The sequence below is a fragment of the Hemitrygon akajei genome, chromosome 15 (assembly GCF_048418815.1).
Source record: "Hemitrygon akajei chromosome 15, sHemAka1.3, whole genome shotgun sequence".
Taxonomy (NCBI): domain Eukaryota; kingdom Metazoa; phylum Chordata; class Chondrichthyes; order Myliobatiformes; family Dasyatidae; genus Hemitrygon; species Hemitrygon akajei.
Window position 1 is genome coordinate 52,875,441 of NC_133138.1, and position 72,089 is coordinate 52,947,529.

The window sequence follows — 72,089 nt, forward strand, 5'->3', positions numbered from 1 at the left end:
AAAAATCTCAAAGTTGTAGATGGTGAGAAATACATACTTCAATAATAAATCTGAATTTTGAAAACCTCTATTCAACAATTAAGTAGCAGCTTCGTCCCCTCTGCCATCAGATTTCTGAACAGCATGTGAACACTGCCTCTTTATTCCTTTTTCTGCACTATATAATTATTTTGTAATTCATAGTGATTTTATGTCTTTGCACTACTGCTGTCGTAAAACACCAATTTTCACATCCTGTAAGATAGTATTTTCTTAGTGATATTTGTCTTCTGCTTGTAAAATGCTTAGATTAGGAATATACAGTCGACCCTCCTTATCCATGGGGTCGGCATGCGCGGATTCAAGCAACCACGGATCGGGAAAACCCGGAAGTTTTCTCTCCGGCACTCGTTGTTTGAGCCTGTACAGACTATTTTTTCTTGTAATTATTCCCTAAACAATACTGTATACCAACTATTTACATAGCATTTACACTGTATTAGGGATTATAAGTAATCTAGAGATGATTTAAAAGTACAGGCAGTCCCCGGGTTATGAAGGAGTTCCGTTCCTGTGTCCGTCTTTAAAACGGATTTGAAGTCGGAACAGGTACATCCGGTATTATTTAGCATCAGTTAGTCAAACGTTTGTCTTAGTATATAGTATATATTTTACATTTCTATGCATATAAAACACTTAAGAAACATATGCATTTCAATAATCAAACCACTGGATTGCTTAGTAATAATTGTAGCTTTCATTGAGGCAGGGCCTTTCACATTATCCATTAAAATTGTTCCGATCATTGACTGACTGTAGTCTAAAGCTTTTCCAATGACCAATGGCGTTTAACATCTTTCTGATCTCTTTATTATTTTCACTTTATTTTCAATCGTGATCGTGATTATTTTTGTGAACAGAAACACTGCAGATTCAGAGTTGCGCCGGGTCCTTAAGACCACCGCATTGAGACAGGTTAAATAAGGGACTTGAGCATCCACATTTTTTGGTATCCGCGAGGGGTCCCGGAGTCAACCCCCGTGGATAAGGAGGGCCGACTGTAGAATGCTTAATGTTAAGCTTTGCCCTTTATACAAAAGTGCACAAAACATAAGGATGAATGAACTATTCCATATTATTTTAAAAGGCCAAATATGGTTTATCATACCCTTTAAGTATATATTAGGAGATAATCCACCCTGAAGATTGAAGGTATTTAAAAGAAATCTGTTAATTTATTCATTCTAACTTTGCTTATTGCTTATAAAATCTGAATATGTAGTTTTATTTTGTTTATTGAATATATATCTGGATATTTTCCTATTCTATAAAATCTCCCAGTATATATCAATTTGGTAGTTTTCTGTGGAATGAGGGAGATAAGGAAAAATACATTTACAAACTTCTTAAGTACAGTATCAAAATCTTTTCAGTTTAAGCTATGATGGATTTTTGATGGTTAGAAATCACGAGAAAATATTCTTTATAATGCAGATGCAAGGCATAAAAACAATCTACTCTTCTAATTATTTCTTTTTATGAAAACAATTTTTCAAAATGATTTCACAGTGCATAGTAACACACACAAAATGCTGGTGGAACACTGCAGGCCAGGCAGCATCTATAAGGAGAAGCACTGTCGACGTTTCAGGCCGAGACCCTTCGTCAGGACCGAAACGTCGACAGTGCTTCTCCTTATAGATGCTGCCTGGTCTGCTGTGTTCCACCCACATTTTGTGTGTGTTGTTTGAATTTCCAGCATCTGCAGATTTCCTCGTGTTCACAGTGCATAGTGACTGATCTATCAGCGTACTGAAGAATTCACAGTTGTGTTGACCCAGAAACTGGTGCTCTGGATCAAGTAAGAAAGCAGGAAATTTGTCTGCATACATTTTAAAAGATGTAAAATAGTAAGACAGTGGTTTTACAAATTTACATCAAGGAACAAAATATGTTGCACCTCAAAGAATTTTTATTATAGTTATGACTCTCAACTCTCATAAAGACAAGTAATTCCACAACCAGGCACTACGTAAATATTATTCAGATATCCACTGTCGCAGTTTCTGTAGTTTCATTTTCTACAATTCAACAATAATAGGCGCGATTTAGATAGTGTACAAATTTTTAACAAGTCAGAGATTTTATCACTGAGGCACTAGCAGGGAATAAGGATGATGCACCATCAATAACTCACTCTGAGACGTAAGAAGCGAGATATCGGCTTTTATTGACTGGAAGAATGAACAACAGTACATTCTGGAGAATGAGGCTGGGCATCAGGCCTCAGTCGCCTTTATACAGGGGTCTGTGGGAGAAGCCACAGAAGCAGTCAGCAGGGGTCTGTGGGAGGAGCCACAGGAGCAGTCCAGACAGGTATATGTAGTTCACCACAAAGGAAATATTGAGTTGGTGTTTGACAGTAATAATAAAGTGGGGAAACAGTGCCTGGTTGATATGAAACTGCTTTCATGTTATAATTTACCTTCAAAATGTGGTATTGTTAATTCCATTAAAAGTGAAGATCAGGTGTGGAGTACAATACATAAATTTAGCACATGTGACTCAGGGCAAATTTCTACCCTGAGTACAAACAAAATAGAATTTAATATCATTCCTTTCATCTATTTTTCCCTGATCTTTATGCACTGAATATTATTCAAGGACTCTGCCCAAATTCATTCTTTTCAAATTCATTCCAATTGGAAGTGATACATTTTGCAACTGATTCATCAAAGAACAAATTAGCATTAGCTTCCAACCATTTTGTATTTTCCCTTCCGATTTAAATTGATTAAAATAATCAAAATGTACAAGTCAAGTATCTTTGCTTTGTTTATAAAGCGCCTTTCGTTTTGTGATGAAAAAATTATCTACAAATAGAGTTCAGAGACAGATATTTCTATGAAAAGCTTTCTGCACCAGCTGATTTTTAATAAAAAGATCATTACAAAGGTTTATAGATTAATTGCATCAATAATTCTCTCTCTTTGATCTGTAAAGTATGTACGAATCATGTTAATGCATGTTGGATATTCAGTAGGCAATTAATTCCCACAGTGGATGGGTATCAGTTGAAAACATTTGAAAGCTTGAAATTCAGACAAATTTCAAAGGGTTTGGATGAAAATGTGGAACATTCGTTTGAATATTTTATCATGACATGTGCCTCAGATTTTATCAGCACCTAAAATCAGATTTAATCCAGTATGGATATCTTGCCTTGTTAAAGTTCAAGGACTTGAATGGTTCTCAGAAATAATATACACCCAGTGGCTACTTTATTAGGTACACTTGCTCATTAATGCAGATAACTAATCAGCTACTGAAAGTGGTAGAAACTCCATATAATAAAAACATGCAGACGTGATCAAGAGATTCAGTTGTTGTTCAGATCAAACATCAGAATGGAGAAGAAATGAGAGCTAAGTGATATTGACTGAGGAATGATTGTTGGTAGTTTGAGTATCTCCAAAATTGCTGATCACCAGGATTTTCGCCCATAACAGTGTCCCGAATTTACAGAGAATGGTTCAAAAATACATGCAGTGAGCAGTAATTCTGTGGGTGAAAACATCTTGTTAATGAGAAAGTTCAAAGGAAAATGGCTAGGCTAGTTCATGCTGCCAGGAAGGCAACAGTAACTAAAAAAAAAACACACATTACACAGTAGTGTGTAGAAGGGTACCTCTAAACACACAACACATCGAACCTTGAAGTGCATGGGCTCCAGCAGCAGAAGATCGCACAAAGATACAGAAATTCTCTTGGGGCCACTTTATTAGACCTAACGTACCTAGTAAAGTCACCACTGAGTATATTTGATGAATTAAAAGGCAAAAGAAATCCATCAGGACAGGTGGAATATATTTATTTTATGTACCTAGACTGATTAATAAAGTATCTAGATGCCTAATGATAGTTGTTTTTGATGCTACCTTAAAAATGGATATATAACTTCTCTTCTTTAACTAAAATTTAAGCCTTTATGATAAAATGAACTTGCTCAGCTGTATGTCCTGCTCTAAAATTCTATTTTGAGCAAGTTGAAAAACCTTCATTATTTTTCTGAAAAGATTCTGTAAGTGGGATGAAGGTCATTAGATAAAATTTTCTAAGAGCCCGTTTTATGGACAGGCATTTTGCATGCAGAAGGAATTACTGAAAAACAGGGTTTGCCGCTCATGATTTTCAAAACACCAAGGAACTGTCACAGTCAAGGAGATTTTTACGACATCAAGACGCTAGAGACTACTCTAAATAATATGATGGCTCTTATAGTGTGACAAATAGTTGTTATGATGTGTCTGGTGTGGTACTGTAAGTGGGTAGTACTTGTTGCTCTTGCTTTCAGCTTCCGTCACAGGCTAGTAGTCTTGCAAAAAGGAGAGCTGAATGTCTAAGTCTCTCCTTGCCAGTACATTGGTCCCCGACAGCCAGCCTCATGAAGTGCTTCCTCGTTGGTGAATCACGGAAGCTAAACACCTTTTGGACTCGAGCTGAAATGCCCTGGTGCTCACGAACCACATCCCCAGCTAAGGGTAAATAGCTGCTCTGCCTTGTGGAGAGCCTTGGGAGAGCTGAAGGCTATGGGAGTACACCCAGTCAGAAAATCCAGAATGGACCGCCCCAGAGTGATTGGACATCATGAACATCCTTCTGGTAGCTGATGCCTAACATATTGCTTTTCTTTCCTTTTGACTACACTGGTGAGGCCAAGAGGGGGATCTTGGTGACTGTGCATCCCAGGATCTCCATAGCTTCTGCCCAGACTTGTGCCCTGGAGATGCCAACAATCAATAGTGTTATCCAGCAGCCCCGGTTCAGATGTCTTAAACAAGACACTTTCACAGAGCTTTTAAAACTACTGCAATTTAAAAACCTAGGTTTGTACTCATGTCTAGTGAATTACAAATATCAGTTTCTCTCTACATAAAAGTAAACATGAATTCTCAAAAAAAAGATCTTATTTAGTAATTCAAAGATTCAAAGTACATTTATTATCAAATAATGTATAAATCATATAACCTTAAAATGTATTTGCTTACAGGCAGGCACAAAATAAAAATTGGAAGAAATCCACATAATAAAAAAAAAAGGCCAACACCCAATGCACAAAGAGAAAGAGAGAAAAAAAACTATAAATCATGCAAACAATAGAAGCAAGCAACAGCATTCTGAACCAAATTGAAGCCTTGGATCTGAATCCCTGGAGCAACCCGGAGTAGACTCAAGCCTCGGTCTCAGTTCATCACATTAGTGGGGCAAATTGCCCCAATGCTCACAGACATGAAGCACAGCAGCTGGGGCAGTCTCAGAGCCTTAGCATTGTGGGGAGAGGAGTGAGCATCGTGGCAAAGTGAGTGAAATCAGCCTGACTCTCGCCTCCAGTCTCGACACCTTGCCTTGCCAATCTATCTGGGCCGGTTTTTAAATTGTCCAAACAGTGGATTGTGCTTCCCATTAGGTCCTAGGCCCCACTGCAGTGAAACGCTCTGGGCAACACCATCCAACCCAAAACCATTCTCCACCCTCCAACACGGCTCAGCACTTGGAGCTATCCAAACTTGCACCCGATTTTGCAACGCACCAGTGAATTTGCTCTCCATTTCATTGTTTGCAGTGATAGTTTACCACAATTTACTTCAGAAAACGTGGTGTTAATAATGTTTTCAGTTGAATTTCTTGCCTTTTGGACTACCTCAGTTATCATTCGCCTCAGTAGCACCATCTTAAACTAGAAGTTTTTATAAACGTTATTCTACTCAGACAATGCACATAAGAATGAAATGTAGCTAAAATTATTATGTACCACTACATTGTAGCTCTCAATGTTAGAAGTAAAAACACAAGTGAATTTTAATTTGCTGTACGTGGCAGTGATCCCTTTGGGATCTACTTAATATTCAGATTATCAATGACTGGATTCCAGTTGTGCTGAGTTTCTGATATAACGACTTTCAATTTCTTTTGTTCGTAGACAAAAGAGCAAGACTGAACAGTCTTGGAAAACATTATTTACATTTTGCTGTATTTTTAGCATGTTTGTTAAAATGCACAAAATAAATTGGCTTCCGTAGATATTCTGTTGTGAATTTAACTCCTATCCAAGGGAAAAAAGTTCATCCCACATTTTTTATGATCAGACTGTCACAATATTCATCTTAGATGTGAAACTTTGTGTATCATTTACAGTGATCTAGATATGCTAATACTGGATATCAGAGAGATTTCTTTGCAGTAACAGAGCTTTTTTCACTGTGACACATTATGCCACATAAAATGTTACAGCACAAGATCAAGGTTAATGGTATTAAGATAGCAGAATGGGTAGAGGACTTGTTAACTGCCTGGAAGCATTGAGTAAGGTTATTTCCAAATTGATATCTGAAAACAGTGAAATAACTCAGGGGTCAATGCTGGGAGACAGCTGCTTACAATCTACATTATATTAATTATTTTAATAAAGGGTCTGGGTGTTTTATATCCAAGGTGACTGAGTATGCAAAGAAAGACGAAATTTAAGTTGTGAAACATGAATCAAAAGTCTACAAAAGGATATAAACAAGAGAAGTACTTGGATTTTATAAATGGTGATGTAATATGATGAGAGGAAATGTGAAGTAGTCAACTTTGATAAAAGAATATAAAAGTATAATGTGATTTAAGTGGTATGAAGCATTTGCTTTTCAGTGCTTAGAAAGATCTGTGTGTCCTCGCATAAAAAAGCACATGAAGTTGGCACAGTAGTACTGCAAATAATTAGGAAGGCAAATATTGGTCTTTGTTCCAAGGAGTTTAATATAAATTTTACAGAACATTACTGTGTTCATAACTGCACCTCTGCATATTAGTTTGTTTTCTCTATTGAGAGGCTGAGAGGGGCTGCTGAAGGCCGGTAATGACTGCAGATGCTCGGCAGGGTAGTTCTTCTATCCACTCCCAATTTCTTCAGATCTCTTTTGTGTTCCTTCACCAGCGTCAACAATGATCTGTGGATGAAATAAACGCTTGTCAAACAGGCAAGAGCAGAGCATTTCCAGAAGTCAGAAGACATATGTGGAACAGAGGATAAGTTATTGGCGTGGAACACTTCATCCATTTCCACAGCATCACTGGAGGAGTCCACTGTTAGAATATGATCGGTGAATAGCGATGTACAAATTTAGAATTTTCATATTTGTGCACGTATTCATGGAAGCTCAATTATTCAATGATTCAATTTTAATATTAGAGAATGTATATTGTATATGACTTGAAATCCTTACTCTTTGCAGACATCCACAAAATAAAGAGAAAAACAGAGAATGAATGGCGGAAAAAGGTTAGAATCCAAAGCCAACCTCCTTTCAAACACAAACAGCAACAAAAGCATTAACCCTTCCCCCTCTCACTCCCCCACTGCTGACTTTCTCAAGCATTAGCCCCTCCATCATTTACCATGCAATAGCAAACTCCCACGCACCATGATCTAAAAGTCCATCAAAGACTACTGTCTATCATAACACTTTGACATCACAACAAGCTCTCTCGCTCACTAGTAAGGGAGAGGGAGATAGCACTCCTGCCACAGTGAGAGAGGAGACCAACAGCTGGCTGTTTTGATGTTGCAGTCTGCAGCATTGATCTCCCATAATGGTTCAGTTGGTGACATCGCGAGGAATCGGGTCATCCACAGGGCTGCACAAGGCCGCACCCTGAAAGCACACGTCTTCCTAACCGCTCCTGCAGATAGCAAAGCGCAAGCCACTTAGTGTGTTTCGACAAGTGAGAACCTTCCATTGGTGAAGAACACAGTTTGAGCAAAGCTGCAGATCATGGACTCGACAAGATCCCACCACCTTGAAAGGGAATAATGAGACATGAGAACAGAAAATTATTGCAGATGAACTTGAACAGGTTGCCCAGTTCCACAAAAACAGCTGGCGCAGTCATTAGTCCCAAATATGCTGGCATTTCTCTGCAAAATCATGACCAAATGTAAGGATTTCATCATCTTGTATTCTTGATGCCTAAGGAGCCGCCTGATTCAACTCATGGACAGCACATTTCTAGAACTGTGCTTCTAGTTCTCATCTCAATGCACTTTTAGGTTCTTGATTTCCACTCTTAAAGTGGACATAGAATAAAATGATATTCAAATCCAAGTGTATGCACTGGATTAGTCTGCAGTCAGCTCTTCTCTGATATCTTCATCTGCCTATCACACCACAGAAGAATAGAGTGTGCTGAAGGTCAGATGCCAACACACCTGACATCCTGCTCTATTAAAAGGGAAAAACTCAAGGATGAAGCTGAGTTTGCTGAGCAGAAGGTTAAAAGGCATTTTATATTTGGCCCCTACAGTCCATTTGAGAGAGGCACTAACCGGGATGAAAATTGTTTCTTATCAGTTGGAAGTGTTGTAAAATTTTAAAATATATTTTTTAGTAATTTAAAAATATCTTAGTTGTTTTTTTAAAAAATTATTTAGTTAGAGGCATTTAAAGAACAGCTAAAAAGGCATGCTAAGTCAGCCTGAGTATAAGGCCACATGATGTGCTGCCTGAGGCCTTGTTACAGCTCATGGACTATCACTTGTTAGAGTTGCAATATCTACAGCTTATTGAATTTGTAGGGCCATGAAAAGCTAATACATTTATGGCAACATTTCCAGGGAGTGAGGATAAGACAAGATCACGAGAAGAACTGCTTATCTTCAGTAAATGTCTGAGTTATGATGGAATGATAATATCTATCTGAAAATGCAGGACTTTCTCCTCATTCACCTTGAAATGTGTGTCACTGTTGAAAAGGTACAGCTTGCCAGAGCTTGTTGATCAAGATTAATAGGGAGACTGCCCAATCTAAATTGCTAGGAGAGACTTTGGCATACCTTGAGAATTATTGCAGATATTCCATAAATATTTAACCATTATATTCTGCATTATCTTTGATGCATCAGAGTTCAACATATTTACTGATTTCAGATCCAACTGCTACACAATAGGCTTCACATTGAGAAACCTACTTTGCATGATTTATGTCCTTAAGGAGGAAGAAAGACTGCAGGCATCTATTAGTGAAGCTAGATTAATCAGCCAGCACCAGCTAAGAAATGGATCATTCTAGCCACACATATATATACTGAAGCAGTATATATAGACCCAAGAACCCTATTCAAGACCTTTTCTGTGTTTTGTCTCAAGAGGCCGTGCTTTGATTATGAAGTATTTGAAGAGCTTCAAAGCTCCTGCAAGTTTTAAAATCAATATACCGTAGATTCCGGATTTTAAGCCGCTACTTTTTTCCCACATTTTGAACAGCTTTGAACTTTGCGGCCAATAATCCGAAGGCGGCTAATGCATGATTTTTTTCATGCCGCCTCGTAAACATTTTGCCTCGTAACAGTAGACCAATAAAATTGATGAGTAGTTCACAGAGGTCCAATGAAATTGTACGATAAATCAAGCGCACTTTCACAATTAAATTATTGTAAATCAGTCATTTGTACTCACCCTCATCAACATGGAAAACACTCGAAGCATTGTGCTGCCTACTTAGTTTAAACTATATTTGTTTTCTGTACTACATCGCGGGATGCTATGACGTCACACCCGGTTTCGCGGTGTCTTGTGGGAAAATGCCGGTTTGCGATGAAACGGGACGGAGGGAGGGAGCGCATTACGCGAGCGGCTTTGGATCTGAGCGAACTCTGCTTTTAAGTTAAAGGTATCAATAACTTTTCCTGGTAGGCTGCAATATATATATTTTTTTACCAGTCGTTAGGAGATATTGGAATGTTGTTCAGTAAAGAAGTATACGCAACGTATATTTAAAAGTAGCCGCGTACGGGCACGGTTCGAAAAAAAGCATTTGCAATATGTATTTGTTTTTGTTACCATATGGATTTAATTAAAAGTTAAAAAAATCCTCACGTGTAATATCTTTCTGTGTAAATATCTCATATTACAACGTGGGACACCTGCGGCCGAAAATCCGGTGCGGCCTAAAATCCGGTGCGGCCTAAAATCCGATGCGGCCTTTACAATTAAAAAAATGATTTTATTTCTAAAATTAGAGCCAGCGGCTTTTAATCAGGTGTGCTCTGTAGTCCGGAATCTACGGTACTTCTGACTACAGTTGAGAAAGTGACTGACACTAATGCCGCAATTTGATTTCATAAAATTTACATTTTTTTTTGCTTTTAGCTTTGATTCTTAATATTTATAGAAAAAGTCCACTTAACCTACATAAAATTTCTGAAATGCCAAAGTTCCATCTTGTTCTGTGTTCATCCTAATTCTTAGAAGCTTTTATTCTGATATCCTTCTGGGGGCTGTGCTGACTATCAGCCTTCATGGTACTTGGAATCATGAAGTAGGGTTCCCACCATTGTCTCTTGGCAGGCATCGCCCTGTCCCCCTTTAGTATAAATATGCTGCAACACTTATACCTGTTGTCCCTTTCATCTTACACTTGGGTTCATGGATTGTACTTCAATAGAAAGATGTCCAATATGATCCAACTATTTACACCCTGATGCCCAGATCCTTCTCTACATCAATATTTACCATTGTCTTACCTTTTTGAAAGTACTCAATGTTATATTATTCCAAATAAAATGAATACCTCACACTACACTATACAATTTCTCATCAGGTTCTTTTGTAGACTCTATGTGCCCTTCCCACAAAATACTTTCTGTCACAGAAACAGGGTCTTCAGTTCACCTCATTCATGCCAATATTTTTGCCTTTCTACACAAATCTCATTTCCTCCCGCATCCTTCCAAGCAGTTGCTTATTTAAGCGCCTATCTTAAATGCACTGCACATGTGATTCCACCACCTCCTCTGGCAGTGAGTTCCAAATATCAACTACTCTGTGTTGAAAAAAAATTACCCCTCAAATTCCTTTAAAACTTCTCCTCATTTTAAATCAATGTCCTTTTCTTTTTTTTTGCTACCTCATTTAAATTTTCATTGTTAAAAACTTGCATAATTAATTCCTGTATTTTTTTCAAATACATTGTTAATTTAATTTATCAGCAGTTGAAAACCCAGCACTTAATCAGTCTTCTTAATTTAAAGAAGTATCTCAGGATCTGAGATGGCTCTCCTCAGTTCTGTGGGTTCTAAGGTGACAGATGAAGCCAATATGGAATCCATTGCCTCTACCATAGAAAAAGAAGAAGGTGCCTGATAGGATGGGCAGATAAATGGCATGTGAAGTGATGTACTTTTGCCTTTATGCTGGTGGGGTGGTAGGAGAACCAAGCCTACACTGGTGTCAATCCCCCACTTTTCATATGCTACGTTGACAACTGCAATGGTGCCCAATGTAGCTAACAGACGTTTGGCAGAACTGGCACTTGTCCAGGGAAAGTTTTAACCCTTCAGCTTTCAGGCAGCCCAGCACCTTTATCAGCCTCGCTTCATGTTCTTCCAAAGTGGATCCAAACACTCTGAGTTCATCCAGATATATCAATACCTCTAGCAAGTTCATATCCTTCACTGTTTTCTCCATGACCCACTGGAAGGTTTCAGGGGCTCCTAAGGTGCCTTAGGGCATCCTTTTGAACTGGAAAAATCCCAGGGGACATATAAATGCCATCTCCTCTTTGCCGGCCTCACTCATGGGGATCTGGTAATATCCACTCCTCAAGTCCAGCACACTGAACCACTTCGCACTGCTCAGGCAGGCCAGCGCGTCTTCAATCCTTGGGTCGGTATACTGATCAGGAACAGTGTGCCTGTTCAGAATCCTATACTCCACACACATCTGTACCATCCCATTCTTCTTTTGGGCCACTACTATTGAGGTCGCATAGGGGCTTCAGGACTCAGTGATGATCCCAGCTTCCTTCAACTTACACAACATCCTCCATCTCTGCAGGGCCCAGTCTCCACAACCTCTCTCTAAACGGGGTGTCCTTGGTCACCTGGATAGTGTGATGAGTGTTCTTGAAGCAACCCACGTCAAACTTGTAAATAGAAAAGATACCTTCCAGCTTCAGCATCTTCTCTAGCAACCTCCTCTTCCAAACCACAGGAACTGGGGAGCACCCGAAGTGAATGACTCAGTGGTCAACTTTCCACCTTTTTCCAACAGTTTCTCCCTGGCTTGTCTCACAGGGACAGTAACCACTACCGTCACTGGGAACAAATGTGCCAGGGGCATCCCCCCTTTGAAGGTGACTTCTCTCTTCCTAGTGTTCCTGACAATCACTGCCATCCTGGTTGCCTGTACAACTGAGGGCTTCTGTAATTCGGGCCTCACCAGTACCCAGCAGAAAATCCCATCTCCCCCTCATGGTCTTCCAGAGTGTCCACTAAGCGGGCCTTGCCCTCAGGCACTCCGGGAAATTTGGGGGTCGGTCCGTGAACCACACAGTCCCTCATCTAAATTCAGTACCCGGCCTAATGTAGCCACGCACTTCCTCTAAAGCAATGTGAAACAATGGGTACACAGACAATGTTCCCAGTAAGCTCTCACCAGCCATCTCCTTGCAGGACCCATGAGCCTCCTCACAAGAGGGATGTCGGTCCCCACCAGAATTGAAACACCACCCTTCTCAACAGGGTCTGGGCAAATCAGCACCAATGTATCAAGGACCTCAGGCACTCTCACATCAGCCTCCGAGAACTCCAACCTCACTGACAAATAACCGTCGTATGGATAATCACTAACACTAAGCCCCCAGATCTCCAGTGCCCTGAATGGGGTCAATGTTAAATGCTTCAGATACCGGTTGTAAAAATGAACGGTACAACAATTTGACCTGCGATCCTGTGTCGAGTATGGCTTTAGCATAAATACCCTCTATCCGTAGTGACGCACTGGAGCAGGGTCCCATGAAGCCTTCAGGAATTGGGCCTTTTGCTTTTGGGGGTTCCTTGGTACATTGCTGGGAATGTGTTCCCCCAGAGACACCAGGCCATTCCCTCACTGGGTCTCCTCCAAGTTTTCCCAATGACTCTCCCTGCTGAGGTACCCAAAGGCTCACTCTCCTTCTGGCCAGCAGCCTTCCGCATTGTTCGTCCCCCTGGGGAATCGCCCCCCCCCCCCCCATTAGCTCCATCATATGGGGGTGGGGTCACACCTGCTGATAACAGCCGACGCATCTCCGTTCTCAACTCTGCCACATTCTCCTCTGCTGCTCCCCGGGGTAGGCTATGTGTGGTCACTTCACCACAGGGGATTACTACCGAGGACTGTACCCTGCTGACCGAGTCCTCCCGCACCTCCGCCACGTTCTCCTCTCCCCATTCATCACTGATCAGCTAAACAAAAGATGGAGTGGGGTGCGTCTTACGAGACTGTCGGAGACCCCACACAATCTGGTCATGGGACTGGGTGCTCCTGGCTATCTGGTCCACTCTTAACTGATCCACCCCAGCCACCTGAATGAGCCCTCTGCGCCACAAGCAATTTTGCTGCCTCTCTGGCTGAAAAATATATCCAGAAAGCTCCCCCTTCTCCTAACACATGTTCTGAAACCCCGCCATGAGCTCCATTGGGCTTCCTTCTGGGCCAAAAGCATTGTCCAGTGCTTGCAGATAACTGATAGCTGTCGCTATGGGAAACCGCAACCTGACGGCTCTTATAACATCAGCCGCCTGCCCATTCAAACTTTCAACCAATCTCTGGCGCTTTACGTCATCAGAGCACTGCCACTCATCTTACAACTGGATGTCAGGTCCACCCAAGTTTCATACTCCTCTTCCCCTTTAGGGGTGGGTGTTATTCCAGAGAATAGGTGACGCCTACCATAGCTGGGACTTTCAACCTTGGCATTTCTCCCTTTGATTGTGTGGCGCGTGGCCAAGTGGTTAGGGTGTTCGACTAGCGACTTTGAGGTCGTGAGTTTGAGCCCAGCCAAGGCAACATGTGTGTCCTTGAGCAAGGCACTTAACCGCACAATGCACCAGTCTAGAAAAATGGGTACCGGCAAATGCTGAGGGTCAACCTCGTGATAGACTGGTGTCCTATCCGAGGGTGAATCTCGTTCTCTCAGTCGCTTCACGCCACAGAAACTGGCATAAGCACCAGCCTGATGAGCCACAAAGGCTCGGGACAGGACTTTGACTGATTTGTCCCTTTATTCTCCAGAGAGATACTACCTCAGAAGTCTCTCTCCTCCCTGGGAGACTAACTACTCATTCCAAATCTGACCACTCCTTCCCTTCACTCCTCAGAAATGATAGAACCCTATCTTTGAAACCCTATCTTACGGCTACCTCAGCGCTGCTCTGCATTAAAACCAGCTGCACCCGCCATTTTATCAAACCTCCGCCCACAATCGCAACTTTAACAGTACTTAACAGGTGAATTAACAATTCATCCGGAGTATGAATATCTACCCCACTGGTTCAATGCTCAGGGTAATCACACAGCATCCAACGGAATCAATCCCAAACGTAGCCCCCCACAATTGTAATCCTTGGTTTGGTTAGTGGCTTAATCTAGGGAATGATAGACCCCGGCCCGGTCAAACTTAAGAAATCTCTTTTGGGTGGATGCTGTGCGATGTGTCCTCTGTTACAAATCACTACCATAAAATAACAAACAGTACACAATATATGATTAAGCGATTGAGCTTTATAATTCTTAATTTAACTATATGGTTACTAAAGAAACAAAACAAACAAAAGGGCTCATTCTCATGAAACAGTCTAGTGTGCAATGTTGGAGCTCACTGTTCAGTCCGGTGGTTTCCTGTCTTCTCTTCCGCTCTCTCCCTGGCAAAAGACTGCAAAATCCCTTCTCCCAGATGCACAACAAAGAATAACACTCTTCTCATTGGCTAACATACATTCCAAAGACCCCATTACCTCTAGTCATAACCCAAATGTTGCTGCTACAGCAAAACCATAACCTTAGCCTTAGCAGTGAAATATTACAGAGAGGCCATTACATTAGCAGTGAAACCTCACAGCATGTTACACGCACATCTGCTCTTACCCCATACTCCTGTCACCCTAGCAGGGATAGGGTTCCTCTTGTCCTCATCTACCACCTGACCAGCCTCACTGTCCATCATGTAATTCTCTGGACCCTCTGCCATCTCCAATGGGAACCCACCACTGAGCACATCTTTCCTTCCCCCCCCCTTCCCACTTTCTGCTTTCCACAGGGATCTTCCCTCCTGACACTTATCCTTGCAAGTGGAACAAGTGCTACACCTATCCCTACACCTCCTCCCACACCACCATTCAGGGCCCCAAACAGTCCTTCCAGGTGAGGCGACACTTCACGTGTGAGTCTGTTGGGTCATACACTGTGTCCGGTTCTCCTGGTGTGGCCTCCTGTATATTGGTTAGACCCGGCGTAGATTGGGAGACCATTTTGCTGAGCACCTGCGCTTCATCCACCAGAAGAATTGTGTCCTCCTATTGGCCACCAATTTTAACTCCACTTCCCATTCCCATTCCAATATGTCAATCCATGGCCCCCTCTACTGGCACAATGAGGCCACACTTAGGTTGAAGGAATTTCACCTTCTCTTCTGTCTGGGTAGCCTCCAACATGATGGCATGAACATCGATTTCTCAAACTTCCGGTATTGCCCCCCCCACATCTCCTTCACCATTCCCCTTTTCCCTCTATCACCTTATCTCCTTGCCCGCCCATCACCACCCTCTGGTGCTCCTCCTCCATTTTCTTTCTTCCATGGCCTTCTGTTCTCTCTTATTGGACTCCCTCTTCTCCATCCCTGTATCTATTTCACCAATCAACTTCCCAGCTCTTTACTTTATCCATACCCCTCCTGGTTTCGCCTATCACCTTGTGTTTATCCCTCCCCTCCCTCACCTTTTAAATCCACTCCTCATCTTTTTTTCTCCACTCCTACTGAAGGATCTCGGCCCAAAACGTTGATTGCACTTTTTTCCATAGATACTCTGGCCTGCTGAGTTCCTCCAGCATTTTTCATATTTTACTATTGCCCAATAAACCATTCTTCAAACGCTCTTTCCCTCAATGGACTAAATCTGTGCAGATGTACTGAAAACAATGGTGAATTTCCTGCTCAGCATCTGTCTTCACTGAGAGAAGGCTCCCTACATGTGGGAAATAGTCCCATATTTTCTGTTCTCTGGTCCTGGACCGTTACTGTCAGCAATCAACATTGTATGGCAAGGGCAGTATGGTTAAAAATCTTTGTCTTTTGGATATTAATTTTACTCTTTTGTATTTTTCAGTGAAAAAGTCAATGATGACATGGACTTTGTTTGCCAAGGGCACATGCTTGAAGTGTTGTCTGTCAACTACAGTTTGACTACTGAAGCTCAAGTAACCTAGGATCTGGTATGCGGTATTTAACAGTTCACCATTAGACCAGTAGTGGGAAACTTGCTGCAGGGAGGTACAGCTTTGTAGCAAGAAAGTGTGAAAAAAGTGTTACAGCAGTGATGCAGCCTGGCCTGACATGCTCTTCACTGTAACTCGCTCTGTGGTAGACCAGATGCTGAGGCAAAATTGGATAGGCGAAGTGGAATTTCAAAATTTGGAAGTTGATAACTGAAACATATAAGAACAGAACAGAGGAGTCTTAGCAGGTTGAATGTGCAGAGGATATTTCTTTTGTGCAAGTATTGCATTGTATCACACTTGGTATCTCAGATAACCACTGGACTAACTATCGCTTAACCTGTTCTTTATTTCCATCGACCTGGGCCGAGAACACCAATATCAATGGAGATTTTGCTGAAAGAGGATCAATGTTAAAGCTTCAAAAGACCTCACAAAGGTAATTCTTTCTAGACAGTGGTAGCTGCAGAGTATATTTAACATACTAATGTCTACATGATTAACAGCTTCAGAGAGAAATTGGCCAGCCTCAATGAGAATGACCAGAGATCTAGGAGCTAATTAACTCAAGACATTGGCTATTCAAGAAATGATTATCTATCACCTATGGTGATCCTTAAAATGGATATTAGCAGTTATGATGGCATTGGTGAAGCACAGCGAAGCCTTGCTGGCAGCAAACAAAACTACTAACAACTATGAATCACAATTTCCCTGGAAAACGATCACTACAATCAATAGCTTGTAACTTCCTTTTCGGAGTTGAGCTTTTTTTAAATTAATTTTCTTTATAAGTTTCTACAATGCAACAAAAAAAACAATAAAAGAAGAGGCTTATACAGTGCAAAACAAACGTATCAAATGTACAGTTCATAACAGTTAAGGAAAAGCACCCATAGTAGAATCGTATAAAGTTAGTTACCACCCCACCCTCCCACTACCCAACTCCAAGCCAACCTCACGATATATAAAAAAGTTAATCAGAACTTTATGACCACAGAGCTGTATTTATAAAAAGAAGGTATATTGCCTACCACCTGAGCTATAATATGTTTACACATTAAAAAAAACGTAAATCTTAACCAAAAGAAGCTGAAAGTCAGGGATTTAAATGCAAAAGGAAAAAAGGAGGGATGAACCCTTAATCTAAGCATAAATTATAAAAATATTCAAGAAAAGGTCCCCACACCTTTTGGAACTTTATGTCCGAATTAAGAAGTGAAGAATGAGCTTTTGAACTGCCTGTACGACCTGGCATTTCTGTGGTGTGAACTGAAGTCTCGAAGGTGCAGAACAATTGAGGCATGACATTATGGGCTGAATCGGTGTGGCAGGGCCCTTGCTACCATTGCTAGAGCAGGTTTGGAGCTAATTTGAAGTAGCGGATGAAGTGAGGCAGTGGGGCCCAGGGCCAAGAGCAAGGAACAAACCAATGTTCGACCAATTATGCACGGGGCCTGATTAGAAAGGTTGGGGACAGGTTGAATTGAGGCGGTGGAGCCCAGGCACGAGAGCATATCAAAGTGGCAGGACCTGGGTCTGAGAGTGAGGACCGACTTGAGGTTTGGCCGATTTAAGCGCTGGGCCAGATTGACAAGGTTAGGGTATTGGGGTCGGAGGTGAGAGACAGGATAGTGTTCAGCTCACTGCTTGGCAAGGCTTACTCATCTCTGCCCTGAACTGAGGTTGTGGCCTGCAGCTAGTAGGCTCCTGGACCAGCAGCAGTGATGACTTAGGATTATGTCTGTGAACTCACTTTTGTTAACGTGTTCTAAATATGATTTGCTTACTTTTTATTGTTTGCAGTTTGGATGCTTGACAATCTTCTGTATTTTATAGGTTCTATTAGGTTCTGTGGCTGCCTATAAGTAAACTAATACTAAGGTTGTATACAGTATACATTCTTTTGAGAATAAATGTACTTGAACTTTGAGCTTAGAATTAGCATGCCCTTTCCTCTTGTTGGAAGTGATCATTTTCAGCTTCTTTAATACCCACTGTTTCAACTCGTTGCACTCAGCTTAGAAGTTTCTCAAGGGCTAGAGCACAACCTTATTGTAGCTGTTTTAATGTAACTTTAGTGGGTAATTCAATGCTTGCAGTGGTGCTCGGTGAAGTAATTCTCCCTAAAAGTAACTGAGTCACTATTGTAGAGTTACACTTTGAGAGATAGAAGTCAAGGCAATGTCTCAGCATATGCTGGTGGCTTACAGATTATAAAAACTAGCGTTGAAGTCAACTTTCTCTCAAATTAGAGGACTAATTCAATAATCAACTCTAGTTCTTTTTTTTTTTTGTTTAGTTTGTACCATTTGGAGGTATTTTACACTATTTTCCTATCTGTTTTACTTTTATGTCAATCACTCTTTAAATTCATGTTAGTTTTTTCTATAACAGGCACCAGTTTAGAAGAATAAAGAAAACCTGAGCATTAACATAGTGAATATGTTAGCATACAATATATTAAATCTGATTTGATTAAATGCACAATGGGTCTCTCACTTTCCAGTACATCTGCTCTCCTTGCAGGTTCTCTTCTGTAATATTAGGACTGGTGCAACTTCATTCCAGGCTGAAAAAATACCTCTGAGTTATAGTATTCTTGTACCTGTAAGTGCTTTTTAATGAGGGTTAGTTTTAAAGCTCCAAATATTCTGTGATTCATTGATGCATTGATACTGCTGACAGGTCTGTTGAAACTGATGGAAGTAAACCAGCACACAGCCAAACAAATACTTAAATCCAAGGAGAATTCTTCAGTCAAGGGTAATGGAAAATGTAGGGTAAGACTTTAAAGTTATGACAGTGAAATATCCTTGCAATTCTTTGGACTCAAGTATGGCAAAAGTGTCTGCAATCAGACTGAGTTTGCCAGTGTCCATTTACCCTTGAGCAATGACCCTGGCAAGTTGTATGCTTTAAACCGTGACGTACTTCTTCAAGGGCAGATGAGACAGAAGAAGTCTTGAAAAGTGAGTGGATAATGTAATTTTTAAGTGCTTGATCATATTTAGGTGTTACAGTGCATTTACAGTTTAATTTGGCTTCCACTGGAAACTCATAATCCTTCAAAAGTGAAATTCTCTATTTATAACTTCCCCAATCTAATGATTTTAGGATCTCATATTTAATACAAAGAGAACAGATCCGTTAAAAAAACGGGGCATTTCTCATTTTTCTATGCACTTAATAAGCACCTGGCTGCTAACACTATAAAAACAGAAAAACAAATCTATGGGTATCACAGAAGTATTTTTGTCCAAACATCTAAAATCAATCAGTGGACTGATAGCTTAGCTTTACTGAAATTTTACAAATATCCCAGCAAGGCGGTGTGTACAAGAAGCAAGGAAATTTATGAGATAAATATCACTGGACTATAACTTTAACCAAGAATAATTCCAGATCTACAATCACTGGACAACAAATCTGAGCACCTCAGTGCAAGATTACTGTATTGGAAGGAAACGAGGAACATAGACACATAGAAATCTACAGCACATTACAGGCCCTTCAAACCACAATGTTGTGCCGACCATTTAACCTGCTCTAGAAAAACTAGCATTTCTAGAATTTCCCTAGCACATAGCCCTCTATTTTTCTAAGCACCATGTACCTATCTAAGAGGCTCTTAAAAGACCCTATTGTATCCACCTCCACCACCGCCACTGGCAGTGCATTCCATGCACCCACCATTCTGTGTGTGAAAAATTTACCCCTGACATCCCCTTGGTACCTATTTCCATGCAACTTAAAACTATGACCCTTCATGTTAGCCATTTCAGCCCTGGGAGAAAGGCTCTGGCTATCCAAATGGTCATCATCTGAGTCACCTCTATCAGGTCATCTTTCATCCTCCGTCGCTCCAAGGAGAAAAGACCAGTTCACTCAACCATTGCTGCATTCTGTGTTTCGTGGAGCTATGGCTCACTCCGAACATGATGGATTCAGCGATCAGACTGTAGGGCTTCTCAATACAAAGGATGGAACAAACTGCTGATTCAGAGAAGGCAAAAATGGGGATCTGTGATTCATGATAAGCTTTCTGTGGTGCTTGGACACGGCAGTCTTGGTCTTGTTGCATCATCTTCCACCAGCCTGGAACATCTAATGATGAAGTGCTGATCATTCTACTTACCAAGAGAGTTCTCTGCTGTGAACATGATCACAGTTTACATTCAGCCAAAGACCAACATTAACCAGGCATTCGATCACCAACTAAGAAACTTCCCACCCTGATGCAGTTCAAATCACAAACAGGGACTTCAGTCAGGCTTGATTGAAGAAATCTCTGCCTAATTATCCTCAGCACATAACCTGCATCACCAGGGATACCAACATACTAGACCATTAATATACTATGATTAGGAATGCCTACCATTCCATGCCTAGACGATATTTCATAAAATCTGACGACTTGGTTAACCTTCTCCTACCAGCATTCAGGCAGAGGCAAAAGATCAAGGTTCCAGAAATAACAGCAACAAAGAGGTGATCGAAGGAGACAAAGGAGCAGTTATGGATTGCTTCAAGTCAGTGGACTGGGCTGTGTTCAATGTACTTATCTCATTGAAGAGATTCACTATCTGCTGAGGGCCAGATCAGTGGCATTCAGATCTGGTGACCAAGTAAGATACAAGAAGACCAGGTACAATCTCCAGAAAGCCATCCCACGTGCGGTGGCAATTCCAGACCAAGCTTGAATCACTGAAGGGTGCTTGACAGCTATGGCAGGGTTTGAATGCTATTACCTCTTACAAAGTGAAACCATGTGACATAGATGACAACAAGGCTTCACTCCCAGATGGGCTTCTATGCTCTCTTTGACCATCAAACCATGGAGGAACAGGCACAAACTCCCACAGCCCCTGATAACCTTGTGATTTCAGTCTCTGAGGCTGATGGGAAAACATCTTTTAGGATGGTGAACCATGGAAAGCATCCAGCCCAGATGCTGTATCTGTCCGAGTCCTAAAGGCCTGTACTAATCAACTGGCTGGAGTGTTCATCTTTAACCTCTCACTTTGGCAATGTGAGGTATCCACCTGTTTCAAGCAGGCTTTAGTCCTAGTGGTGCCTAACAAGAACGTGGTAACTTGCCAATGACTATTGTTCAGTAGCACTTACATCCACTGTGATGATGCACTTTAAGATGTTGGTGATGAAACATATCAACACTTGCCTGAGAAGCGACTTGGATCCACTCTAATTTGTCTACCAGTGCAAAAAGGCCAAAACAGATGTTATTTCATTGGCTCTTCACTCAAGCCTGGAACACCTAGAGTGAAGATGCATACATCAGTGTGTTCTTTATTGACTAAAGCTCTGCATTCAGTACTATCATCCCATCAAAATTAATCAATAAGCATCAGGACCTTGATCTCAATACCTCCTTGTGCAACTTGATCCTGTATTTCCTCACTTGAAGACCCCAGTCACTTCAAATTGTCAAAAACATCTCCGACCCCCATCAGCACAGCTGCACCACAAGGCTGTGTGCTTAGTACCCTGCTCTGCTCACTTGATATTTATAGCTGTGAGGCTAAGCACAGCTCCAATGCTGCATTGTTGTGACAAATCAGCATATAGGAGGGAGACTGAAAACCTGGCTAAATGGTGTCACAGATCAACATCTTATGCAATGTCAGTAAGACCACAGAGCTGATTTTTGACATTAGGAGGAGGAAACCGAAGGTCCATGAGCCAGTCCTCATTGAAGGATCGGAGGTGGAGAGGGTCAGCAACTTTAAATTCCTCAGAGTTATCATTTCAGAGGATCTGTTCTGGGTCTGTATGTAAGTGCAATTATGAAGAAAGCATGACAATGTCTCTACTTCCTCAGAAGTTTGCAAAGTTTTGGCATGACATCTAAAACTTTGACAAACTTTTATAGATGTGTGGTGGAGAGTTTATTGACTATTTGCATCACAGGCTGACATGGAAACCCCAATGCCCTTGAATGGAAAATCCTACAAATAGTAGTGGATACAGTCCAGTCCATCACAGGTAAAATCCTTCCCACCACTGAGCACATTTACACAGTGCACTATCATGGGAAAGTAGCATTCATCTTCAAGGACCTAGGCCATGTCCTCTTATCGCCACTGCTAACAGGAAATGGTGCAGGAGCCTCAGGACCCACAGCACCAGGTTCAGGGACATATCACATGTAATATTACTTTATTCTGCTGTATTGAAATGTCACCATGGATTAAAGAACAGTTCTTCATTTTGTCACATAACATGAATAAATCTTCAGAAATGTAGAATCATTACAGCATAAATAAAGATTGGTGGACCTATTAAATCTATGCCCAGCTCTTTGCTCAGTTTGTCCCATTTTCCTGCACTTACAACTAAACCTGCAAATTATTTTCCATAACTGCCTATCCAAACTCCTTTGAGAAGACTTATGGCAAACTGAAAACAACCTACATCTGTTGGTCAGCTATCAACCAATCCCAGGCTGATTTTCTCTGATTGGTTGTTGTTTTGGACAATGTCTAGAATTTTGTTCATGACCTTTAAATAGTCATTGTCTGGTTGCACTGTTGAGTTTAGCTGAGTGGTTTGTTGAATAAAGGTTCATTCCATATTCCAGCTTTGTTCTTCCTCCAGCTTTAGGGTTTCATCAGTAGTTTTAGGGAAGCAAATGCAAAAAAGATTCAGTTTAATCTGTTCCCATTGATGTTGCCTATTTCAGTACTTCCCTCTGCCTGCATACATACTGCAGATCACCCTCTGAGCCCCTAATTGGCCCCAGCCCTTCACTCACGATACACTTAACATTTGCTTGGTAACACAATACATTTGGGATTTCTTTTCTGCTCATGGCTATTCTCATACTCTCTTTGCCTGCTCTTAATTTTTTTCATCTCTGCTCTTGACTTATATTCAATCTGGTTATCTTTTGAACAATTCAGTTGACAGGCATTTTATCATATTCTCCATCTGCTTTTCCTATAAATGAGATTTGGTTTTGGCTCCACCTTTTCCTTTACCTTTTCCTATCATAAATTTATTTGGGCCATACCCGGCATATTTCAACTTGCAAGAGGGTTTCAATAGAAGAGCAAAAATGTCATCATGTAGTAACTATAGGGCCCTGGGAAGGGAATGTATTGAAGATCCACTGGAATGATTTCTGAGGAAGCATGTTTGGAGCAATCTGTTCCAAAACTCTCTTAAATTTAAAAGAATAAGATGTGACCTGAACATATTAAAGGGCTGAGAGTCACTACTCAGACATCTAAGATATGGAATAAAATTTGCTTTTTATGCATGGGAAAAATAAATTAATCAACATAAAATGCAAAGAAAACATATTTTATCTATTTTTATTTTTATCAATTTACATTTCTTGACCCATGCACAGTTAATGTGGACAAAGGACTCTGCAGAGTCTGGTTATCTTGAACAACGCACATAACGTGCTGGAGGACTCAACTGTTCAGTATGCATGGAGAAAAATAAACAGTCAACATTTTGGACCTTGACCTTTCATTGTGACGGGAAATCAAGGGGGCAGAGGCCAGAATAAAGTGCTGAGGCCAGACCTTCAGGAAATGGAGGAGATTTGGGTGAGGGCAACATCAGTGGCGATCACCAGGAAACCCATTTTCTGGGGGGAAAAAGAGGAAATTTTTGTATGTCCTACAATGGAAAACCTCATTCTGAGAATAACTGCAGCAGAGGAACAGAGAGAAAGGAATAGCAACTTTCCAAGTGATGAAGACAGAAAGGTTATGAAATGGATGAGAGGTATCAAAAAAGGATCAAATAAATTTGAAGGTAGGGTAGACATTGGAAACTGTGGTGATTTGTTGGTGTAATAACTTTAGTTTTCTGTTTGGCAGTTTATTTTCAAGACTTCTCTGTGTTACTTACCCTCAAAGTGCCTGAAACAGGAACATAGCAAAGTTAAGTGCAAGTTGTGAACCTAAGTGACCATAGTTAGGAATTCCACTGGATATAAAACTTAATATTTTACAAAGTTTTGACTTTGGAGTGAAATGTAGTGCAATGGTTTAAACTATGGATTTGCTTGAGTCTCCAAATACAACTGCTGGCTATTTAAGAGGTTTGCTTTAGAAACTGACAAGGCAATCTCATAAGTGGCTCCCACCATGAACCTGTAGCTGTGGTACTAGCAGTACCATTGAGATTTAAAAAAAACATCCTTTAGGAATAAATCTGCACTTATAGCATGGGATTCAATGAAAAATTGTTTAGTTCGATGGAAATGTGGATACTATACAGACAGTGCAGGGGAAATTTACAAGGATGCTTCCTGGATTATGAGACTAAGTTGAGTGAACTTGGCCTTTTCTCCCTGGAGCGATGGAGGATGAGAGGTGACCTGATAGAGGTGTATAAGATGATGAGAGGCATTGATTGTGTGGATAACTGGAGGCTTTTTCCCAGGGCTGAAATGGCTAACATGAGTGGCATAGTTTTAAGGTGCTTGGAAACAGGTACCGTGGAGATGTCAGGGATAACTTTTTCACACAGATAATGGGTATGTGGAATGCACTGCCAGCAACAACGGTGGAGGTGGATACAATAGGGTATTTTAAGAGCCTCTTAGATAGATACATGGAGCTTAGTAAAATAGAGAGCTATGCACTAGGGAAATTCTAGGCAGTTTCCAGAGTAGGTTACATGGTTGACACAACATTGTGGGCTGAAGGGCCTGTAATGTGCTGTAGATTTCTATGTTCTTTGTTCTATAAAATCTGTAATGAGGACTTTTCTCTAGGAACACAAACCTTCCATAACTCAGGATTACCTCTATTTACTGTATTTAGTTTCTCTATTTCCTGCTATCTATGCTGCCTAAGCTTTTATGTTCCTGTTTCTTACACTCAATTGGCTATTAGTTCCCTTGCTGGTTACAGTAACTTTTAATTGTCTGCTTCACAGATTCTCACCTTCCCCCTATTCTGACTGTTAGGGATTATTTGTACATCTTTAGGAGTTATGGAATAGTGAAGCAGCTAGTTAATTTAAACAATCATTCCACTGATACCTTAAGTCTAATTAAACCAGTCATCGAGTGTAGGATATTTTGATTCTGTACCGCTGTAACTATAACAGGGATGAAAATAAATTAATTTCTGTTAATTGGCCCTCATTGAAAACCCTGAAATGAGATCATAGAAGATATTCTGAGGCTATCTTCTATAAAAGCATATTATTAAAGACATAGTCCTACCACTTAGTGTACATATAACGGTATGTCTGCTTAATCGCATAACTTTTGATAGTGATATATGTAAATGACTTGGATGAAAATGTAGATGGGTTAGTTAATAAGTTTACAGGTGACACAAAATTAGTGGGCCATGGACAGTGAAGATGGTTGGCAAAGGATAAAGCCGGATAGAGATCATTTGCAGATATGGGTAGAGAAATATGGGGTGTTTCATTTAGTGACATCAAATGTAAGCAGAAGGTATGAAGTTACTGACAGGGCTTTTATCAGCACTAATAACAGAAGGATTTTGGGATCCAAGTCAATATTCACTGAAAGTAGTAACACAAGTAGTTGGGGTATTAAGTATAAGAGTCAAAAAGTCACAAGTTGATGGTGGACTTCAGGAAGAGTAATTCGGGGGAACACTCACCAGTCCTCATTTATGCATCAGGAGTGGAAAGGATGAGCACCTTCAAGTTCTTGGGCATCATCATCTCAGTGGATCTATCCTGGGCAATAACAAATAATGCACGGTAATGGCTCTGCTTCATTAAAGATTTGAAGAGTTTTGGTACGTCACACAAGACTCTTCCCTTTTGCCATCAGATATCTGAATAGTCCTTGAATACTACCTCACTATTCCTCTTTCAGATTATCTATCTATCAACAAAGTAATTTTTATGTCTTGCAATGTACTGCCACAAAACAACAAATTTCACAACATATGCCAATGGTAATAACCCTGATTCTGATTTTAATTCTAAGTTTGCAGTTTTATAAATCTTTGGATAGGCTGTTTGATGGAGAAGTATAATAGATCGATTCTAAGCAAATGTTAAACATTCTGGGGAGGACTTCGTAGACATTATCAGGGTTCAATAGACATAGTATTTATGTTACACCTATGAACAAGTTTTTATAACATTTGTGTGTGTTAAGACGCTTTGAATGAAAGATCACCACACAGTGTAAATGAGCTGAGAGTGATCATTAAAATAATTTGAATTACCATTGCCTCTCAAAAAGAGAATGTTATATCCTGGAAAACAAAGATAAGTCTTAGATATTTTGGCTATGGGTCCATTTTGACAGTGAATCATGATCTTTTGGAAAACAAGGCCCAGAGGATAAGATAGCACAGCAAATAAAATCCTAAATCTACAATCTCATGGTCCACATCTGGGAACCCAGCAATGCAGTATTCGTGACCATCTTCAAGAAAGGAAATTTGTCCAGATGTGCTGACTAAAGCAAGGTCATCTTCTACACGGAAAGTCATTGCTAGAATTTCATTCCTTCTCCCAATGAGCCAAAGATCTACTCCAAGAAATACAAAGAGGATTCCACACAATTTAAAGACATTCATGAACATGATTTTACCATATGCCAATGTCAAGAAAAATATAGATCTAACAATTATACTGTACATCACGGCCTTCATCTTTGCTAAAGCCTTCATCTCCATCAGTCAAGAGTGACTGCGACACCCTCCTCAGATCCACTTGCCCACAGAAATTCATCTCCATCTTTCTTGTGGTCCACAACAGCATGCAAACACTAATAACTAACAATGGACCTAATCTCAATGAAGGGCAACATCAATCAATTTTCTCAACCCTACCTCACACAGTGTTGCACCTAACCTTCAACAAACTCCCCATAGGATTGGAGTTGATCTCTAGAACTAGGCTGAGCTCCAAGATGTCACTGACATGTTCATTGAAGTGCACAAGAGTTTATTCATTACACTCTGCATTTCCAAGGCATGTCCCTATTGCCTCACACTAGAAACTTTACCTTTATATGTGCTTTGCTTTATGTTATTACTCAATTCAAGAGTGAGGCAGTTGCATATCCCTCTCTCCCAGTTTCATTGCTTTCTCTGCTTCTCCTTTTGGAAGTAATGATTAGGAATATGTTTAAAGTTCAATGTAGATTTATTATCAAAGTACACATACTGTATGTTACCAGGTACAACCCTGAAATTCATTTTCTTGTGGGCATACTCAATAAATCTATAGAATAATAACCATATGAGAATCCATGACAGACGGCACAACTTGGGCGTTCAACCAAAGTTCAGAAGAAACTGTGCAAATACAAAAAGAAAGAAATAATAATAATAAATAAATAAAAATAAGTATCAAGCACATGAGATGAAGAGTCTTTGAAAGTGAGACCATTGGTCGTGGGAATGTTTCAATGATGGGACAAGTGAAGTTGAGTGAAGTTTGGTTCAAGAACCTGATAGTTGAGGGATAGTAACTGTTCCTGGACCTGGTAGTGTGAGTCCTGAGGCTCCTGTACCTTCTTCCTGATGACAACAGTGAGAAGTGAGTGTTGCCTGGGTGATGAGCTCCTTGCACATGAATGCTGATTTCCTGCAACAGCACTTCATGTGCTGAATGATGAGGAGGGCTGTACCCGTGATGGACTGGGCCACCTTCACTACTTTTTGTTGGATATTCCATTCAAGGGCAATTGTGTTTCCATACCAGGCTGTGATGCAACCAGTCAATAAACTCTCCACCAAATATCTATAGAAGTTTGTCAAAGTTTTAAATGTCATGCCCAATTTCTGCAAACTTGCAAGGAAGTAAAGGTGCTGCTGTGCTTTCTTCATAATTGCATATACGTGCTGTGCACAGGACAGGTCTCCTGAAATAATGACACCGAGAATCTTAAAATTGCTGACCGTCTCCACCTCTGATCCTCCAATCTGGACTGGTTTCTGCACCTCCAGCTTCCTTCTCCTGTTGTCTATAATCAGCTCCTTTATGTTATGGAGTGAATGCCAAATAAGGTGCAGTGGAGTGCAATGTTCTGATGAGCAGGCATGAAAAGCAAGGGAGGAAGGAAATGGTAGTGTTGGGGTGATAGTAGGTGGTTTAGTTTTCAGCGCATTGCAAACAATTCGGGAATATGAATTTTACCTTCAAAGCTCTGCCAGACTTAAAACTGTCAAGTTTTAATGCATGTAGGATTATTATTGCCGCTGTAGTTTGCCCTTACTAGGAAGGGGAGATCCTTTGAGAGATGAAGTTACATTTTAGCTACAGTACTCTGATAAAAGACCCAATATTTGCCACACCAAACCACATCTCTTTTATGACAGTTGTAATTTGCCTTTAAACAGCAACAGACCCTGCCAACATTGAATGTTTGCCTTAAGTAAAGTAAAATTAGCACCATTGGGTGTAGATTGACTATTAATCCCAAATATTGCAAATCTCGCCCTCCATATAGGTTGTTCTTCTTTTTGGTCCAATCCCTTTTCGATGCCTTTTTTTCCAGGCTCCATTTTCTGTATTTTTGAACCCTCCTTGCGATTCATAGGATTGGTTAAATCAAAGAAAAATGAAGTGATATGTTGCTATGTGCTTAATATTCAATGCCCATCTGGATTTCATTATTCTCTCTACATCTTTTTAACTGACTAAAATAATTATCTGTCATTTGTAAAACAAATTGTTCAATTAAGAGTCAAATAAATAAGGTTAATTGCATTTGTCAGTAATCAGAAAAGGAAAGAACTCATTATGGATAATATACTAAGATGTGATTAGCACTCCAAGAACTCATTTTTGCAGCTTGTATATAAAGTGGACACATTGCATTTCTAACAAGTTATGAGATTTGATTGTGTAAATATCATTGACTTTGGAGCATAAGTACCTTAACTTCTCATAGCCTTTGCATAAAAGTTGAAAGTAAAATTTTCATAGGACAATATTTCAAAGGTTATTAACAATTTGATAGATTCTCCTGATGCCCGGAGACATGATATAAATGCTATCATTTTCCCTAATGGGTTACCTAATTGGATTTCAACATGATCACAATTATCTTATGCCACCCTTCAATAATTAGCGCTGTTACGTTGCCGTCAAACTAGTTTCACCTGTAGCAATTATTACGACCTATTATAATTAATTTTTAAGACTTTTTTTTAAAATTTGGACATTGCTGATGAGGCCAATATTATTTTCTTTGAATTGTTGCTGATTGGTTGCCTCCTTAGTGTAGTGATGATATTCCTACAATGCATAAGGTATACAGTTGCTGAATTTTGAGCCAACAGCAATGAATGAAAAGCAGTAGTTAACCAAGTTAGAGTACTCTATGGGTTTGAAGGAAATTTGGAAGTGACCATGCATCTGAGAACCTGCAGACTTTGTCATTCTAGATGTGGAACTCATGGGCTTGGCAGATATTGTTTAGAAAGTCTCAGTGTCTGTAGCTAGCACCATAAAACCATTAGATATAGGAGCAGAATTAGCCAGTTAGACCTATTAAGTCTGTTCTACCATTCTGTCATGGCTGATTTATTATCCCTCTCCACCCCATTCTCCTGCTTTCTCTCCATATACCATTGCTAATCAAGAACCTATTGATCTCCACTTTTAATATACCCTTGGCTTTTACAGACATCTGTGGCAATGAATTCCACAGATTTATCAGCTTCTGGCTAAAGAAATTTCTCCTCATAGAACATAGAACATAACAGCACAGTACAGGCTTTTCAGCCCATGAAATTTTGCTGACCTTTGAAAATAAGATCAATCTAACCCTTCCTTCCTATATAACTTTCCATATTTCTATCACTCATGTGCTTATATAAGAGTTTCTTAAATGCCCCTAATGTATCTGCTGCTATCACCACCTTATTTTGTACACCTCTATCAAGACATCTTTTCTCCTCCTTTGCTCCAAAGAGGAAAGCTCCAGCTCACTCAATCTAACTTCATAAAACATGTCCTCTAGTCCAGGCAGCATCCTGGTAAATCTCCTCTGCACCCTCTATAAACCTTCAACATAATTCCTATAATAAGGGAATCAGAATTGAACACAATAATTCAAATGTGCTCTAACCAGGATTTTATAGAGCTGCAACATTATCTTGAGGCTCGCGAACTCAATACGTTGACTAACGAAGGGCAACCCGCCATGCACTCTCTGAATCACTCTATCAATGTGTGCAGCAAATTTGAGGTATTTTTCTTTTTGCCCTCTTACACAGAATCCTACTTTGGCCACTTTTTAGCAACTAATGTACCTCAAAGAACATAGGATATGCACACACATGGATCACAATTGAAGCATGATAATTTGACTTTAACTTTCTCTTTTGTTCTCCTTGTTCTATGGCACAAACCAATAAGGAATCTTTCTAACACTTCTTCTCTCTGAGTTGGTGAAGAGAATTCTCCTCCTTCTAGGCATTGGAATTCCATAGACCAGATTCCCTGCTGGAAATTGTATAAAAGCTAAGCAAGTATATCTGGAATCTTTAGTGTGCCTATAGCTAGTCTCTGGATACTTTCCAGTCCTGATGAAGGGTCTCGCCCCAAATCATCCACTATCTAGACTTTTCCACAAAAACTACCTGATCTACTGAGTTCTTTCAGCATCTTGTGTGTGTTGATTGGATTTCCACCATCTATAGATTTTCTCTTGTTTGAGCTGAAGCCTAGATGAATGATCTTGACCAGAAATATTGACTGTCCAGTTCCATCCATAGGTGCTGCCTGACCTGCAAAATCTCTCTTGTAGTGGTTTGGATTAGTAAGGAACCAGCTGTGTGAATCCTCTTTCAGCAAGTCATTGGAGGAGAACATTAGGAGTGGGGTGATGAGGTCAACCAAATCAAAGGCTCATGAAATAAGAAAATGTGGAATAGTTTATTATGGTTCCATCAAATAGGATGTAATTTTTGACAAGCATAAGAGCATCTTTATTATTGTTGCAAGAGCGAAACCCAGCTTTACAATCCTGGAAAAGGTGGACACAAATTTTGGAGGTGATAATGCTTTCATGTGTTTTAACAGTGTGTGATGTTAATATAATTGGAAGCTGTGGCAGGGCAAAAAATTAACAATTAAAAAAACCCTCTCAGAGCTCAGCCAAGATGGTATCATAAGGTGGAAAGTCACATTTAGCATTAAGTCAATTCCAGTTAATCCATGAGATGCAGGGTTGCCTGAGAGGTGATGACTAATCTTACTAATGGAGTCTGAAAAATTAAGAGACTGAAATGTGTGATAACATGATCAAGTCATACGAAGAACATATCCCTTTAAAACAATATTTCAAGTAGACTGGGAAGACAAGATTCCACACAGTTTCTCCACCAGAGGAGGACAGTAGCTGTGAGTAATAATACCTTTTGAAATATATATTTAGTTTCTTTTTTAGCTCAAGTTAGAAGTTAAAATCCCAAAATAACATTTTTTTTAAATCCAGGGATGTGGATGTTTTTCAAGACCACTCTCTCAAACCTTCCACGATTAAAACATATCATTTCAGCACGTTTGATCCTGGTATCATGGCTCCTAAGAAAAACAAAGAGAGAAGTAATATTATTTATGGTCATAAGAGCAGTGCATTGTCAAGTCATTATCTGGCTAATGACTTTAAGAAAATATTGAATAACTAGTTTGCAATCAATTTAGTGCTGGGAGTCAGTATTGCGTTTACAGCACACCATCAAACAGTGAGACTCAAAATTGCGACTCTAATTTCAATTACACCTTTGGAATAAACTTCTGACATCTGTTGTCCTTGCTAAGGTAACTCTTCCATTGAAAAAATGACATTGTTCTGCAACTTGTTGTCAAAGGAGATTTCTTTTATATAAACTGCTGTAATTGGTAGGCACAGGGGCACTGATCATTTCTGAGTAGAGTAAGACTAACTTAGTTTCACAGAAACAAGGTTTTGTAGAGTTGTCTTTCAGTCGTTGCACAACATGGTGACACATTAGCTTCAGGAAAACCCAGGTTTGATTTTGACCTCAGATGCAGTCTATGAGGGGCTTGTCTCTTCACCCTGTGATGGTATGGGTTTCCAAAGCAGCACAAACAAAATGCCAGAGGAACTCAGCTGGTGAGGCCTGAAGAATGGTCTCGGGCTTGGAACTCTGACTGTTTACTCTTTTCCATAAATGCTGCCTGACCTGTTGAATCCCTCTAACATTTTGCATGTGTTGCTTTGGATTTCCAGCTTCTGCAGGTTTTCTCAAACATGTGATCCAGTTTCCTTCCAAGTCCCAAAAATATGCCAGTAAGTTGACTGACATGTAGAAATTACCTCTTAGTGTAGGCAAGAGGCAAACGAACCAAAGTGAAATTGATGGGAATAGGATTAATAGATTTTTCAGCTAGAAGCTGACAAGAATCCGGGTAAAATGGTTCCATTCTAGTGGAACAATTAAAATTCACTCATTAACAAGGTAAAGCAAACTAAACACTATTTTCAGCAGTCGGGCAGAGTGACACCATGCAAGTAGGATGCAAGTTGTAAATTAGAATGCTTTGTGAGATTTTCCACCCTAAGAAAGGAGGAGACATGTTATAGCCTATGCTGTACATTGAATGATTATCAAAAACTAGCCAAGTGACAGTGGCCATTAGCTAAACAATATACACATTATAAATCTGTATGGACCAAGATAAGTACAGCATTTTGGTAAGACCTAGTGGTAGATACATTCTTAAAAAAATGTACTTGTGGATTCAATGTGTTGAATTCAAGCAGCTATTCAATAGTTCTGTTGTTATAGTGACTGAGCTGGCCTGATGACAACTCACAAAATTTTCAATTGCCTTTCCAATATTACAGGTTCCAGCCAACAGAAGTATAAATTAAAGGAATACATTTCTTTTCATTTCTGAAATCAGCACATTAACACTAAGAATGAATAAACCATGCTTGCTTTGCTCTAGACGGCTATAAAATAACCAAGTATTTAATTTATCTGAACAAATGTCTCTGAAATTGAATTTATTGTATATGTTTAATTAAATATATCTCTTTTGCACTTAATATTTAATAATATAATTGGAATTTTATTGTAAATTCTACAAATGTTCACAGTAATTATTTCAGTAGCGATTGATTTACTTTTTAATCAAAGAATCATGGAAAGATTGTGCCTCACTGAGTGAGCAATCCAATTAGTCCTATTTCCTGGCTCTTTCCCTAACTTGCACATTGGATGACATTATCACTCATGCAAAGCTTCTTTAGAGAATCTCCTGAGTAATTAGGTTACATTGTTGTGAGGAGGTGGATTGTTAGGCACTCCCTGTAGAACCATATTTTCGTTGCACTCTTGCTACTTCAGTAATCCCGATTAAAGGGAGCCCACTTGGACAGGTCCCAGAGAAGTGCTAAAAAACCCACTCACATATACTCCCCTTTCATTATGTATAACTTCCCTCCCGTCTGACCACAGTGACCTCCTAATAACCCACAGAGCCATGTACCTTCCAATGACCTCCCACCAGCTTCAATCTGTGATCAACTGCTCATGAGGCTCCAGTCTACAGTACAACATTACCCAACCTCCATCCCAACATGCAACATTCAGACCCTCAGCTTTTACCTCAGGCTTCCCAAGGCTGTGATTTCCAGGGATATACTGCCGGATTTTAAAGAGGGCTTCAAGTTGGAGCATTCCTTCCCCGTTGTCAAACTTTATACCTTCAAGCCTTGTCTGAGAGATGAGAGCTTTTATGTGTGTATTCGTGCCATTGGCAATGCATGAAAGAAATGATGCAAAGCTCAATTAAAACTGTCCGAGGTCACTAATGAGTTTTGCAGCAGTCGGTCCCTGATCAGAATTATCACTGGAATGTTGCAAAATATTCTTTTTTTTGTGCAAAATGATTTCTAGTTTTCAGTTCTTTCCTTCTTTTGGTAGAAAATGGATCGTCTTGAATCTGCTATTGTTGTCATATTTGCCACAGGTTTGCATATTTGATTAATTTATTAATATTTCTTGCATTCATCAGTCCTGTAAATATTGTTGTGCAAGAGAGAGTGTGTGAACTTCTTGCACTTAATGCGGCAATGAAACAGGGAAATCAGCTCATCAGATGGTATGATGGGTAGTGGCATCATCTAGTTCCTTTCTCCTAAAAAAAAGTAATTTTTAATCATTACTAAACTAGGTAGGATCTATAATTCTGATGTTATAAACTAATAGGTTTGCACCACTTCTGAAGGAAGTGCCAATGATAGTAATAGGGAACAAACTAATTTACATGGCTTTTTAGAAGAAGAAGAACAATAGCCCTTAACTCGGCAGTGGAGTTATCGGCGAACTGCCATGACAGTGTTACCCTAGCAAGCTATTCTTGTTTTTACGAGGCCGAGTTGCTAGTTCGACACTCAGCCGGACTTGGATTTGAACTCAGGAACCGTCACTCCGGAGTCCGGCACTGTTATTATTGCACCAGCAAGCAGGACAAGGTTTTATAAGCATTCACTATTTCCACCTTTCTCAGGATTATGCTTTGAGATAGAGTTAAGTCTTCTCAGTGCTAAGTTTGGGAATTAAAATTCAAGAGGATTTGGATTATAAATTTTCTGTGCAGAGTCTGATACCCACTTTCTTGAAATAGAGAATTTTGATTTGGTACAAAAATATAAACACCAGAGTCTAACTGTAGTTGCAGATTTTTTGACCTCTTATTGCCTATTATGTGTTTGTTCCCATTATGTGTTTGACATTTACTTACCTGGAAGTGGAGCTGGGAGGATTAGGAGTGCTCATGCTTGTAAAAGGTTAGTTTGTGTGTACTGCAGTGCTCCTCTGGAACAGTGAAGGCTATAGAAAGATTGTTTGCATAAGGTTATTGTATTACAATGTTAGTTTTGACAATATCAAACTCCCAATGTGGTTCTGCAACTATATGTGGGTTCTAAAGAGGTTCTGCTTCAAGGATGGAATGATTTTTCCTCAGAGCCTAATAGCCAGTCTTCAAAATGGGCTGGTTAGACTTAAAAACTGGACAGTGAACTAGCACTAGATTTTTAAATCTTTGCAGGCCAGAGGCAATGTGGCTGATTTTTGGAGGATAGCAAATGTGGTACCCAAATTCTGGAAGGGCACGAAGAATAAGTTAGGTTATTACATGACTGTTAGTACAGTGAACCTAATGGAAAAATAATCTGAGAAACATAATTCATCTGCATTTGGAAAGGCAGTGATTAATCAAAGGTAGTCAATATAGTTTTATGGGGGAGATCCTGTTTGACTGATTTGATACAATTTTTTGAAGAGATAATAAAATGTATCAATGAGGTCAGGGAACTGAAGGAATCTGCATGCATTTTAGTAAGGTATTCGACAGTCTTTGATGGGAGAATGATCCAAATAGTTACAGTTATTGGAACCAGAGCCAGATGGTGAATGGGATTGAAAATTGGCTTGCTAATAAAAGGAGAGGGTATAGGTAGTGGGTCGCTTTTGGGGTTGGAAGTCTGTAACCAGCTACTGTATGTATCACAAGGATAAATGCTGGGACCCTTACTGTTTATTAAATACATTAGTGATGCGATATGAATGAAAGAGGTATGGGTCATTGCAGATAACACAAAGTTGATAGAAAGATACTCACAGGCTATATGATGGTACTGATCAATTAGTAAGGAAATGTTAGCCTGAGAAATGCTCAATAATGCATTTTGGAAGGACTTGAGACGTCCAGGTAAACTGAAGAATGTAGTGTCCTGGTTAAAGGTGAAAAAGAGACATATACAATATGTGTCTTCATTAGCTAAAGCATGGCATATAAGAGTAGGGAAGTTATGATACAAGTTTATGAATCATTGGCTAAATCACAATTAAGTAATTAAACATTTCTGGTCAATATACAACATGAAATATGTGTTTGAACTAGAAGGTTTGCAGTGGATATTCACCTAGATTTTACCTTGGATTTAGTGTTTAAGGTATAAAGAGAGACAGTACAGGCTGGGCTTGTTTCTCTTGCTTCCTTGGAGAAGAGAAGGCTCAGACAGAGACCGATGGAAGTGTACACAATTATGAGAGGCATAGAAAAGCTAAGCAGGAACAAACCTATTCAAAACAGTAACCCCTGAAACTAGAGAATATTGGTAGAGGGAAAGTCATTAGAAGTTCTAATTGATTTGAGGAATAACTTTTCCATGCTGAGGGTAGTTGAAATCTGGAATGCAATGGCAAAGTGGAGTCAGCATTGTCCAAGTGATCACTGCAAAAACTTATTTTCAATCATCTAGAGCTAAACAGAAGTGTGCATGTAACTATTAATTAAAGCTTTAAGGGTAGCTTGCACAGAAAATGTGGACAACAGTATTCCTCTACACAAATGGGAATGAACTTCTTCAAGTATTATGATGTTGGAGTTGCTTCAGGGAGAATTATGTGAAGTTTCTGTGTAAGGTCATGTGAGTACCAAGAACATTGTAGGACATGGCATTTTTTTGTTTGGCAGGTTCCTTCCATACATTACACTGTTGGTAGAGCTTGATTTTTTTTGTAATCTCTTAAATTTTAAGAGTTCTGTGTTGTGGTGTTCAGAACGTTGACAAGGCCAAACTCAAAACTATATGTGTAAGAAAGAATAAGTTACACTTAATGGAGATTTTTTTTCAATCAGCAACATTTCTATGGAATCCATCTGTGAAGAATGATCTTAACGAGGATGGTTAGGACCAATTGCTGGAGTGTCTGAGGCTGGAATTGAGACACAATACATGGTAGAAATCGAAACTGAGTACTTAACTAGACCATAATCCAAGTAGAGTTTACAATTGAGCAGCGAAGCCCTGTTCAGAAACTCTTTAAATACTGAATTCTTGTTGCCAAAGCATGATTGCCAATTAGCAAGATGGTCCTGAACTCTTAGAGGGGCTGCTTCAGCTATCAATACTCTGGAGAGTTAGAGTGTCTAAACCCCGGAAGCTGCTGTGGTTGGGTGCATCTTGTAACAGGAACCCTTCCCCCAAGACCAACTCCTGATATCCCTGCAACACACACAAAATGCTGGAGGAACTCAGCAGGCCAGGCAGCATCTATGGAAAAAAGTACAGTCAACGTTTTGGGCTGAGCCCTTTCGGCAGGACCCTCCTGATAGCCCTGGCTGCTCGGAGAGATGGTGATGATTGTTGTGGATGAGAGCCGGATGAATCGGATCAGGCACCCAGCACCTTTTCTCAGCTCTGAATCCTTCCAAGTCCATGAGGTATTGCTGAACACCCCAAACAGTTCATGAGTCCAAAATTATTCTTACCGTGAAGACTTGTTCTCCATCACTAAACCTGGGTGGAGATGGGGCTGATGGTGGTGGGGCTAAGGGGCTGGTGCTGACAGATTTTAATTTGGAGACATGGAAGGTGGGATTGATTTGCAGGGTCTTGGGGAGCTGCAAGATATAAGCTACCAGATTTACTCTCCTGAGGACCTTGAAGGGTCTAATGAACTTGAATGCCCACTTTTTAGACTCCATCTTGAGAGGTAAATCCTGAATGGGCAGCCAGACCTGTTGACCAGGCTGCAAAGCGGTTCCCTGTCTTCTCCTTTGGTCTCCTTTGGTTTCCATTCTCCAGATAGAGGCCAGCAAAAGCTCCCTTGCACTAATCCATTTTTGCATGTAGCATTGAATGAAATCTTCAGCCACCAGAACCCCAAACTCGGCCTCCTGCTCAGGAAAAGGTGGGTAGGGAATACCTAAATTGGCACTTGAAGAGTGGCATCCCATCCGCTGAATACTGTAAGGTGTTGTAGGCAACCTCTGCCCATGTCAAATGGTCCCACCATTCATCAGGTTTTTTCCGAGGCCAGGCATCTAGGGGTTGATCCAAATCTTGGTTGACACACGCTGTCTGGCTGTTGGGCTGCAGGTGAAACCCAGAAGAAAGACTCACTTTTTCCCCAATCAGTTTACAAAATGCTCTCCAAAAACATGATGTGAATTGTGAACCGTGATCCGTGACTATGTCCACCAGAAAATCATGGATTCTGAGGTCCTGGTCTAGGACAATTTCAGTCATCTCTATCACAGATCGTAGCTTGTCCAAGGAAATAAATCTGCAGACCATTGTAAACTGATTGAGAATTACCATGATGACATTCTTCTCCTTGGAAGGCAGAAGACCCACGGAGATGTGTGCCCATCGTCTGTCTGGAACAGGCAGAGGATGGAGGAGCCCTTGAGGTTGGATGCAGGGCTTCTTGTTCCAGCTCACACCTCACATGCCTACATATATTGTCAAACCTCTTTTGCCATTCTGGGTCAGAAATACCTTCTCTTGGTGAACTTGAGGTTCCTAGTAATCCCAGCGTGAGTGGCCATTCTTGATAACTGTCCCCACTAGAGTAGCTGTGACCCATGCCAGTATCTCTCCTGTAGTGCTGATAACCCAGGAAGAGGCTCAATAGTCTGCATTTAGGAGCCTTCCCTTTAGTTGGTACCTGGCAACTGGATCCCCTGGGCTTCGGAATACCTCGCACTGAAGTCTGTCCCCTTGTTGGTCAATGGTCATGGGAGAGTCTGTGGGTCAGAACTACATGCCGCAAACATACCCTCTTACAATCACTGGACCAAGCAATGGTTCTCCCTTCTCCCCAGTCTACAGATGGGTTATGCTGGAAGAGCCAAGGGTATCCATGGATCAGGGGTATGAGTGGTGAATCAGTGATGTAGAGACTAATGTCTTCTACAAGATCCTCAATCTTCATCTGCAAAACCACAGTCTGTTGCTGGATATGGCCAGAACCTAGTGGGCGGCCGTCCAAGTCAGTTGTGGGCATGGACTGGCTCAACTCTTGCAGTGGTATGTCAAACTGACAGGCATTTCCTAAGTCCAGAAAATTATCCGCTGCCCCAGAGTTCACAAAAGCCTTCACCTGCCTTGAGTTCTTAATCCATGTGAACTTTGCATTCAGCACAACCAGAATCTGTGCGATTGGGAGTAGTATCTTCTACCGTCACAGTCCCCCCTACACTGGATGGTCATAACGGTTCTCCAGGTGGCCGCAGCTTTGGACATTTGGCCCACAGGTGACCTATTTTCCCACGGTAATGGCAGCAGCCTTGGTTCTGACACCGGGTCCTCTCATCGGTAGAGAGCCTCATGGAACCAATCTGCATGGACTTGACAGAGTCCTGAGCATGAGATGGACTGGTCATAGTCTGAATTGGGGGGTTGTAGAACCACAATGGGATGAGGCCAGGCTTGGGCTAGTACTCTTTGGCCTCATGATATAGTCCCTCTTATGGTCTGCCAGATGATTGTCAAGGTGGATGGACCAGTTGATGAGGACCTCTAAGTCCACTGCTGGCTCTCACAAGGTGAGGGCATCCTTTTGTTTATTCTGGAGTTTGTGGTGGTACAGAGCGGCCAAAGCTTCCCGTTCCAACCACTCTCTGGAGCCGAAGTTCAGAACTCGATAGCATAGTTGTACGGTGACCTATTTCCTTGATGCAGATTCATTAGACTATCTGAGGCTCTGTTTGCAACAGTGGGATCCAAATTTATGCAAATCTCCGACCTTCATTCCCAATGTGCAGTGACCCACAGTCTCCCAGTCAGGAAAGAGATCATAAAGGTTACTTTTCTGTGCCCCAAAGGGAAACAGGGTGGCTGAACCTCAATTATCACTGAGTGAAGAAGCTACGGCAAGGATCCGAGTCTCCATTGAATCTCTCCAGGGTCAGAAGCTATACTGGCTCTGCAGAAAAACTGACAGCCTCATGAGATCAATTCTGCCATCTTTGTTGCAATAGCTGGTGCACAGTGGCCTGAAGGTTATGTACCTCCAGGTTCTGTCTGAAAATCCTCTCACCGTGGCTGGCCACGGACACCTAGAGACTCTGATACCCCACTGGAGCCATATTGGCTCAACCATCCTGGGATGAAAGACTTGATTTGAACCCAAGTGCTGGAGTATCTGAGGTTGGAATCGAGACGCGATACTAGGTAGAAATGGGAACTGAGTACTTAAGACAATAGACAATAATCCAAGTAGAGTTCACAATTGAGCACTGAGGTTCTGATCAGGATCTCTTTAAATACTGAATTCTTGATGCCAAAACATGATTGCCAATTACCGAGATGGTCCAGAACCCTTTTAAAGGGCAGCACCAACTATCGATACCCAGACAGTGAGATCTTCTAAACCCTGGAAGCTGGCGTGGCTGGGTGCATCTCGTAACACCCTCCATTTGCCATTTTTGAAATGTGAGTATTTTGGAAGGGATTTCACTGCCACACAATTGGAATGCTTCCTTCTCCATTCTGAGTTTTCATGCATCCTTCTTACTGGTCGAAGTGAGTTTTAAAGTTGTATCGGAGCAACCTGGGTCATTTCTTCAGTGCAGAAATGGAAATAATACACAATGCAGCCAAAGAATGAATCTGAGCCAACAATTTTGGCAGCAAAACAACTCACTTGCTTCCATGGGTGCATTGGGAGAAGGGAAGTTTATGTACATTAACTTCTGGTGTGTTCTATAACAAGAGAAAGCAATACCATCTGGAGACCCCAGAGGACTTTGCTTGATGTCATTTTGATAAATCTGTCTTTTCAGATCTATAGTTTAACATTTACGCTATGAGGTTTCCATATCATGCTATTGGTTCTATGAACCTTTAAAAGCATTTACATTAACTCTTACTTTCACAGTATATTCAGCCCTGATTCTCTATTTCATTCACACTGTCGTTTGCAGAATTTTCACACGAAACAACTAATTTCACCTTTCTAGTATAGCTCTACTTTACTGATCCTGCTTCAGTGATTTGATTAATTATTGTGAGCTTTACTTTGATCTAGCACAAACTTAGCAATTCCATCCTTGTCACTGACTACCTACTGATCCAATTCCAACAACTATATAGCTTTTTCCCATTTCTGCTACCACACATTCTTATGACCATTCAAACAAAAAATTTTGAACCTGACCTCTCTGCCTCTCAAATATCTTATGACTATGCTCTTTCTAAGCTAATTTCCCGATAGAGTATTCTATTATTTTCTCGGGAATTTGTTTAGACAATCTAGGAAAGATTCCAGATGTCCCTATTTTTGAAATATAATTGCCAAAATTATTAGAATCCAGAAGAAAATAGACACATGATTGGGACGACAAAGTGAAAGAAGTTTATTTAAGTTATGTCATTCACCTGCTAGAAATACTATCAATACTTTTGCCTGGATGACTCAGTCCCTTAGATTATTTTATTTTTACTGATCCCCAACATTGCTGGCATTTACTCTATATAATTAAACTAACCTTAGAGTAACAGTGTATCCATAGCAACTATTGATTTCAGGGCATGACAGCTTCAGATTGTCACCTTGCTGGGAGATTTCTGATCTCAAGTCTACTTGTCATATTGGCTTGGAAGGGATGAAATATTGGCCTTCTCTTACTGGTCTCCAACTAAAGTTTTGTTCAGGTGTTGTTGATGTCATTGGGCCTTTACATAGAAACATAGAAAACCTACAGCACAATACAGGCCCTTCAGTTGGCAATGCTGTGCCGAACATGTACTTACCGTAGATTCCGGACTACAGAGCGCACCTGATTAAAAGCCGCTGGCTCTAATTTTAGAAATAAAATCAATTTTTTAATTATACAGGCCGCATCGGATTTTAGGCCGCACCGAATTTCCGGCGGACCGGATTTTCGGCGCACTGGATTTCCGGCGGACCGGATTTTCGGCGCACTGGATTTCCGGCGGACCGGATTTTCGGCGCACCGGATTTTCGGCCGCTTGTAATATGAGATATTTACACAGAAAGATATTACACGTGTTGGGCTTCAAATTCTGCCCTGTGTTCGTTTTGGAAGAGAGACAACCAACACCGGATTACAGTGCAGCGTGGCTTTATTGCAGAACGCGTTTTGCCTTCCCCTTACATTCTGCTCTTATTTATACTCCTTTTTCCCCCAAACCAAACCCTCACTACACATATTTGGTAAGGCTAAACTTTGTTATACCTACCGGTATTTGGTAACATCGGACACTTGTGTCCTTATTGGCCCGATACCATTCACACACGAGTTTTACTGTTTTTTTGTTTACTGAATCGCTAGCAGTTTCGGTGCAGCGGAATCCTCAGTTTCGCTCCCTCCCTCCCTTGTACTGCTGTCTAATATCACGTGAGCCATTCCTGACCTGAAGCGGCAGTCCCAAATTAAATCTCCACCGTCTCACCATCGATTCATGTATGCCAAGATTACGCGCAGCAGCTCGATTTCCTTGTTCAACCGCCAGATTGATTGCCTTTAACTTAAAAGCTGCATCATATGCTTTTCTTTGAGTGTTTTCCATGTTGATGAGGGTGAGTACAAATGGCTGATTTACAATAATTTGTGAAGTGCGCTTGATTTATCGTACAATTTCATTGGACCTCTGTGAACTACTCATCAATTTTATTGGTCTACTGTTACGAGGCAAAATGTTTTGGCGGCATGGGAAAAAACCTTCTATTAGCCGCACCTTATTATAAGCCGCTATGTTCAATGCTGTTCAAAGCATGGGAAAAAAGTAGCGGCTTATAATCCGACATCTACGGTACTTTAGAAATTACCTGGGGTTACCATAGCCCTCTGTTTTTCTAAGCTCTATGTACCTATCCAGGAGTGTCTTAAAAGACCCCATTGTATCTGCCTCCACCACCATCGCTGGCAGTCCATTCCATGCACTCATCACTCTTTACATAAAAAACTTATCCCTGACATCTCCTGTGTACCTACCTCCAAGCACCTTAAAACTGTGCCCTCTCGTGTTAGCCATTTCAGCACTGGGAAAAACCTCTGACTATCCACAGTGATCAATGCCTCTCATCATCTTATATGCCTCTATCAGGTCACCTCTCATCCTCCGTTTGTACTAGGAGAAAAGGTTGAGTTCACTCAGCCTATTCTCATAAGGCATGCTCCCCATCCTTGCAACATCCTTGTAAATCTCCTCTGCACATTTTCTATAGTATCCACATCCTTCCTGTAGTGAGGTGACCAGAACTGAGCACAGTTCTCCAAGTGGGATCTGACCAAGGTCCTATATAGCTGCAACATTACCTCTTGGCTCTTAAACTCAATCCCACGACTGATGAAGGCCAATACACCGTACGCTTTCCTAACCACAGAGTCAACCTGCGTAGCAGCTTTGATTGACCTATGGAATCGGACCCCAAGATCCCTCTGATCCTCCACACTGCCAAGAGTCTTACCATTGTTTCTATATTCTGCCATCATATTTGACCTACCAAAATGAACCACCTCACACTTATCTGGGTTGAACTCCATCTGTCATTCTCAGCCCAGTTTTGCATCCTATCAATGTCCCGCTGTAACCTCTGACAGCCCTCCACACTATCCACGACACCCCCAACCTTTGTGTTATCATCAAATTTACTAACCCTTCCCTCCACTTCCTCATCCAGGTCATTTATAAAAATCACGAAGAGAAGGAGTCGCAGAACAGATCCCTGAAGCACACCGCTGTTCACCAGCCTCCATGAAGAATATAACCCATCAACAACCACTCTTTGCGTTCTATGGGCAAGCCAGTTCTGGATCCGCAAAGCAATGTCTCCTTGGATCCCATGCCTCCTTACTTTCTCAATAGGCCTTGCATGGGGTATCTTATCAAATGTCTTGCTGAAATCCATATACACTACATCTACGACTCTACCTTTATCAATGTGTTTAGTCACATCCTCAAAAAATTCAGTCAGGTTCATAAGGCACGAACTGCCTTTGACAAAGCCATGCTGACTATACCTAATCATATTATGCCTCTACAAATGTTCATGAATCCTGCCTCTCAGGATCTTCTCCATCAACATACCAACCACTGAAGTAAGTCTCACTGGTCTATAATTTCCTGGGCTATCTCTATTCCTTTTCTTGGATATGAGAATATCTGCAACCTTATAATCCTCCAGAACCTCTCCCATCCTCATTGATGATGCAATGATTACTGCTACAGGCTCAGCAATCTCCTCCCTCACTTCCCACAGTAGCCTGGGGTGTATCTTTTACGGTCCCAGTGACTTATCCAACTTGATGCTTTCCGAAAGCTCCAGCACATCCTCTTTCTTAATGTCTATATGCTTAAGCTTTTCAGTCCACTGTAAGTCATCTCTACAATTGCCAATGTCCTTTTCCATAGTGAATACTGAAGCAAAGTATTTGGTAAGTTACCTCTACTATCTCCTCCAGTTCCATACACACTTTCCCACTGTCACACTTGATTGGTCCTATTCTCTCATATCTTATCCTCTTGTTCTTCTCATAATTGTAGAATGTCTTGGGGATTTCCTTAATCCTGCTCACCAAGGCCATCTTATGGCCCCTTCTGGCTCTCTTAATTTAAATAGATCTTACAGCAGGTGCCCCCCTTACCTACTGGGAAGAGGAGACCAACATTATAAACTTTGGGAAGGATATGGGTACAAAGCTACAAAACTGTTTTATTTGTTCAGTTCCTGCTTTTAAACAGTGAATACACTAAGCTGCAGGCTGCATATTTCCATAGTTCTGCCTTTAGGAAATAGATTCGCAATTTGAAATTTCATTTTTGCAAAACAAACAATTCAATTTAAATTTTAACATGCTGCAACATTGCGTGGTACAGAAAGTACACTGCAGCAGAGAGGAAAGCTCTACACTGGGTAGTCAAAACTGCCCAAAGCATCACTGGCACCAATCTACCCACCATCAAGGACATACAGTACGAGGGGTGATTGATACGTTCGTGGTCTAAGGTAGAAGGAGTCAGTTTTAGAACACCTAGTGTAAATGTAGGAGGGGTCTATATCGAAAAATAAATGTGCTAGGTTTTCTAAAATTGACTCCTTCCACCTTAGGCCACAAACATATCAATCACCCCTCGTATATACAGAAAGGTGCTAGGAAAAGGTCTGTGGAACATGAAGAATTTCACCCTCCCTGCTCATGGACTGTCTGTCCCATTCCCATTAGGATGGAGGCTACGTAGCATCCATAGCAAGACCACCAGACTGAAAAACAATTACTTTCCCTAAACGGTAAGGCTGATCAACATCTCAAACTATTAGTCCACTCCACCACCTCATCCCAATTATTACCACTACTTTACCATTTACTGTTGGAATCACCTTATGTACAGATACTCCTGTACCTAGTGTCACTTCATGGATATATGATCAGTCTATGTATATAAGCTATCTTATGTATTTGTTTTACTATGGTTATTGTGCTCTTTGTTTCAATGTGTTTTATTTGGTACTACATTCGATCCGGAATAACAATTATTTTGTTCTCCTTTACACTGGAAGTGACATTAAACAATCTGGAATCTCAGACTTTAAAATTTAGTAAAATATATTTTACCATTCCATGTTGCCCCAGCACCAGATGTCCATCATTCTGCAACACTCATTTTCTTGAAGCAGTTTTGGAGATGTCCATTTTACAAACTTCCAGATAAAAATAAACAAATAGTTAAATGACAGTCAGCAATCAGCATCTCAAAATGTCAGTAAAATTTGTTGTACTTTTTCTTTTGATCTTTGGGTATCAAAATGATTGTGTGCTTTCTTCTTGAAGTAAAACAATGCAGTTTTGCATGTTCAGTTGTAATGGGTATTTGCTTGCATCTTTGGCACATTGTATCACCATCAAATACTGAGTCAGAAATGCAACAGATAATACACAAGTCAATTTTTTACTTGCCTGCCTTTCCCCTCCATCTCAGCTCCATAATGATGGTGTTTCTTATTTTACACAGAGGTAATCTTCTTGGCCTACGCACAAAATGTTTAATTTAATTCTGAATTAAGTATAACTTTAGCTGTTGGCACCAACCTGAAAAACTGAGTTGGAACTGCAACAGAGAAAATCAGACTACAAACATATTTGATTCCAGCCCCAAAGATGAAAGTCAGTGTATTATTCACTGTGCTGTTTGTAATCTTTGAAGCTTCAAATGGGAGAAAATTACTTCTTGGAAATGACAAAAGAACATGCACATATTAGCAACATAACATCTTGTCACAATCAAACTTAAGCTCCTGAACTGGCATGGATAACATCATAAAATGCTCATATCACTATACACAAAGAGCTTATGTAGCCTGGAACATTTCCTTGCTCTAAAGATTTGAGATTTATTTCCACATTTTGTTTGTTTTGTAAGCAAGAATATTTTGCATAAATAATTTTATGCAAAGCAACACATAAGTTGACAAAGAATGGCAGACAACCAATGTGCAAAAGTAGACAAACTGTGCAAATAAAATAATACTGAGAACATGAGTTGTAAGTCTTTGAAAGTGAGCCTGTAGGTCATATCAGCAGTTCAGAGTAGTGATGAAGGATGTTATCCATGCCAGTTCAGGAGCCTGATGGTTCTAGGGTAGTAACTATTCCTGAACCTGATGCTGTGGGACCTAAAGCTTCTGTAGCATCCTGCCTGATAGTATTAGGGAGAAGATGGCCTGGCCTAAATGGTGGGGTCTTTGATTATGCATGCTTCTTTCTTGAGGCAGGACTCCATATAAATGTACTCAATGGTGGGAGGGGCTTTGCCTGTGGTTGACTGGGCTGGATCCATCACTTTTCTGTAGTCGTTTCAATTCCTGGGGACTGGTGCTTCCATACCAGACTGTGATAACCATATAACAATTACAGCACGGAAACAGGCCATCTCAGCCCTTCTAGTCTGTGCCGAACGCTTACTCTTACCTAATCCCACCGACCTGCACTCAGCCCATAACCCTCCATTCCTTTCCTGTCCATATACCTATCTAATTTTACTTTAAATGACAATATCGAACCTGCCTCTACCACTTCTACCGGAAGCTCGTTCCACACAGCTACCACTCTCTAAGGAAAGAAGTTCCCCCTCGTGTTACCCCTAAACTTTTGCCCCTTAACTCTCAATTCATGTCCTCTTGTTTGAATCTCCCCTACTCTCAATGGAAAAAGCCTATCCATGTCAACTCTATCTATCCCCCTCATAATTTTAAATACCTCTATCAAGACACCCCTTAACCTTCTATTCTCCAAAGAATAAAGACCTAACTTGTTCAACCTTTCTCTGTAACTTAGGTGCTGAAACCCAGGTAACGTTCTAGTAAATCTCCTCTGTACTCTCTCTATTTTGTTGACATCTTTCCTATAATTTGGTGACCAGAAATGCACACAATACTCCAAATTTGGCCTCACCAATGCCTTGTACAATTTTAACATTACATTCCAACTCCTATACTCAATGCTCTGATTTATAAAGGCCAGCATACCAAAAGCTTTCTTCACCATCCTATCCACATGAGATTCCACCTTCAGGGAACTGTGATGTCTGGTTCCAGTTGGAACCGCTACTCTCTGCTGTGCATCGATAGATGTTTGTGAAAGTTTTTGAAGACATGCCAAATCTATGTAAATTCTAAGAAAGTAGAGGTGCTGCTGTTCATTGTTTGTGACAGCACATACGCATATGCTGGGAGGAAATCACGTTATTTGTCACTTCCAAGTAAATTTAGAACCAAGACACAAAAACTGAACTGGACAGTTCTTGTCAGAACTAATCATGTGGTATCTGATACAGTATATTCCCAGCATCATTCATGGGTGTCATAATAGTCATACACTGAACACTTTTATGATTAACAACTTTGGACTAGATATTGCAATTTCCCTCCACCCCCCAGGAAAAACCATAGTTCATAACGTGCAGATTTGTATTTTTTATGCTTGAAATTATGTTGAAGTAATTTTCCACATGAGTATAACATTTTTCCTCCTCTGTGACTCTGTTTAAGATGTCAAACTGATTGCACCAACAGTGTTTGGCCATCTTCAGTCAGTATCCTGTCTTATATTTAGGCAGGTGATTAACCCCAGACAGTAACTTAATACGAGTTTACACAATTCATTTATTTTCTAGTTTATGGTAATACTATATCCTTGCACTGAAATGCTGTTGTAAAACAACACATTTCACAACACATCAGTGATAATAAACCTGATTCTGATTCTGATTATCATACATTGTGGGAATTATTGCCAATTGTTCACTTCCTTCAACTATATAAAGCTGGATGTCATACAATTATTGAGGCATAGGCAAAGAGTATTGCTCAACATTATAAGCCTGGGATGGCAAATACTGTATTTCTGAATTTTACCTAAACTCACTTGAATGGAATAAAAATTAGTCAGGAATACAAAACAGTTCAACTCAGTGTTCTTTTCTTCATTTTTTCACTTACAAATGCCATGCAAATATTAATCTGGTGTCTTCTGTAATTATAAAGGTGAGAAGGTGGTGTGGCAGGAACTTTTACAATATTTAAAATGAAGCTATTGGAGTACTTGAATTTGATTTGTTTATTTTTATTTAAAGATACAACATTGTAATGGACCCTTTCATCCCAATGAGCCCACACTGCCCAATTACACTCATGTGACCAATTAACCTACTAACCCACTCAACTTTGGATTGTGGGACGGAGCCAGACTATCCAGAGGAAACCCATGCCAACATGGTGAGAACGTACAAATTCTTTACAGACTGTGGCAGGAGTTAAACCTGGGTCACTGCCACAGAAATAGTCTTATGCAAACTGCAGTGCTACTGTGCTTGCCAAGACATAGAAGGATATGAACCATTGCTGGTAATTGGGATTATTATTCTGGATCAACGGGCTTGTTGCTGAGCTGAAAGCTCCTTGACACATCTACAGTGCAGAAAGACACAACAAAAATTGTAATAAACACAGCAAAGAATGAGTAAAAATTAAAAAGGAGGGACGAATTAGAGAATGAGTTAAAGCTACCCAAATCTTTGAAAACAATAATAAAATGTTCTTTAGATGTGTTAAAGTTAATGAAGTCAGAAGGTGAGTCTCTGGGGACTTAATGGAAAATTAGGACATAGCAGATGAATTGCAGATAATTTTGTTTTGGTCTTCACTATGAAAAATAAAGATAACATCCTGAAAAACTAGCTGAAGTACTTGAACAATACACACAATGTGCTGGACGAGCTCAGCAAGTCAGGCAGCATCTATGGATGGGAATAAATAGACAACGTTTTGGGCTGAGACCCTTCAACAGAACAGGAAGTACTGGAAATCAGTAGGGAGAGAGGGAGGAACTGAGGAAAGTTACTATCACTAGGGAAATGGCACTGAAGAAACTATGCGTCTGGTGCTCCCGGTGTGGCCTTTTATATATTGGTGAAACCCTACGCAGACTGGGAGACTGTTTCGCTGAACACCTACGCTCGGTCCGTCAGAGAAAGCAGGATCTCCCAGTGGCCACATATTTTAATTCCATGTCCCATTCCCATTCTGATATGTCTATCCATGGCCTCCTCTACTGTCAAGATGAAGCCACACTCATGTTGGAGGAACAACACCTTATATACCAGCTGTGTAGCCTCCAACCTGACGGCATGAACATTGATTTCTCTAACTTCTGTTAATGCCCCTCCTCCCCTTCTTACCCCATCCCTGACATATTTAGTTTTTCCCCCCCTCCCTTTTTTCTCTCTTTCTGCCCATTACTCTGCCTGTCCTCCATCTCCCTCTGGTGCTCCCCTCCCCCATTCTTTCTCCCTAGGCCTCCTGTCCCATGATCCTTTCCCTTCTCCAGATCTGTATTCCTTTTGCCAATCACCTTTCCGGCTCTCAGCTTCACCCCACCCCGTCCGGTCTTCTCCTATCTTTTCGCATTTTCCCCTCCCCCTCCTACTTTCAAATCTCTTACTATCTTTCAGTTAGTCCTGACGAAGGGTCTCGGCCCGAAACGTTGACAGTGCTTCTCCCTATAGATGCTGCCTGGCCTGCTGCATTCCACCAGCATTTTGTGCGTGTTGAAGAAACTATGGGCTGTGTTTTCACCAAGGGTCTTAGGTGACTCTTGAATAGGTTGATGGGGTGGTTTCAATTTTACAAAATACTAGAAGTTCAAATAAGGTTTTATGAGGAAAGCAGCAAATAAAAACCTTTAAACTCTTCTCAGCCTTCCAGTTGGGTACAAGTATCAATTATAACGGACGTTTTGATGACAAACCCGCATCAGGGAGCACAGGAGGTGTATCCATTTGGTTATCTGGAGAAAACGGCAGCTGCAGAACACTGCATTCACTATGGCTATAGGATTGACTTCGACAGCACAAAACTACTATTACATGCCAATGGCTTTTGGGACTGCCTGGTAAAGGAAGCCATTGAAATAAAGCTCGAGGAAAAAAAAATTAACAAAGGCAAAGGTCTTGCTTTAAGTAAGACTGGAATTCGATTGTAAGTAAGGTGGGAGAGCGAAAACCTGAATGGATGAGGACTAACCGATCAGGAGGGATGGAATACAGGGGTATAAATACCAGTGGACTAGACATAATCAGGAATCATCCTTTAAAAATGTAGCAGAGTTTGTCATCGAAATGTCGGTCATAATTGATACGTACCCAGCTGGAAGCCCAAGAAGAGTTTATTCATCATAAATGCCCGGATAGCACTAGGTCCTTTTTCAAATATAAACCTTTCATTCAAAAACGGAGGGAGACAGAAAGCAGGAAACCATATGCTAGTTAGTTTAACATCTGTCATGAAAATGTTGGAAGCTATTTTTAAAGGCATTATGACAACACACTTGGAAAAAGATGAAGACAACCGAACAGTCAACATGATTTAAGGAAATGCAAATCATGGTCAACTAGTTTAACAAAGTAACATGTGTTATTGATAAAAGGATATCAAAGGATGTACTAAGATTTCCAGAAGGCATTTGTCATATCAAGGATTATTGTCGAAAATAACAACTCATCATGTAGGAGGCAATATACTGGCAAGGATAGAACATTATCTGGCACAGAGTAAGCAAACAATATACTTAAATGTTTTTGTTCTGCATGGCTAAATGTAATTAATGCTGTAGTACAGGGAACAGTGCTGGGCCTTGACTTGTTACTTGGGTTAAGACACTGAGGTTATAGTTGCTGAATTTGGATAGGTTGGATAGCAAGGAAATTCAGTCACTGAGAGGGCATAGATATAGATAAGTCAAATAAGTGGGCTTGGATCTAAAAATATTGAGAACAATGTATGAAAATGTTCAATTATAGAAGCAACAAAAACCATATTGTGGCGAGCATTTGGTACATGATGACAGACAAGAAGAGCTTGTCATCTCAATTGCCGTTTTTATTGTGATGAGCACTTAACAGACAGGGTGCCATCGCTCAGTGAGAACCCGCTCATCACGTACAGACAGGAGGTGATTATTACACACCCTGGTTACAGTCAGGGTGGCACACAAACGCACAAGTGAACAATGCAGCCACACCCGATACACCACGTAGGAAATGCGGTCGAGCACCTCTCCCGACCCCTTCCACTGGCTTCTAAGTTTGGGGGATAGACCTTTCTTCTGGGTGGGGCAGTAAACCTATTGTGGGACCCCCACAGGAACTGCTGCATTGGTGCCCTAAACTGGCATCCTGGCCCCTTCTGGGATGTACAAGCATCACCGCAGTGCACAAACAGCTCCACATCCTGCCTGCACCCAGACCATTAGAAGCATTCTTGCATCTTGCCCAACAATTTTGCAGCCCTGAAATAGCCTGTCCCCACCAGCACTGTGGTGTGGAGTCCCCAGGAGACCACGAGCAGCAGGAGATGTCTGTTGTTGTTGGAGAACGGCCACGGCTGGTACAGCAACCTATCATGCCCTTCCGTTGTGCCCCACTGAGAGTATAGGGCTTGTTCTCTGGATCCAGGGTGAAGACATTTGTCCTCTCTGGCCAGCGTCCCACGCTCAACCATTTCCTCACCCGGGCCAGCACAAAATCACTCTCCTGCTTGCTGCCCAGCTGCTGGTGATCAAAGGTGGGGTGGTCTACCTCACCCCCGGCTGCCACCTGAAGCACCACCACCACTGCTTGCTCCTGAATCTGGGATGTTGTGTTGGGTCACAGCGAGGTGTGTAGCACTGCGGTGGGCTTCTGAGAGACCGATGCGCCCGGTCTGGTCAGCTTCCTGGAGCTGCCCTGCCGGAGAGCCACGGCTTCAACACCGAGGAGGATCGTTGCTCCTGGTACATCCACACGGCTACCCCCCCACCCCCTCCCAGTGGGACAGCAGGTCCAGGCCAATGAAGCTGGAGGCCTGAATGTTGGCGAGCCACTCCTCATGCTCCACCGTGTTTTCCCCACTGCAATGCACAGCCACCTCTTCCCTCTCACTGCCTCACACTCGCAGGTGACCGTAGCCGGCTGGACCGCCATTGTTGTCCACCCAGGTGGGGATGTCTGGTCCGTGTTGGGGAGGACACCCAGACAGATGATGGTGATGATTGACCCCATGTCCACCAATTCACGGCATCTGATGCCCTCCACCACGCAGCCCATATACAGCATAAGCCTTGCTCTTCACCCAAACAGCACAGCTGGAGAAGCAACAATGGAGGGACTGTGTTGGAGGTCTCGGGCAGCGTTGCCTGCTTGGCATTTCCTAACAGCCGCACTCGTTGGTTTGTGGCATGGTGCTGATGTGAGGCGGCTCAAGGCCATATGGCCTGCTCCATCACACCAGGGTACACGGTGGGGCCAGCCTGGCTGTGGTCAGACCTCAGCTCCTCCCCGTCAGTTTCTTCTTCCACCTCAGTGACACAAGCCCGGGCTTCCAGCATGCGGGGTGACATTGGACTGTACTGGGTGCTAAAATTGCTTCTTCCCTTTCTGCCTCTGCCAGTGCCTCAACCGAAGACGGTGATGTTAGACAAACATGCGGCCGAAGGCGCTCCAGTGTCAGTGCCTTTACAGAGCAGTGGAGGGCAAGTTCTTCCTGGGCCGCTGCAGGGAACTGGGAGTAGGCTTTTCTCCACGTGGCACCATCTGCTGCCCAGCTGTTCCCTCACTGCTTCCTCCATTGGTCTCTGCTTGAATTGCCCTCCAGTGCTGCTATGGGCCCTGTATTCATGCTGCTCAGCCAGTGTTAGATCGAGGAGGGCCCACAGGGCAAATCCTCCAGCACCAGGGCAAGGTTCACCACCGTCTCGGCGGTGCTCCTCCCGTTGTGTCATGCAGGGCTTGCACCAGGGAACTCTCTGGGTAGCTTCAGGTTGGTCTTTGTGGCATTAATTGCATGAGTCTGCTGGTCCTCCCCTTTCTCCAGCGGTGCTAGTGGTGCCTGTTCTGCCATGGCTGGGTGGCATCTTGGCTTCCCCGGTGCGGGCCACGAGAAAAGCTGCTGGTGCACTCCGCCGTGTACCCCAGGTACACGGATGAGCCTCCATGTTGGCATCCCATCTTCGGACGCACAGCCCAGGGGTTCGGGGGACACAAACTGCTGAGTCCTTCAACTTATTCTCTGGCTCATAAGGTGCTCCATCCGATGTCGTAGTTCCTCAATTTCACTGTCAATTTTTAACCCCACTCCTGAACATTCAGTCCTTGACGACAGACAAGAAGAGTTCATTTATCTCAACTGCTGTTTTTATTGCAAGAAGCACAATAACAGACAGTGCCATTGCTTGTTGAGAACCAACCCAGTTACATAACTGGGGAGTTGATTATCATACACCCCGGGTGACACACAGACACACAAGCGAACAACTGTATAATCTGAGCTAAAATAAGTGAACATGTACATCTTACCATAACTCTACTGAACACACACACCACACTTTTTATAACAAGAACAATAAGTAGTGCTACCCACTCGGAATACTGGAGCAAGCTGTCGACCATATCCCCAGAGTGCCGCAATATTATCTAATTGCTGAGGCTTCACATAGCTCAGAGACGTTGCGTGACCTGAGTGTTCTTGAACATGATTTATAAAATGCTGTTGTGCAGGTATGACAAGAAAGTATAAGAAAGCAAACAGATTAAGATAGTTTATTGCTGGAGTGGGGAGCACTGATTGCAAAAGTAGAGAGTACTTCAACTTCAACAAAGTGAAGCTTTGTGGATTGTTTGAGTTCCCTTCTTTTATGGATGATGTCTGATTCAGAAAGATTTAATAGTATTATACGTGGAATGCGTGGGTTGTCTTGTGAAGAAAGGTTAGCCAGCTTAATTTTGTATCTATGAGGGTATGAATATTTTAGAAGTAATGTATAAGAACCTGAGGCGTATATTGTTGAATGCAAAAATGATAGTTTCTCTTTTGGGACAATCTAGAACTAAGGGTCACTTTCTATAAGATATTATTTAAGAAAACAATGAGAGATATTTTTTCTCTAAGAAAGTCACAAATATCTATCTATCTAGATTAGTATAAAACCCAACATGGAACAAAATAAAATCTGATTGCAAATGAAAGTGGCAGGTGACAAGGAAGGGGATCTTCCTAATCCATTTAATCCCCCCACCATCTTCAGTCTCCAAGCTCCACCTGTCCTTTCCCCCACCCATCAAACACCCCCTCACCTGGTTCTACCAATCATTTGCCTTACCCTGCCTCACCCCTCCCTCTGCAATCTAAATCCTGATGCAGGCTCTCAACCCAAAATGTCAAATATTGTTTGGTCTACACAGGTTCTGCTTGATCCACTGAGTTCCTCCAATAGAACATAGAACAGTATCGATGAGTATGGGCCCTTCAGTACATGATGTTGTACCAATCTATGTAAAGATACTCTATGATCAATCTAAGCTTTCTTTCCTACACAATCCATAACTCTTAATTTTCCTTACAAAGTTTTTTTAAATGTTCCCATTACAGTATATCAGCTTCTACCACTACCATTGGCAGTGCATTTCAGACACCCTCCACTCTCTGTATTTAAAAATAAATACCTCTGACATCTCCTCTAATCTTCCCTCCACTCACCTTCAACACATGTTTTCTGAAATTGACCTTTGCCTTCCCAGGAAAAGTATACTGGCTGTCCACTTATTTCTCCAACTAATGAAGACTAGCACATCAGCAGTCTGCTTAAGCACCCTATCAATGAATGGCAATTTTGAGAGATCTGTTGACTTGGACTGCAAATTCCCTCTGTTCCTCCACGCTGCTAAGAATCCTACCATTGTCCTTGTATTCCACCTTCAAGTTTGATCTTACATAACGTAGAATATAGAACATAGAATAGTACAGCACAGTACAGGCCCTTTGGCCCACAATGTTGTGCCAATCCTTAAACCCTGCCTCCCATATAACCCTCCACCTTAAATTCCTCCATATACCTGTCTAGTAGTCTCTTAAACTTCACTAGTGTATCTGCCTGCACCACTGACTCAGGCAGTGCATTCCACGCACCAACCACTTTCTGAGTAAAAAAATCCTTCCTCTAATACCTGCCTTGAACTTCCCACCCCTTACCTTAAAGCCATGTCCTCTTGTACTGAGCAGTGGTGCCCTGGGGAAGAGGCGCTGGCTGTCCACTCTGTCTATTCCTCTTAATATCATCTCACACTTCTCTAGATTTTAACTGCATCAGCCTCTTCTTCTGCCTATCTATCCATGCTGTCTATATCCTGTTGAAGCCTATGAAAACCATCTATACTATCCATAATCCTTCCAATCTTCACGTCATTTGCAAACTTACTAACTCATCCCTCCACTTCCAAATCATTTATAAAAATCGCAAAGAGTAGAGACCCCAGAACATCTAACAGGTAACACTAATAGTCACAAATCACCTGGTGGAATTTACTTCATCTTACCATCCTTTCCCTGCTTCAGTGGGATGAACCTATTCAGAACCCCATACAAGCGTCCCTAAACAATCTCCACATAGCTTGCTATTTGCTTCACACTACACCATTTGTTGTCCCTGTGTCTCTAAAGCTTACCACCTGTGTCCCTATATAACTAATTACTTCCGCATGTTGTTCAACTTACAGTCTGTTACAATAAAAAGCATTTGAAAATCCTATTGATTTTTTGCTGGGATATAATTTTTGATCAATCCCATGGAGATATGAAACTTGCTTTCCAGCACAACTGCCTTACAGATTTAATGACAGTTTTCTTTGAGTTAAGTGTATTTATTTTGTTCCATGTCTAGCTATGTTATCTACCACTCCTTTAAGAGCTACTATAATCTCCAGTGAGCTGAACCAGCTTACTTGCTCTATCACAGTCGGTGTTACTCAGTTACTTTGTGACACATTCACCAATCCCCTTTGTGGCTTGTATTTTAAATTTGTAGGTTTACAATAGATTTGTTTGACATTTGCTTTGATACATATATGAGCTTGGCACCCTTCAACATCCATGCATAAATTTTTAACATATTTTCAGATTATTTCAGAAGCTCCGTTAAACATGGCTATGAGGTATTCTGGCTAAGTATTCTTTCCTTTGCATTGGTTTGTTCCCATAATAAGCCACTATAATTAACAGCTTTGATGATTGCCTCTGTGTTGAGGACTACGTAATCTAATATTCTCAGGGTCTCACCAGTTTTGGTTAACTTTAATATGCTTCTTGCTAATGGCATTTTCCTGAAACTTTAATTAAACATTACTTTCTTATAGATGGAAGTATCTGGAGCTGTTTAAGTATGCATATCAATTCCTTAGCTATTCTTAACTTTAATTCTGGAAATGATTTTTAGCTAACACCATTACTGACATACAGTATACACTATTTCAATGCACTCCTCTCATTGCTTGTCCTTAACTATGTTAAATGAATCTCTTTCCTAGTTTTGTTCTGTAATTATTTCTCATCAGGAGGGACATTGATTAATGTTTGTCACCTTGACTTGCTAGAGGTTCTCCCAGGTTAGGAACAACAAAGTTATGAACACCCCAAATATATAAACAAGTACACAGGAGACTGGCAGGCTGGTCGGGAGTGGATTAGCTAGCCACTGTGAGGCTACAGGCATCTTCTACCAGATGAGAACAGGGAATTTTTCAGGTGACTTTTCTCCATTCCCACCCGTTCTATCCCCAACTCTTACCTGAGCCAGGATAATTGGAAGCTGGGTCAAGTCAAGCAAAGCTGGGCGTGCTGAACAAACTCAGTTGTTTGTTTGGTTAGTGAGGCCAGCAGGCAACCTCTTTTCTCACATCCACTCACTTCCCTATCACAACTGTTTGGGTATCTTCCCCCACACAGTAATTTTGTTCATTTCCAGCTTATGAAGTGCTCAGGTTATGATTAGTTTTCAGGAAGGTGGGGTTTGCCTGTCTTCTCTGTTACTGTATGTCTTGTATACAGAGCACAAGTCCTTGCTTTCTACAACTGAAATATCCTGCAACTCTGAAATGACACTTGTGCCTTTCAGTGGTAGCAGAGCCTCTTGACATGTATACTTGTGAGTCATTTACAGATGTGTGAGCCAGACTCTTTGGAGCTCCTGCCATTCACCTAGCTATAGATTGATCTGCATACTAGTTTTTTTGGAATATCGCTCAGTGCCAGCCCAAGATTTATTTAGCATATTTGAATTTTTGACTGAAATGTCCATGGATACAAGTATCTAGCATGACTGTACAAATGTTAGATTTTGTAGCTTTGGTAATTTGACCATCATGCAGTTCAATAGCATATTGAAATAACAACACCACAAAAGATTTGATAGATCAATCATGTAATATTTTATTATTTTTCCTGATCTCTGATCATGGAATTCTGTAATAGGCATTATGGAATGCAAACTTTTAACTCTGTACCATCGTAAGATTGAAATTCTTTTCTAACTTTCTGATTACTTTGTTAAATTCAAAATAAGTTTCCCTACAGTACACAGATAAAGTTGATTCTGCATCTGACCCTTTTTCTTCTGAAAGGCATTTTCCCAGGGCTGAAATGGCTAACACGAGGGGCCATAGTTTTAAGGTGCTTGGAAGTAGGTACAGAGGGGATTTCAGGGTAAATTTTTCACACAGAGTTTGGTGGGTGGTAGAAGTGGATACAATAGGGTCTTTTAAGAGCCTCTTAGATGGGTAATGGAACTTGGAAAAAATAAAGGGCTATGCTCTAGGGAAATTCGAGGCAGTTTGTAGAGTAGGTTACATGGTTGGGGCGAAGGGCTTGTAATGTGCTGTAGATTTCTATGTTCTATGTTCTATATGGACTAATATAGAGGATACACAAAGAACTCAAACAAAATGCATATATTTTAATGAAGGACCCTTCATAGCATGTTGTTAAATATTATTTTAACTTTGTTTCAACCCAGCCCAGACACAATTATTGAAATTATTTTTCACAACCAAAAATATATGCAATCCACCGGTTGCCATTTCAAAATGGCTAAGAAGTGTTATCGTAACCAATACAGTAACAGACTGTCAATGCAATTTTATGAATAGAGTGTTAACTTTAGAACATTACATGGTGTTAGTTATCGCCGATCTTCTATTTTGTCATTATTTTATGCTCTACCTCCATATCCCATGATTTTCCTGAATAGCTCAATCTCAGTCTTGAATGGAATGAATAACTCATACTTCATAGCCATCCAAAGGTGAAGAATTCTAAAATCTCACTATCCACTTAGAAAAGAAACATCTCACACAACCCCTCATTCTAGGTCTCTGACCCGTGATCCTAGATTCTAGACCCTTCTGATAGTGAGAGCATCATCCCTGTATCTACTATGTCAAATATCCTAGGTATTTAGGACATTTGATTAAGGTAAGCCTTCACTCTTCTGAACTACAAAACATACAGATCTAGCTTACTCAATCTACTCTCAGTTGACAGAGCTGACACCACAGGGACTAGTTTACTAAATCTTTGATACATTTTTTCTACGGTAAGTATATCTTTTTTTTTTGGAGAGGGAGGTCAGATTTGTAATCAGTAGATATGACATGATCCCATCAAGACCCTATAAGACACCTCTAATCTTATACATATATTTGTAAGAAAGAAGTCTAGCATACAATCAGCTTTCTTAATTGCCAACTGTACCTGAAAATTAGCAAGAGGCAGCCAGATCCCATATTCCTATCTGTCGACTAAATAGAATAATCTCACATTAATCCACTCTATCAATAAGCTGTCACTCTGCTTCCACTCACCTTACTTGTCTGTTACTTCTTGTGGTCTCTTTGTGTCCATATTACTACTCACATTCCCACTTTGTTTCATGTCATCAGTGAGAATTTGATCTCTCAGCTAATGTGAACAACTGGATCCCAAGTACCAGTCCTTAAGGTACCACACTGGTCTGTCATCCTGAGAAAATTTATTCCAAACCTTTATAACATATCAGTTAATCAATTGCTAACCCTCATTAGTGGGTTATTCTCAGTTCCTTGTGCTTGAAATCAGTTCAGCAATATCACTTATGTGGACCTTATCAAAAGACTGAAAATCCATATACACCCCATTCTCTAATTCCTGCTTATTAACATCATTATTTGGTATGTTTCTGTGAACTCCATATAACACCACATTTTCCAATTCCAGCTTATCACTTGAGACGTTTTCAATAAATTTCAATAGATTAAGCAAACTTAATATCTGTACATCATAAATTCTGTTGATTATTATCATTTGAATTGTTATTATTATCATTACTACTAGTAATCAAAACACAGTGAAAATGTAGTTGTTTTTTCTAATGAATGGCAGAAGTATGCCTATAGCATACACATAGATTTTGTCCTGAAACAGTTGTACACAGAGGGGATTCATGCCTCCCTAGTTTTATGCACCTGCTCATGTCAACATAGATATTTACACATGGGTGGAATCATTAGGTTTTTAACTGGTAACTTGCACTACACAAATGATCAAGAGCAGATGGTGGTGATGGGGTAGCAATGGAAAACTGTATCAGGGCATAGAGTTTTGCCAAGCGTTGTTCAGATGGACCCAGATGTCAGTGAACAGCAAAGTAATTAAGCGGCAAACAGCAGTGATGCAACATTAGGTTTTGAAACATTATTTCAAGGGAATAGAAGGTACACTCTTACTCTACCTATAGGTTGAATATGAGACAAGGCCAATCAGGAGAAGGTGAATCTGTTCATCATTAATTATCTTAGCTTTAGGTCTAGCTACAGAGTCTGCCTTCCAATTCTAAATGTAGTGAGCATCTCTAAAGTAGGGAAACATAACTGAACTGCGTCCATCCCCCAATCAGTTTGTCATTATTATTCAAGATGGGAAATAGGGATAATGCTGGAAACAATGGACCAGTAATTCTCACATCAGTTGTAGAGAAGTTACTGGAAAGGAATTTTAGGGATAGGATCAATGAGCAATTGGAAAACCATGGCCTAATTAGGGACAGTCACATGGCTTTGTGCAGGATGCCATGTCTTACCAATTTGATCAAGTTTTTTTGAAGAGTTATTGAGGGTTATTAATAACATAAGAACATAAGAAATAGGAGCAGGAGTAGGGCATCCGTCCCATCGAGCCTGCCCCACCATTCAATAAGATCATGGCTGATCTGTCCATAAGCTCAGCTCCATCTACCTGCCTTTTCCCCATAACCCTTAACTCCCGTACTGTGTAAAAACCTATCTAACTGTATCTAAATATATTTAGTGAGGAAGCCTCAACTGCTTCCCTAGGCAGAGAATTCCACAGATTCACCACTCTCTGGAAAAAACAGTTTCTCCTCATCTGGGTCCTAAATCTTCTCCCCTGAATCTTGAGGCAATGTCCCCTAGTTCTAGTCTCACCTACCAATGGAAACAACATTCCTACTTCTACCACTGATAATGGTATATCAGTGGATGTTGTCTACATTCACTTCAGTAAGTGGTTAACCAAGGTTAAGATGCATGAGGTCCAAAGTGAATTGGCCATTTAGATTCACAATTGGTTCATTCATAGAAGCCAAAGGCTAGTGGTGCTTGCAACTAATTCTGGATAAAGGTTTGTGGCTAGTGGGATTCTGCAGGGAACGATACTGGGACCTCTGCTTTTTGGGAGATCGAATCTAAAGACACAGTTCACTGTTGATTTGAAGAGTGTTAACAGTGCTTTTGTGCAGAGGGATATTAGGATCCACGTCCATAGCTCCCTGAAAGTGGCTGCACAGGATGGTAGCACGGTAAAGAAGGCATTTGGCATGATTGCCTTTATTAGTCGAGGAATTGAGTACAAGAATCAGGAAGTTACGTTGCAGCTTCATAAAACTCTAGTTAGACTGCATCTGGAATATTGTATTCAGTTCTTGTCACTCTGGCCCTTTTTACACACCTCTCTTTGTAAATGTCCTGATTACTGGAAAGTTCACATCTGCAGATGCGCTGAGCTGTCCGCTCTGCCGGGTCCTGCGATTGAGGGAGGTACAGTTCCCATACCAGGCAGTGATGCAGCCAGTCAGGATGCTCTCAATTGTGCCCATTGTAGAAAGTTCTTAGGATTTGGGGCCCCTTATCAAATTTCTTCAACCAGCTGAGGTGAAAGCGGCACTGTTGCGCTTTTTTCACCACACAGATAGTATGTAAAGACCAGGTGAAATCCTTGTTGATATTTATGCTGAGAAGCTTAAAGCTGTTCACCCTCTCAACCCCAGATCCATTGATGTCAATACAGGTTAGCCTGTCTCCATTCTTCCTGTAGACCACAACCAGCTCATTTGTTTTTGCAACATTGAGGGAGAGGTTGTTTTCTTGACATCACTGTGTCAAGGTGATGATTTCTTCTCTGTAGGCTGCCTCATTACTACTTGAGATTAGGCCAATCAGTGTAGTATCATCAGCAAATTTAATTAGCAGATTGGAGCTGTGGTTGGCAACACAGTCATGGGTATACAGCGAGTAAAGGAAGGGAATTAGGAGAAAGCTCTGAGGGGTAACTGTGTTGAGCATCAGAGGGGCAGAGGTGAGGGATCCCACTCTTACCACCTGCCAGCGATCTGACAAGAAGTCCAGGATCCAGCTATGAAAGGTAGGGTGACGGCCAAGGTTTCTGAGCATCTTGTCAAGTCTGGAGAGAGTCATGGTGTTGAGTGCTGAACTCTAGTCCAAGAACAGCATTGTCACATACACATCCTTCTTCTCCAGATGCATAAGGATGGTGTGTGACACTGTGGCTATTGCATCATCTGTTGATTGGTTGTATCGGTAGGCGAATTGTAGGGGGTCCAGTGTGGGTGGTAGCGTGCTGCAGATGTAATCCTTGACCAGCCTCTCAAATCATTTGCTTATTATTGAGGTGAGTGCGACAAGACGCCAGTCATTCAGACATGTTACCTTGGTCTTTTTAGGTACAGGAACAATGGTGGATGCTTTGAAGCAGGAGGGCACTACACTGGGAGAGGGAGAGATTAAAGATGTCTGTAAGCACAACTGCCAGTTGTGCCGCGCACACTCCAAATACTTGCCCTGGGATGCCATCCAGTCCTGCAGCCTCGCGACTGTACATACATTGGAAACACCTGTATGTTCCAGCTTCAGAGATGACCAAGCTGCACGTCGCATCAGCTGTAGGTCTGTTGGCAACATCGAATCCTGTGTAAAAAAAGATATAGCTCATCTGGGAGAGAGGCAGCAATGTTAGAAACTCCACCGCATTTATCTTTGAAGTCTGCAGTGGTGTGCATCAGATTAGTCAAGAAAGTCCAGTCGCTCGGCATTCAAGATGCATTGGATTGAGCATTGGCTTCATGGGTGATGCCAAAGAGTGAAATTAGGTGGCTGGCTCTCTGACTGGAGGCCTGTGACTATTAAGGGTTGGTGCTGTGTCCATTGCTGTTTGTGATCTATATCAACAATCTGGATGATAATGTAGTAAACTGGGTCAGTAAATTTGCAGATGACATCAAGATTGTGGGCATGGAGGTCAGGGAGGAAAGCTATCATGGCTTACAACAGGATACGGACCAGCTGGAAAAATGGGCTGAAAAATTGCAGATGGAATTTATTGCAGCCAAGTGTCACACTTCAGTAGGGCCAACCAGGGTTGGACTTACACAGTGACCAGAAGAACACTGAGGAGTGCAGTAGAACAGAGGGATCTGGGAGTACAGATCCATAATTCCTTGAAAGTGACATCACAGGTAGATACAGCCATAAAGAAAGTCTTTAGTACATAGGCCTTCCTTCATAAGTCAAAGTATTACGTACAGGAGTTGGGATGTAATGCTGAAGTTGTCTATAGACTTTAGTAAGGCCTAATTTGGAGTATTGGTTACAGTTTTGGTCACCTACCTATAGGAAAATTGTAAATAAGATTGAAAGAGTGCAGAGAATATTCACATGGATATTGCCAGCACTTGATGACCTGAGTTATAGGGAAAAGTTAGGACTTCATTCGCTAGAGCGTCGAAGAATGAGGGGAAATTTGTAGAGGTCTACTCAGTTATGAGGGGTACAAATAGCATAAATGCAACAGGCTATTTCCACTGAGGTTGAGTGAGACTAGAATTGGAGCTTATGGGTTAGGGGTGGAAGGTGAAATATCCAAGGGGAACGTGAGGGAGAACATCTTCACTCAGAGGGTGCTGAGAGTGTGGAATGTGCTGCCAGTGGAAGCGGTGGATGTGCATTTGATTTCAACATTTAAGATCATTTGGATAGGTACATGGATGGGAGGGATATGGAGGGCTATGGCCTGGGTGCAGGTTGATGAGATTAGGCAGATTAATAGTTCGGCATGGACTAGAGTGGTCAAGGAGACTTTTTCTGTGCTGTAGTGTTTCACAACTCTTTGACTATGTGTGCGGTTTTTTTTTTACACAGAGATTGGTGGATGCCTGGAATTTGCTGCCTGGGAAAGTGGTGGAAGCAAATAGAATAGGGGTGTTCATGAGGCTCTTAGGTATGAAAATTAATATGTAGGAAATGGAAGAATATAGACATTGTATTTGCATTTGATTTCTATTTTAATTATCTCAACACAACATTGCGGGCTGAAGGACTTGTCCCTCTGTTGTACTGTTTCACGTACTCTTACTATTGCCTGTAGTTCCTCCTTATTATGCAAGAATGAGGAAAGTATGCTAATGAGAGGCCAGAAATGTGTTTCACTGTTTGGTTAAACATTTGGCAATGCATCCTATCTCCCCTCTTTGTTGAAAACATAGGGATAATACTTTGACAGCAACTTGCAACATGAGTTGTGTTGAGGAGCCTGATTCCATGCTATATTACTTTTTGACTCAATGAGTTGTATTTGTGATCTTGGGGAAATGGTGTGCAATTTATGTTCATGCTTTATTTTGTAAATGTACTTTATTTGATACCAGTTGCCTGTGATGTTACTGTAAGTTTATTTTATTGCACTTGTGCATATAACAATAAACTTGACCTTGACTTAGATTTTTGACTTTGAGGGTGATGACTGTTTTTCCTGGATTAGGCAGAGTACGATTTACTTCTACATAACTTTAATTTCTGTACTGGCAACCAATTTGTCTCCTATAACATGCAATTAAACTCCTGATCTCTTCCTTCATTCTCAAAAGTTTCTGCTTTTTTCCTTGTATTGTATTTAGCTTCATGGTTTCAAATTGCCAAAAACTGCTTCACTTTTCAGAGAAATCCAATGCAGAATAAAACAGGGGTGTTGTATAGTGCTTGCTTTGAAACTCCCTTGGTGTTTAAAGCAAGCAATTGGAACTTACGGAATAAACAATTTGTTATGTATACAGGCATGCTGTACAATTTGAGGACTAATGGTAGTGATCAATCATATATTGGACAATTTTGGTTTCCGTTTACCAGTGATTGAATTAAATTCCACTTGTGCTTCAGATGTTTGATTATGTTATTATTTACATTATTTCCAGAAACATTGTCAGGACTGTTGGTTTAATTATTAATTGTCTGCATTTTATTAATTACTTTTATTATTTCTGGATAATTATTAAGATCATCCAATTTTGTTAATGTCTGTTGCACCAGTTTTATAGCAGATGATGTTTAATGGGAATATTATATTTAATCTTCTGAAGAATCATGTTGAATAGTATTTTCTGAAAAAAAATTATACTGTTTTTTGATTCTTCAAAACGGCATATGCAATTTTTCTATTTTTCATTACATTCAGCATATTCCTATTTCATTCTCCATTATTCTTGCTTCAAACACTAAACAATATTATTTCCTGCGGCAGATTTGGTGCATGTTGGGAGGAAATATAGTCACTATACTTTCCTTTCTTTTAATTGCTTTAGGTTAGTTTGGAAAACGAGTAAGGATTTGAAAGTCAAATACTGAAGAAGTTGGAACCATAAAAGAAAAAGAGAAAAAAATGGAAATATTTAAGAATGTTCAGTAAATCTGTATAGGGAAACTGGATTAATAGTTGATGTCATTAACTCTTGCTTTTCTAATCATTGGTCTTGGGAAGCACTAGGGTTTAACTCTCTATATTTGTACAGTATTTCAGGCTGGATAAGATGCTTATTGGCAGTTGTGAGGACTGAAACTTGGTTCCATGTGTAATCAGTAGGAATGCAGGATAAGGGAAAAATTGAAAAAAGGTTTTGTCTGAAACGGCATGACATTCCAATAATCTCCATATGGTGCTCAATGAGCAGACTTGGTGGCAGATTGAAGGCCTAGAGTCACATTGGACAACAAAGATTGAGTGCAGTTGGAAGTCTCATAGGGAAGGTTTAATGGGAGGGGGAAATCAGAAGCATTGAGGGGAAATGAAACAAAAGAAATTTTGCAGATGCTGGAAATCCAAGCCAACATACAGAAAAAGCTAGAGCAATTCAGCAGGTCGGGTAGGATCCATGGAAATAAACAGAACCGTCAAAGGTTCAGGCTGAGACCCTTCTTCAAGGAAAATAAAGCATGGAGAAATTGGCAGGGAAAAGATGGAATGTCTGATTTGTATAATTTTGCAGCATATTTATTTTACTAACTATTAATTCTGTCACAGCAGTTATTTATTTTTGGTATGTATTCAATGCACAAGTCAGTATAATTGTAAGTCAGATGTTTGCCATTAGGTTCAAAATAAGATTCCATTAACCAGAGGGAATAAAACTCTTCTGATTGCTGGTACTTATCTTAAATTTGTTAAACATCTGCTATCTAATTACTGTTGTAATGTTTAACCTTTTACAGATACAATTTTCACACTTGGAATAATCATATTGTCACAATACTAATGCCATTCAATGGCTTAAATAAGAAATCGGTCTTATGAAGAATCATAGAGTAGCTTAATAAGCTACATATGAAGCTGGATTAAGTATCTGTTTTGTAAATTTTCCAAATCATACCATTTTACAAGACCAAACTCAAAAGAAACACATTTTCCAAATTAATGGACATATTTAGTTATTTATTGTTGAATTATAATTTGTTAACATAATACAATAGGAAACTACATTGTTATAATTTGTGAAGAAAAGAAACATTAATTCCTCTGGTCTTGTCTGTCACCTTGGAATATCCCAATGCAATTCTAAAGCAGAACAATACTGAAATGCAGAAAGATAGTAGCTAGATTGTGTGCAATAAGTTCCCACAAGCAGTGAAAAGTTAAATAACCAGACAATCTCTTTTAGTAGAGTTCACTTGAGCAGCAAATAAGTTCTTTGCTACTTTAGACAAAATATCCCAGGTATTTCTTCATATGACAGAAAACCTGTTTGATTTTTCTTATAAACTGGAGATCACTCTGAGGCTAGTATTTTAAAACCCCGTGTGTTCAGTTTACATCTAATTTCTGAAGAACTCATTTGAAAATTGATCTCTCTGATCACAAAATTTATAGTCTTTCACTCAACAGATGTGAATAAAATGAATGTCCAATTGTAATGGTACTTTCAGACACCAGTAACTTTATTTAAGTTTGTGCAATTCAGTGAGATCCCTTCAGCCTTTTCTCCACATAAAATAAATCCAATCTATCTATTTCTTCATTTCTGAAATATTCCATCCTGGCAATATTCTGGTGAATTTCCCTTGCCTTTTCTCCAGTGCAATCACAGTCTTCCTACGAAATAGCAACCAGAATTACACAGTCCTCCAGCTGTATCCTAACTAATGTTTTAAGACCATAAGACATAAGAGCAGAATTAGCCCATTTAGCCTATTGACTCTGCTCCACCATTTCATCAAGGCTAAACCAATTTTCCTCTCAGCCCCAATCTCCTGCCTTCTCCCTGTATCTCTTCATGCCCTGACCAATAAAGAATCTCTCAACCTCTGCCTTAAATATTCATTAAGACATAGCCTCCACGGATGCCTGCAGCAAATAATTCCATAGATTCACCACTCTCTGGCTAAGGAAATTCATCCTCATTGCCATTCTTAAAGGATGCCCCTCTATTCTGATGCTGTATCCTCTGTTAGACTCTCCCACCATAGGAAACATCCCCTCCACATCCAAGGTCTATCAAGGCCTTTCACTATTCAATAGGTTTCAATTAGAACACCCCTCATTCTTCTGAATTCTCATGAATACATGCCCAAAGCCATCAGGTGCTCTTCATATGACAAGACATTCCATCCTGGAATCATTTTCATGAACCTCCTTTGAACCCTCCCCAGTTTCAGCACAGCCTTTCGAAGATAAGGGGTCCAAACCTGCCCACAATACTTCAAGTGAGGCCTCACCGGTGCTTTATAAAGTTTCAACATTATATCCTTGCTTTTATATTCTCATCCTCTTGAAATGAATGCTAACATTACATTTGCCTTCCTCATTACAGATTCAGCATGCAAATTAACCTTTAGGCAATCCCGCACAAGGACTCCCAAGTCCCTTTGCACCACAGTTTTTTGTATTTTATTTCCATTTAGAAAATAGTCAACCATTTTATTTCTTCTACTAAAGTGCATGACCATACACTTCCATCTGCCATTTCTAAGCCCATTCTCCTAATCTGTCCAAGTCCTTCTGTAGCCTCTCTACTTCCTCAAAGCTACTTGCTCTTCCACCTATCTTCATATCGTCCAGAAACTTTGCAATAAAGCCATTGGTACCCTCATCCAAATCTTGTAGTACCTCAAACTCTGTATTCTAAGTATCCTATCATTAATTATTTATAGATTTGGTAGTCTACAAAATCCATCAATTCACATTTTTCAGTATTAAACTCCTCCTGTCATGCTCTGCCCATGTTACCAATTCATCAATACCATTTCGTAACTGAAGACTACCCTTCCCAATATCAACAGCAGCATTAACATTCATTTTATCTCCTACACTCATATTCAAATTGTTAATAAATATTAAACTAAATCTCTAACATTGGTGCCTGCAATATACCATTGGTTACAGGCTTCTATTAACAGAGCAAGCTCTCCTTTAGGCCTATCACAAAACCAGTTATGGATCCAAATTTCCAATTGGCCTTGGATCTTATGGGCTCTTAATACTTGGACAAATTTCAAATGTGAGGCACCATTGAGAACTTTAAGAGTTCTTATTCTTCTCAGGATATTCACCTGTACTATCACAATCTCCAACTTAGCAGAGTAGTAGGTGGCCACTCCAGTAACTATTTTTAACATTTGTTACTCATATCATCACACAGGTGGTGGGGTGGAGATATGTCTTTGCCAAAGGAGGAATAAGGCACTCCTTCCCTCCACTAGCCTACAGGTCACCCTTGGTCAAAGTGTAGCAGTTGCTTAACTCCCCTGCTCAGGGTCATGTGAAGCCATGGGAGAAGGTGGTGGGTGTTGCATATCACAAGTCCTGGTTATGTGACAGCTGGCATGGACAAGAATGGATTAGACCCAAGGGTTCCCAACCTGGTGTCCATGATTCCCTTGCATAATGATATTGATCCATGGCACAAAAAGGTTGGGGACCTTTGCTCTAAACTTTAGAGTGATATAGGCCAAACATTGGAAAATGGGACTAGCTTAGAAGGGAAGTTTGATTGGCCTGGAACAGTCAGGTCAAAGGTTCTGATTCAGTGGTGCATTACTCAATGGCTCTATAACATGCACAGAACTGAACAAATTTTGATAGATTCTAGCAAACTTAGCATGTAAGTTAAATAAATGAGCTGGCTGCGTATATGAACTGGCTGCATCACAGTTCAGTATGGAAACATACTGTCCTTAAATGGAAAATCCTACACAAAACAATGGATACAGCCCAGTACATCACAAGTAAAGTCTAAACACAAGGAAATCTGCAGATGCTGGAAATTCAAACAACACACACAAAATGTTGGTAGAACACAGCAGGCCAGGCAGTATCTATAAGGAGAAGCACTGTCGACGTTTCGGGCCGAGACCCTTTGTCAGGACTAACTGAAGGGAAAGGTACTAAGAGATTTGAAAGTAGTGGGGGGAGGGGGAAATGCGAAATGATAGGAGAAGACCGGAGGGGGTGGGATGAAGCTAAGAGCTGGAAAGGTGATTGGCAAAAGTGACACAGAGCTGGAGAAGGGAAAGGATCATGGGACTGGAGGCCTCGGGAGAAAGAAAGGCAGGGGGAGCATCAGAGAGAGATGGAAAACAGGCAGAGTGATGGGCAGAGAGAGAGAAAAAAACAACTAAATATGTCAGGGATGGGGTAAGAAGGGGAGGAGGGGCATTAACGGAAGTTAGAGAAGTCAATGTTCATGCCATCAGGTTGGAGGCTATGCAGCCAGTATATAAGGTATTGTTCCTCCAACCTGAGTGTGACTTCATCTTGATAGTAGAGGAGGCCACGGATAGACATATCATAATGGGAATGGGACGTGGAATTAAAATGTGTGGCCACTGGGAGATCCTGCTTTCTCTGGCGGACCAAGTGTAGGTGTTCAGCGAAATGGTTTTCCAGTCTGCGTCGGGTCTCACCAATATATAAAAGGCCACACCGGGAGCACCGGACACAGTATACCACATCAGCCAACTCACAGGTGAAGTGTCGCCTCACCTGGAAGGACTGTCTGGGGCCCTGAATGGTAGTGAGGGAGGAAGTGTAAGGGCAGGTGTAGTGCTTGTTCCTCTTACAAGGATAAGTGCCAGGAGGGAGATCAGTGGGAAGGGATGGGGGGGGGAAAGTGGACAAGTCCTATCATTTCGCATTTTCCCCTCCCCTCACTACTTTCAAATCTCTTAGTAACTTTCTCTTCAGTTAGTCCTGACGAAGGGTCTCGGCCCGAAACGTCGACAGTGCTTCTCCTTATAGATGATGCCTGGCCTGCTGTGTTCCACCAGCATTTTGTGTGTGTTGTTACAAGTAAAGTCTTACCACCATTGAGAGTATCAACATGGAGCATTGTTACGGGAAAGCAGCATCCATTACCAGCAATCCCCCACCACACAGGTGAAGCTCTCTTCTCACTGCTACCATCAGGAAGGTACCAGAGCCCAAGGACTTACTCTACTAGGTTTAGGAACAGTTATTACCCCTCAACCATCAGGCTCTTGAATCAATGGGGATAACTTCTTTCAACTTCACTTGTCCCATTTCTGAATCGTTCCCATAACCTATGGATTCACATTCAGGGATGCTTCATCTCATGTTCTCAATATTTAGTGCTTATTTATTTATTAGAATTATTATCATGTTTTTCTCACTTGTATTTGCATAATTGTAACCAGAGAGCTGTGCCTGTCATGTGACAGCACTGCCCTCAGCTGGTTGGAAGTCACACCACCTGCAAGTCAACATTTCGCCCCTTCCTACTAATCAATGCACACTTAACCATTGGCCACCTTAATTGGATTAACCTGTCTAGCACCAAACTGTTGGCCCACTGACCAATAAAGGGTGCTACATGTGCTTGGCTCAGTCTCTTTTGCCATCCTCGAGGGACCACCCTGCTTCACTCCAGGCTGAAGACCGCAGAACAGCACAGGAGACATGTGGTAAGGTGTGCATTGAATAGGGTTGTGAGAGCGTTTATTGTTATCCCTTTAGCAAAGAGCCGTGCTTGCCCTAGTCAAGGGGGGCAGGTATTGTAGTTACTTTTCCCTTGCTTGTATGTGTACTTGTACTCCATCCCCACACCATTTTCCTCATGTATTGTACTGCAGACCCGACTTTTCCCACACTCCTCTATTCTAAGCGCATTTGAGTGAATATTGTAGCCGTTTGTGTTGTTCCCAAGCTTTTTCTCCCCTTGTAAATAAACCCCTTATTATTAAAACAGTGTGTCCACAGCTCTTGCTTTCGAGACTCAAAGAATCTTTCTCATTTCCATCACAACAATAACATTATCATTTTGCATGTCCTGGTTGGATGCAGTGTTCCACTGATCCACTTCTGGTTATTGGATTTACTGGGTACGCTTGCAAGAACATGAATCACAATGTTGCATATAGTGACATATATGTTCATTGGTAATAAATTTACTTTGAACTTTGAAATTTATGATTGACTAAGTTACTCAACCACATAAAAATTGTGCTGTTTGAAGCACAATTCTTTGCACAATGCAGAGACAGGAATCCCCATTGTCCAACAGCACTAGCATTGGTTTGCTTGGATGCCCCATGTTGTATCATGTTTTAATTCAAATTTCTACTTACAATTTTAAATCTTTTATTCCATTGGATTAAAACATAATGTGGATCAAATCTAATTAATTTAATGAATTCTGTAATTTACTAATGCTTATATGAAGTGTCCCACATTCAGAATAGAGATCAGAATGCATATATTGTAAATGTGCATGTGAAAACTATCATCTATATTTCATCATGTTACAGAATACCAATTAAATCAAGAACATAATCCACAGAAGTATGTAATGACATCATCCATTAGCTCTAATTAGTCTTGTTCATTTTATGTAGTCAACTTCATTAGCATTGTACTTAATCAGGACATTATTTGGAAAGCAGGCATTGAATAGTGCAAATACAGCATTTAGCTGTATAGAGGGTAAGTGAATTGAAGGATACAGAATGGGTTCTTTACAGCTATGCTGTTCAACCTGTTTGATCTTTTGATGATCTGAAGTATTAATGTGCAGGTGCTGGAAAAGTTCCATTCATTTTCTGTGTATTGCTCATAATGCCTCAATAACTCTGCTAATAGACCAATAGACGCA